The 63,381-nt window shown below is 36.5% G+C and overlaps 2 protein-coding genes across 2 annotated transcripts; one reads left to right on the forward strand and one right to left on the reverse strand.

Moving 5' to 3' along the window:
- The first annotated feature begins 10,829 nt into the window (after positions 1–10,829).
- LOC129272002 (uncharacterized) lies at positions 10,830–37,132 on the forward strand. The gene is made up of 13 exons (XM_064106170.1): positions 10,830–11,024; positions 12,045–12,155; positions 12,608–12,844; positions 15,165–15,404; positions 16,676–16,793; positions 18,426–18,580; positions 21,012–21,163; positions 22,538–22,703; positions 24,597–24,694; positions 26,514–26,682; positions 27,910–28,026; positions 28,286–28,404; positions 30,575–37,132. Exons 1-13 carry the CDS (start codon positions 10,871–10,873, stop codon positions 32,078–32,080), a joined length of 3,342 nt encoding a protein of 1,113 aa, XP_063962240.1. The 5' UTR covers positions 10,830–10,870; the 3' UTR covers positions 32,081–37,132.
- A 16,426-nt stretch (positions 37,133–53,558) lies between these two features.
- On the reverse strand, positions 53,559–54,596 carry LOC129272004 (histamine H2 receptor-like). Its single transcript, XM_054909247.2, has one exon. The coding sequence runs from the start codon at positions 54,594–54,596 to the stop codon at positions 53,559–53,561; it is 1,038 nt and encodes a 345-aa protein (XP_054765222.2).
- Positions 54,597–63,381: the final 8,785 nt, after the last annotated feature.

A 63,381-nucleotide genomic window follows, 5' to 3' on the forward strand; every position in this document is an offset into this window, starting at 1 on the left:
ATAATAATAATAACAACGCGCCTCGGAATAGATATATAGATGGCGCTATATAAATGCCTATTATTATTAATATTAATCTCACCATTTACCTTAAATGTATCAACATGGCGAGATAACGTATCTTGCCATGTTGATATACAACTTTCATATGTTCGACTTGGCAAAATAATGAATCTCGTCATCTTTAAAAGTCGATGGCTCTTTAAAGCTTCTGTAATGTAGAGATATAGAGAGAGGGAGAGATGGTGAAAAGGCGCAGTGTGACAGGAACAGATGAAAACTTCCACACTTAACTTTAGCAGTGAACTTAACTCTTAATGATGTTGGAAGTCAGATCAACCCCATGCCTCCTTGGAATCAGAAAATTCAGAAAAACATGTACCCTTTAACGACCATAGCCAGGCTTCTCTACTTCCAGTAGAGAGCTCCATTGCCCGCTGCCGAAGATGAGGATCTTCAGCAGTGAAGTGAAGAATGCTTGCTTGTAAAGTTAACCCGTTGCCTGCTGGAACCAGATTATGTCTGTTCAAAGCACATGGGCTTACAGAATTCAGCAGACAACAGGTTAAGCGATGAACTTTGGCGGAGAAATGGGGAAGAACTCACTCTGAGAAGGGCATGAGAGCTAGAGATGGGAAGGAAGAGAGAGAGAGAGTTACAGAGACAGCAAAATCACTAATTGAATTCTTCTCGTGTGTATTTCTGGAGTGACAAATGTAATAAATGACTTGAATTGAAGAGGCGGGTACGGGAAGCAATAGCGTCGCCTTCTCAGCTCCTTCATTTCAATTGTCCGATCCAAAGTCCCTGATTATCATCATGCCATTCACTTGATAAATTTCCTGATATAAATGAATTGCATTCTAAAAAAAGGGAGAAAAGAAGAGAAAATTCTGGATGACCACTTCGAAAAGGAGAAGTAAGTGGCTATATATTCATAAAGTCATTTATTTCCTTTGATTTTCTTGCTCTGACAGTTCTTGAAGACTATCTTCATCAGAACGAAGTGAATGCTTCTAGTCAATAAATTTTCTGATCCAATGAATTAGCCTGATCAGAGAATATTTGCTTTAGCCGGATATTTTGCTCGAAAAGTCAGCCCAAAACATCTTAGAGTTGTTTCCTGAAGAGGCATCATAATAAAACAAAAAGTTTTTTACTATTTTGCCAGGCATCTTCTCCAGGCTTTAATAAGTTAAGAGGCCGTGAAATTTGACACCGCAGTGTAGACATTCTACACATACACACAGTGTGTGGGTGTGTGGAGTAGCACGCCCAACATGTGCGAAGATCGCTTCTTTAAGATTCGTTGTGTCCCCACGTACACTGAAACCAGTTTAACGAGGCAAAGCGGAGAAACCAAACGCGCATGAAATTTGTAGAAACCCCATTTAGATTCCTTTAATCTATATATATATTTTTAAAGAAATAATGTTTAAAGGAGAATGAAACCCTTGAAACCAGCTGAATCCATATCAAAGAGAAAAATCAAAGAAACATATTGTTCAAAGTTTGAGGAAGATTGAATGAATAATAAGAAAGTTATGAGCATTTGAATATTGAGATCACTAGTGCCATGTAGATCCTCCTATCGGCAATGCGACCAAGATCTGTGATATAACAAACGTACAACTCCCTCATTACTTTAGTACTTATTTCACTTATATTCTCATTTTTATAGAGTCTATCACAAGGTGAGGTGTTCTCTTTATGAGAGGACAAGTACAGAGGTTTCACAACATTATATCATTGATGAATCGTTTGTCATATGATTAGAATGAGCAAAAAGAGATGTTTTGGGGTATATTTTCAGTGTCCAAATGGGAGAGTTGTACGCGTGTGACATCACAGATCTTGGTCGCATTGCCAATGGGAGGATCTCCATAGCATTAGTGATCTCGACATTCAAATGCTCATAACTCTTTTATTGCTAGTCCTATTTTACTCAAAGTTTTGTTGATCTTATTCTTTGATTTTTCTGCTTTCACAAAAGCTAACTTGCTCTAAGAGTTTCATTCTCCTTTAATCTTTCAGTAAAATTTTTTATTCAAAGATTTTATTTCAGGAATTTAAGTCGTATTTTGAACTCAAGTGAGTTTTCCCTTTGCCCTTGTGCTAATTTGTATGCGACCCTTGTTATTGGTAAATGAAAAGTGATATGGAAATTCAATATATCAAGAAATGATGTCTCTTCATTATCAATATCTTTGTTGGCTGTATGTTTCATAACAGATTTAATTATCTTTTGTCAAATTCAAGTAATCTTTTAGGCCTTCTGGTTAAAATTAGTTTTAAACCTCTGCATTGATCAATTCATGACTGCACCTTCAGAAGTTACCCAAATCATTTGTGTTCTTCCAATTTTTTGTTCTTTCCGTCCAAGTCACACTTGCCTATAGGGTCATTTCAACATGTCTACACATTGGAGCAAATGATTTACATTTTATAGATTGATGAAGTTGGTAAATACTAATAGCCCATGACGCATGCATATACATTTAATCAAACCGTCATTTGTGTTTTATATAATTAATTACCCCTAATCTGCATTTGAAATGAAGGGACCGTAGAGACGGACTTTTAATTAGAGGTTGATGTCGGCTTTGATATCTGCTTATTACCCCTATATCTTTAGATGATTCCTTTTCACGCAAACTATCCCTATCGTCCTATATCTGTATTTGTTGGTGATGAAATTAGAATGGCATTAAAGCTGCAAAAATAGTTTAAAGTGTTGATAACTAATACAAGGAAGAAAAGAGAAAAAATTCAAGAACATTTATTAATACAGATACCTGGGGGAGGTACATTATAACGCCCCTTCTCCTCTCTTCAGAGATTCACTGTTGTTGTTGTTTTGCTTGTGGAAACAAGACAACTTCAGAAGAAAAAAGAAATCAGAACAAGGAGTAACACATGGAAAAGAGAATCAGAAAGACATACATAACAACAAGAACAAAACCAAGACCCTGTTCTCACTATGCTTTCTTAAACTAGTTTACTGGAAACTGGTTCAGGAAACCAGTTTGGAAGATTGCTTTGCTAGCGTTGCCATTTGATCATCCGAAAGTGGTTTTTTGAAATCACGTCATGTAAAGCGATCTTGTTGCTATGGGAATGCTCTCAGTGGATGGGGTAACACGTACGTTTCGCGCAAAATTTGAAACCACAGCGTAGACATTCTACCCACAGTGTGTGGAGAAGCGCGCTCAAAATGTGCGAAGATCACTTCACGAAGAATCTTTGTGTCCTCACTTACGCAAAAACCAGTTTAACGAGGCAAAGCGATCTTGAAAACTACATCGCAAGGTGGTTTCATGAACCGGTTTGGAAGATGACCATTCTCATTACACATTAAACTAATTTCCAGTAAACTAGTTTTATATAGGAAAGTAGTGAGAACGGTGTCAAAGAGTGCATTCCTGGAATAGTACCTGACCATAAATTACATGTAAGTGTGTGGCTGAATCCAAGACCTCATTCGCATTACTGTCCTAAAACCAGTTTATTGGAAACTAGTATTGTAGAAACTAGTTTAATGAGTAATGAGAACGGTCAAAGTGGTCTTGGAAGCGATCTTCCAAACCGGTTTGGAAAACCACCTTGTTATGCAGTTTTCAAGATCGCTTTGCCTCGTTCAACTATATAGTCACATTTTGAGCACACTACTCACTGTGTGTAGAATGTCTATGCTGCGTTTCAAATTTGGTGTGAAACACAGAGCATTCCCGAAGCAACAAGACTGTCTCACGTGAAGTGGTTTTGAATATCTGTTTTTGGTGATGAGCCGTGAACGCTTCCAAACCCATTTCATGGACAGGTTTCCAGTTAACTAGTTTTAGAGAGTGTAGTTAGAACAGGGTCCAATTGAGCTTTTCAGCTCCTGTTCCATATGAAGTGTATAGGCCAAGTAGCTTTTAGACAAGGACATGGATCTGTGGTTTGTAGACCGGGGGGGGGGGGGGGGGGGGTCACTTCCATTGACGAGTGGATACCATGCGCGACCATGGGGTCTTGAAAAGCACCCTAAACACGTATTTTCCATATTTTGAAATTGCACCCCTTAACAAGTATTGGCGTGTGAAACCCTACCCTTAACAAGTATTGGAAACAAAACGATACTCTTGGCAAGTATTCCCTTAATTGAACCCCTAAACAAGTACATGTATAGCAATATTTCAATTGTTACGTCGGTCGTTGGTTTTACCTTTACTACTATAACATCATTGGGTTTAGTACAGCCGCCTGCCACCTCCCCACACCTCGCGCAAATCGTACTCTAAACACGTAGTGTCGACTCTTGGGGCAAAAAGTACATCCTTTACAAAACATTTTCGTCTTAGTTTTTTATACCCTCGCAAATTTGATCCTAAACACGTAGCTTTCCTAGTGAAAATAGATACCTTTTTTCATTATTTTAGTGTTTTTGACACCCTTATTACGATACGTACTACGTAACGTGTCCTATCTTGCAAAAGACATCCTTTTTATGTGTTTTTTGGTCGCGCATGGTATCCACTCGTCAATGTAAGTGGCCCTCCCGGGTTTGTAGAGTACCTAAGTGTGATGTCATAAATTTTCACCTTTTGCATATCAGCGTTTTTTATACCATATTTTGGTAGAGCATGATGAAAAAACCCCACAACCCAATTAATCGGTCCATGGGGCCCCAAAATATGACCTCATGAATACATAATTAGCCCCATTGAAGTCAATGTATTATTGGCCTGGTTCCTAACATTTAGGGTGCGTTTATCCGCCACTTTTTCACCCTAGAATCATGATCTGAATCATGATTCAAATCACGATTCTGCAGAATCACGATTGCGTTTAGTCGAAATTGAATATAATCATGATTAGAATCACAAACATGAACTACGAAAAAAGGGGCGTTTGGAAAGACGTTTCTACAGAATCACGTATGAAAATGTTCGAATAAACGATATCGTGATTTGAATCATGATTATATGACCTCACTGTGTCGGGCTACTTTCGGTTTGACTCTTGCCAAGCTCAAGGCTCTCTATATGCTCATTGTATGTACATGGTTACTCTGCATGCATTTCTTGTCATGTTCAAGTTCTGTGTTGGTCATCGCATCGTCCACTACTTTTCATTTTTTGGTCATGTCTTCAACTTCAAGTTCTAGTGAATGAATTAACTGGACAGACAATGATCTCAGTTGTTGTTGAGTATAGAGTGTTAATATTAAATTGGATCTACGCTGAAATTCACTTCCGAACACCATTTTGGATAAACTAACAAGATGAATAGAAGCATATGGACCCTATAGAAGTAAACAAAATTAGGTATAGACTGAATTCTGGAAGCAAAAGATTTTTCGAGAGCCGAAACACGTGCGAAAAACTTCCTCTGTCAAACTGCGCACTAGTGATGCGCACTGGATTGGCCCGAATCTGAGGAGAAACAGCATTGTAATGAAGGTCGTCTAAACGCTGATTCTGTGACATCGTGATTCATGTTTGTGTTTTGAATCATGATTCAAATCATGATTCAAATCATGATTCTGGCTTGAGGTCGCATAAACGCAGCCTTAGAGCCATATATAGCGATTCTCCTCAGTCAGGCATGGAGTGTAAAAATTCAAGGTCAGGCTTTGTCAAAAAGCTTAGAAACATTCCACAAATTGACAAGGCTGAAAGAGGGGAATTCCCAACTTTTTGTCAAGGATCTAGTTTTTATTGTCAGAGGAAAATGTAGTTAGGGTGTGTTTATGCTTCCATTGCGAGGACAAAATCAGCGTTTTCAAACGTCGATTCAAATCGCCGATCGTAAACGTGGTTCTGGGAGTGCTGTTTATGCTTAACTTTTCAGAGGCGAAGTCACGATCTCCAGCTGGCTTCGCATCGTATTATTTTCGTTGAGCAGGAAAGCGAGGTCAAATTGGGCGCGCCCTTTGTCGAAAGTTTTTTTTTCCGAGTGTTGTTATGGGGAAGGTACGTCGACTATCATATAAACATCGAACAATTTCCGATATTTTAGTCATTGCATGGAGCTTCTTGATATAGCCATATAATTAATATAATTTCCACCATGGTGAGGATAATAGTAAGAAAAAATAAAGAATATTAAGTATACAAAATAATAAAATATCTATTTGTTTATGCTACTGGGGCATCTGGCGGTGTCTCCTCATTATAACTCATGTTCCAGGTTTTTTTTTGGTGTATATCCCTCAACGTTCATCATGATGACAAATTGGAAGAGTAATACTAGTAATAGTACTACACATGCAAAACAAGGGATATGAGAGGTAATTCCGTGGAGGTAACATGCGACCATGGAGCAATGCGACTGTATTTGCCCGCGGATTTTCATCTCACCGGAAGCATGCACCAAATGACGTCATTTAAACACGTTTACGATCGTGGTTCTGTTTATACTTCCCCAGAAAGCCTGATTCTGGTCAAACGACGTTTACAAACGCACCTTTTTGTGAGTTTACGATCGGTGTTTTGAAACAGCGTTTAAATGAAAGTAAGCATGGACGCAACCGTGTTTTGGACTAATCACGTTTGGAAACGCTGATTCTGGCCTGAAATGTGGAAGCATAAACACGGCCTTAGTTGATTACCCCCTCCTTTCATGGATAAGGGTCAAAAGATTTGTGCTTCTTCGATGCATATTAAAACATCGGGGTAAAGTTGCATATAGGTTGCATGGTTAGCCAGTGATTTTTTTCTAAGAAATGAGTAAACTATTGTATTGAGTATTTTATCGTATCTGAGAACACCATGGTAATTGATAACATCAACATTTAAAAAAAAATACATATTCAAGTTTTTACATGGGGGAAAATAGAATATTTGATCTTTGATATATTTTTCTTTTAGTTCTTCTTTCAGTTTCATGTTAGCTAGTGGAAGGAACCTTCATGTCCCTCATGTTTGTGTGGCCTTTGTATGATAACAAATGTCTCATTCCTTGGGCCTCCTCATGTTTGTTGATCAATTATATGATGATTATGATCATTAAAGGGTAAGTCTACCCCATTAAAAGTAGATTTTGGTGAAATGAGAAAAATAATCAAATAAGGCTTATATTATAAGCCTGCATATTTCATCAAAATTGGTTGTGACATTAAAAAATATTAGTTATATTCACGTCCTGGTGGGTGTTTCATAAAGCTGTTCGTAAGTTAAGAGCGACTTTAAAAATGACTGGTGATCCTTTCTTGTGGCAAATGCTATATTCATTGGCGATGGTTAAGCGCGTAAGAAAGGATCACCAGTCATTCTTAAAGTCGCTCTTAACTTACAAACAGCTTTATGAAACTTCTCCCTGGTCTGTATGCAAAAGAGGGAACTGATGACGCTGACCACTACCTACATGTATTTCTTTTGTAGTTATCATTATGAAATATAAGATATTTTGGATTTTTTTCAACATTAAAGTAAAACAATGACTCATTTCTTCATGAATTCATTTGGAATTGCCATAGTTGAACCTATAATTGTGAACAAATGAAGAATTTTTTATTTTGTCAAATCTGCAAAGATAAAATATTGTACATTAATTTTGTATGAAAAGTACAAAAGAGGTACGGATTATGTGACATCATTGACTATCTCATTTCCATATTTATTTGTGAAAACATGCAAAGCTATAAAATGTCTTATTTTACATCAGTTTTTGATAACATTTTCAACATTATGCTTATTCTATTTTCTCTCTTTATTCATTTAAATCAACTTTTTTGATGGGGTCGACTTGCCCTTTAACCTGTTATCATTAGTGCTGCAAGTCAGGCGCCATGTTCGGGTTCGGTTCGGTTCGGCAAGGTTCGGCAGAAATTTGCCGAACATTGGTTCGGTTCGGGGTTCGGTAATGATAGACTGATAAAGCTATAGTTCATTCAGGTACGTAGCGTACCGGTAGCAATTTGTACTTGATTGACTGCATGTGCTCGCGTGTACCTCTGTCACATCAAACCATTTTATCTCTATCTTGTTGACATGAAACTATGAAAGTTATAGCGCTCAACGAATCAACTGTTATCTCGAATTTGATTATCTGATGACAGATTTATTGGGTAACTCACAGTTCTAAAATGGCGACTCTTCCTAGTCGTCCATACCTGGACCACACTTTGGATACTTGCCAAATTAACTACGCTCGCACTCGTACCAGCTATATAGGCCATGCCAGCGCATGCAGTCCCCTTGTAGCGGGACTCTGAGCTCATGAATATTTATATATACAGTACAGTCCGTCCAAACGTGATTGGCAATTGCATCACATACGAGGCGGCCAGCGCCAGTGCACTGAACTGTAGGCATAAGGGGCGTGTCGAAGAAAGCGTGCTTTTGTAATGCGCCTTTCGCTAATTGGCTCGATGGGTGAACTAAACCACCAATCGCATGTCGCTGATTGTCGCATCGGTACATACAGCCACGTGCTTTGTCTGCTCGCGAAACTCAGCTCACTGATTGAAGAGCAATTCCCGAGATTTCTATGATTTCATTGGTCAGATTTCATTCGACCATAAACATACAGACCAAGTGGGATGCAAAGTTTTACGACTGTAATGGGATAGGGGGAGTAGAGTGATCATCGAATTGTTTATGGTTAATTTGAGAAGTTGATAAGAAAGGGAAAAAAAAGTAAAGAATGGGGGTCATTTTCCCCCAAGAGATGAATGTTTCCGCATGGCTTTATCTTCATTTAACTTGTCAACGAGGGGAAGGGGATCTTGCTATATGCTATACCGTAATCATTCATGAGTGTTTGATTTTTATTTTCATCTGATTGTTAATAATAAAAAAGATAACTTCACCTCATCTCATTTCTATATTATTTGTTTTGCGTCTCTCCTTTCCATCTCTAACAGTCACTCACTTTATTTCCCACTTTCACTGGATCTCTCGTTTTCAAAACTCTTTACTTCTCTCTAAAATCATGAAAACTAGACAGTAGCGAGCCGACACCTCAATAATAATGTAAATCACCTCAATTAGATCTTTATTCTCCGCCGCAACAATAAACGAGTTACGATCTTAATCACATCGTATCGTAATTCGTAATATTAATGGTACTTCATCTTTCACTTTCAGTTTATTGAGCTCGTTCATTCAAAATACTTTGAAGATTTTCAAACAAGAATCTTGTTCGCCACCTAAAAACAACAATATTTAGATAATTAGATTTAACCAATGAACACTCAAACAGTTTTGGTTTTCTTTACCATGCTTCGGCGATTCGGCCACAGAGCGAGAGATGATGAAAGCCAGTAAAATGATTATAGCGCAACATCGTTCATCGGATCTCCTTTCTTAATCAGGGCCGTAAAAACCACAATGTCAACATGAAAATGAAAACAAAATCTAGTAACCGCAAAATAAGCGCATACTTCCAACATACAATTGCAAAGAAGATTAAATAGAGAATGCGCAAATATAATGATTAGAAAGGGTGTAAACTTATAAATTTATTAGCTGAACGCCGTTTTTTTTTTTTTTGCCGAACTTCCGAACCAAGTCTTAGTGTTCGGTTCGGTTCTGTTCGGTTCGGAAGTGCCATGTTCGGCGAACTACCGTTCGGTTCGGCGGTTCGGCTACAGCACTAGTTATCACGGTTAAGAAAATATTCATGTGTAACATTTTTTTTTATCATCGTGAAGGAAGTATTGCTAACAATGTTCAGCTTGTGAAAATATGGAAAATTAAACTGAAGATTAACAGAATTGACACCTACTTGCAGCTGTGCAATTAACATTTGATAGGCTCCTGATGTAATCATCTGTTGATATTTTGCACTGTTTTGGTGACATGGTTTTGATGATCATTAATTATCATTTTAATCATGACAAGTAAATAATCACATAGAGAATTGGCTTTGCTTAAAATTGTTGTTCTTAAGACTGTATTGATTTGAATAGATTCATGCTTGAACTTTGAGTTAGATGGCTGAGAAGAATTGTGAAAACACCCACTGTAATTTCTAGATTTTTTCATTCAAGTTCAATTGTTAAGAGAGTAGGCCTATAAAGCCAAGCGGCCGATAGGATTTCATAAATGCGGTGATTCAAGTGGGGATGGGGGAAAAACGGGCAACCAAGGCAATAGAATGGATTGAAATGTTTCACCCTGAAAATCTGACAGGAAAAAATAAGCCCCCCCCCTGGTGCTATAAATATCACGGTTTTGTTGCAAGATTGACATCTTATATCACACTCTGATATAATACATTGAATCCTTAACAAGTTTTAGACAGGCGTTATGTTTACAACTTTGAGGGTTTACATAATTAATACTCCAAGATTCCATCAGAAGTTCCTTGAAAATAATTTAATACAGGTACATCAAGATGTACTCACCAATCTCTGCTGCAGTGTATAATCACCCGTTGTTATTTTATTTATTTTGTTGTACACCACAGCCATTTTAGTGTAATTTAGAGGAACATGCATTCATAGAATCAAGTAATGAAATGAAAGAGTAACATGCACTTTTGGGTGGATGTAAGCTTTAGTGATTACATGGACCAAGCTGTAAATATCATGTTCTGTACAAAAGAGGGCAGCAAAAGGATATAAAACATGCAGAGGTTTATATATTGTTTGACTTTTAGATTGTAAGCCGATGCCTCTTTGGAATCTTTTACTATATGGATATTTTTTTTGTTCTATTGGCTTTTTGATAAGTTTTTATTTTTTATTCTCGAAACTTTGCTATGTGAGTGACTAGATCTGTCTAGGTTTTGTTGTTACTAGGTAAAAGGACACAGAGGTCATTTTTTGAAAATTTTAGAAGTTAAGTGTGTAATATACAATTTTGTTTGTGTGCATTTGAAATTTGAAACTACAGATCATGTGACTTCTGAAGCGACCACGGGTGATGCTAGCAGCACTATGTTAGCAATTATTACAACTGAAGATACAGCTGATATGATTGATGTCACAGCATTAGAAATTGCAACAACTTTTGATGACACAGCCATGGTAAGGACAATCGCATCTGAAAACACCACAGCGGAAATGACCACATCAGTGATCACATCTCAAGGTAGATCTTATTTTATTTGATGTTGTATGTGACTGCATGGGAGGCGAATTGATTTAATTGGGCCCACTTTGGTCTGTCGCATCTGTCCAATTGTCACAGTTTACCTGATGGACTATGACGTATGATCGACTCATCAACTATTGCTACCGTGGCAGCCAAACTTAAGTTCACAGATGCATAAAAGGTAAAGATCATGTGAGGTGCATGGCCTGGGGTTAGAATGGGCGGGTATATCCCTACAGAGTTGTAGAAATGTTCACTCTTTGCTTGCTTATAGTGATTTGCCTGGAGGTGGTGTCTCAAACCCAGGGTTTGTTTGGATATTGAGAATTATAATCAAATGAGGTACAGGTAGTTTGTATACAAAATGAAGGACTAGTATCATAATAATAGTAATTCTAATAATGATGATGATGTTCATCATCAAAATAATGATATCAATGTTTCTCATTATAATCACAAGTGAGTGAGGCACAAGTCCACTCGAGCCTTGTGTGTTTATTTTTTATGTTTGATGGTGTATACTCATGACCTGTTCTCATATTAGTCTGAAAACTAGTCAAGTGGAAACCAGTTTAGTGGAAAGTAGATTAACTTGTAATGGGAACACTCAAAGCGCTCTTGGACGTGATCTTTAGTGGTCTTCCAAACCAGTTTGGAAACCACCTTGCGGTGTCCTTTTCAAGACTGCCTTGCCCTGTTGAACTAGTTTAAGGACACAGCCGTTCTTCAGGAAGAAATCTTCGCACATGTTGGGCGTGCTTCTCCACACACATTGTGTAGAATGCTTATGCTGTGTTTTCAAATTTGGTGTGAAACATGTGACCCCACTGAGAGCGCGCCCTTAGCAACAATTCCGCTTCACATGAAGTGGTTATGAAAACCAGTTCAGAAGATGGTGATGAGAATCTAGCCAAGCAGTCTTCAAAACTGCATGGTTTACTAATTAAGGGAAACTATATAGTCAAGAAAGTATAGGCTACTGAGGATGAAAGGTTCATTTTTTTTCTCCAAATACAGAGGTTACAACTACTGGGGTTGACATGACCACCATACCAGCAACCACTTCTACTCCAGCTACCACAAGAACAGCTGGCACAACTAGGCCTACAACGGTGACAAAAACTCCAGGTATACATTGTAATGATTGCCCTTGAGGAGATGGTATCTTGCATTGCTAGTTAATTACCTGTATTTATGGGCATAAGTTTTCATTATGTAATGATGGAAAATGAATTGTATTAAATGAAAATAGTCGCAGTAAACACTAATTTCGCAAGAAAGTCTGTAAACCAAGAGTAATTGTCACTGTATCATCGTGAATCTCGGTCTGGTACAGTTACTGAACTTTGTGAAATCATGAAGTCCCAGCTGAAAAACGTTCACTGTAGATCGCCAACACAGATAAAGACATGTAGACAGTGTAGTATAGTTGCTTGGAAAAAAAGACAATTTGCTCGAAACGCCATGCTTATTTTGCTTATTTCTCATCAATTATCAATTTCTTCCAGAATCCTTTGCCCCATATTTTCTATTTACGTATTCAGACACTTGGATGGTCTTTTAATTAAATTCAACTTTAGATGCTGATCAGAATGAAATAGTTGTTATACGAAAAGGAGAGGTTCTTGTCCTTGATTGCTATTTGGAGGAAGATAATGGAGTGCGGGAGGAGACCTTCTGGTTTTTTGATGGTACACGTGTGTTTAACGGCTCCAGGTTAAGCATTCCCAACCTGAATCACACTCACCATGGACGTGTCATTGAATGCATATATGAGACAACTGTGGTGCAAAGAAGGACCATTCATTTTCACCATGGTGAGTACAAGTAATCACTTCATCAAATATTCCACAGGGGGCCATTTCATAAAGCCGTTTGTAAGTTAAGAGTGACTTTAAGATCGACTGGTGATCCTTTCTTGTTGTAAATGATATTCACCATTAAATGTTCATCGGTGATTATTTAATGTGTGAGAAAGGTTCACCAGTCATTCTTAAAGCTAACTTAACTTACGAACAGCTTTATGAAACACCCACCTGGATGTTTAAAAGCAAGTGTATGCTGACATATGTATGACGAGCCATTTTATCATTCAAAGTCCTGTTTCTTGATATTAGGATTTGCTAACAACTGGTCGAGGGGAAGTTTACCCTGACAAAAAGTTTATTGTAAAAATAGCAGAAAATACTAAAAAGTATTGCCAAAGGTTTCAGAAAAATCCATCGAATAAAAAATTTATTTGAATTTTAATTATTTGATTTGTGACGTCATATGTGAGCAGCTTCCCTACATATCGTATGGTAAAAATCAATTAAATGTCATTTTTACAGAAAATTGAAAATGGTTTTTACTGTACCTTCAGTATATCAAACAAATCATTTTACACCCTTTTCTAAAAAGAAAACAAAACTAAATCATCACAAACCATTAAGAAAATTAAAATTTATGCAGATTATATTACATACCACATGGGGCAGCTGCTCGTTGATGATGTCACAATTCCAAAACTTAAGATTCTAATAACTTTCTTAATCATTTAAAGTAGAATGATGAGTAACATAGAAAAGTGGACATTTTTCTTGTGATTACTGGTTTTAATCATCATGTATAAACTACAGTGCATATAAAAAAAGTTTACACTTTGAAAAATCCTGTAAAGTTATACATTTGTAATATCCAGAAGATTTTTCCACATTTTAGAAAATTGGTACAGATCCATGTAAGCAAATGACGATATAACTGTTGAAAAATATTTCCGCTTGAGTGAACACCACTTACTTTTGAAAAGTTAGTGAAAAATGATTTGCGCAGAACTTTGAAATAGTAATGTGAATAAAAGTAGACCTTAATCATGAAGAACACGTGGAATTTAGCTAGTAAAATTTATTTGAAGATATTTTTTTACCTTTTTAAACTTGTTTCCTTGCCCAAAACACTTCGAAGAGTGCATTGCGCCCCACCCCACTCCCCCAGACACCGAGGCCATCGTGATGATATTTGCTTTACACTGAGCCGTGATTTACATGAAATGGCTTAGGCTTGATTTTTATTTTGTTAATCATTGTCAAGCTTGAGAAAAGTGTGGAGAAACAAGTATTGAATGAAAAATGAAATGTAAACCCACTTTAAATGATAAAAACTTAATGAAGAAATGCTGGAGATGTCTGATATAAACTTTTGTTCAGATTCAGTTATGTCCTCAGATCCAGCTGGCACAAAAAGGGTAAAGGTTGTGCTTACAATTTCAGTTTTGGAGGCAAAATTGTTACAAAATGCTTGAATGTATCCGTTTTATTTCAAGTGACTAAAAGTGCAAGGGAAATGTATGAGAAATGTTTTGCGGGGTAAGTTTGATTTCGCCCTTTCCCCTCGACACAGCGTGAAAACGAGCATTTCTGCATAAACAGATTTCTTTACTAAAATGGACAGTGCTCACTCAAGTGTAACATTCTGTCAAAACTTTTACTTTCATTGGATAGATAAGACCCAAAGCCGAGCATATATGTGAAAAAAATACCCACATGTTGTATATTTTTTAATTCCCAGGGCTTTTTCAAATTGTTAACTTTTTTTGATACGCACTGTATAATGCAAACAATTTTTTTTTTTAATCCAGAGTTTTTTAACAAATGGAGTGGTCTTAACTTCTTTGAAATATAATAAACCCTGGGAGCTTCAGGGGAGCTTCACCCCTAGGCCCCACTATGGGCCCTACTACACAGTGTTTGACCAATTCGAAAAAAAAACCCACTGGGAATCGCGTAATCAGAGTAGAGGATTTTCAATTTCTAAATGTTGGCAGGTGCCTGACTGTGCAAATAGCTATGATCACCACTGGCAATTTCTAAATGCCATGTAGGATAGGTCTTTATACTAATGCAGAATACAGTTTTTGCATGGTTTGTAGTCCCACTTGTTCCAGAGGATACAAGGCACAACTATTATTACCCTGACTTCAGAATTGATCCCACCAGGTACTTATTCACCTCAATTAGGTCGAGTGCAACATCTGATTGTTTTTGTGGAAATCAAACATTACAATTTTTGCATTTAAATCGAAATTTACAATGCTGCACAGACTAGAACCCTTTCCTCAAAAGGCCTGTTCTGTATTTTTCCCCCATTTTTGTTCATTAGTAAATATCTTGGCGGTTAATGAAACTCTGAGGCTGAACTGTACATTCGATCCCACCGCTGCCACCAATGTCCGATGGGAACACAGTGTCAACGGCCCTAAATCAGACTGGATTATCACTAACCTTGATAATGTCACATCACAGTTAATGATACATGAAGTGACACTGGACGATAGTGGAGTATACAAATGCATGTCCTCACAAGGAGACGTCCTTATGGTTTTTAACATCTCGATAGGATGTAAGTACACAGTATAACGTATCAAGAAGCTCTTTGTTTTCTGTTATCTATTGTTCCCTTTTTATTCTTCGAATATTGAAAATTTTGTTTTGATTCCATATGAAATAAATCAATATTCACAAATCATAATTCATTTTTATTTGTCGATGATTTTCTTTATCATCAAATCTACAAAAAATTGAAACATTTTACATTTATGTAATAGATGCACTATCAGCATCTCAATTTTCATACTGCATAATATATGAATGTATGTTTTATGAAAATAAACAAAACTTTAACATGCCAGAACTTGGTAGGTGTTCAGATCATGTCTTTTTAATTTTAGGTTACATGGCTCTTTTCATGCATGAACATATATCACTCTTGTGATAACAAAATAAACATTTGAAGGATCAGCTTCTAACCAGTATGTATTACATTTATTTTAGAAGTTAGTTTTACAAAAGGTAAAGGAGAAAAAGAAAGCAATTAAATAAAGAAAACTTTCAAAAAATGAAAAATAAGAAAAATTAAAAAAAAAAAAAAGAAAAGAAAGACAAATGAGGACATAATGAACAAAATCAGGGAAACTAAATCTTTTAAATCAATTTTTTTTTGTTTATTATACTTGAATTACTGTCTTCAACTGTTTAGAGATCAACAGAACAGCCCCCCTTCACAGCTATGCCCTATCATGTAATCTACTATCATCAGTTTAAATGGCAAGTTTCATGGCTGAAAGTAGGAAATTATTTTAACAGTTTCTGTTTTTCAGGGATGATATTCTACAATTTTTCACTGCTATTACCTATTTTGTATTGTGTTATAATTTCAAAATTTCAAGTTTTACTGCCGAAAGTAGCAAATTTTCTTGCTCGGTCACAATGCTCTCTTGCATGAAAGTGAGTGACACCTATGAAAGAGGATGATGTCACAAGCTCCAATCCCATCCCCTACCACACTTGAAATATGTGCTGCAAAGAGGAGGTGGTCAGGTCTAACTTTATACTGATGTCATCGTTACCGCCTCCCCTTCCATTGAGGAATGCTAGGTTCAACTCAACATTCAAGAATCCACCTTGTTAAAGTAGCTTTCCAATTGTGTAGGGGGAAACCCCGGTGTAGTGGTCCACCTGCACTCCTCCCAATCAGTTATATCGGGAGGAGAGACCTGCGGTCACAGTCTGTGATTCAGTTCGCTTTTCGCCTCCCAGGCACAGGTGACGCCAAACAAATAATAATTATAATAATAAATTCACTCATATATTTTTCTCATGTTTTCTCTGCAGTTAAACCACGAGTGCCCAATTTTGTATGTTCTGGATGCAACACGTTAGCATACAGATGCGAATGGCCAGAGCTTTTTGACACTCATTTGCCAACTGAGGTCACCTTTGAATATAAAGTGTAAGGATCAGCAAAATGTTAAAGTTAAATGCTAGTTTTCCTAAAATCGCAAAACCAGGAATGAGCAGGTGCATGTTTTTAGCTGGTGAATATCATAGAAAATGTAAAAAACTAAAATACTCTTATATTTTACCTGGATTAAAATTTTTTTTAAAGCACAAACAGATAGAACTTATATCAGATAAAACTTATATTGCCCAGTATAAGTTCAAGCAAAGTCATATATGAAGAATATCCTTCTCTAAATCCGAACTGTTTTAATTAAAGAATATTTTGTTTGAGTAAAAAAGTAACCAAACGAGTATACATCTTAAAGTTTTTCAAATATAAAAAAAAAATACTGATAATACTGAAATTGGACGGTAATTGGTCAATAAATCCTTATTTCCTTTTTTAAATACTGGGACAACTCTAGCAGTTTTCATGCTAGAGGAGAATACACCTGATTGAATGTAGAGGTTAAATATTTCACTTAATGGTTGGGCTAACAAGACAATTGCTACTTTTATAACACGAATGTTAATATTATCATGACCAGGGTCCCGTAACACAAAGGATAGCGATTGATCGTACGCTTGATTTCTACGATTGATTGTACATTGCAGTCTATGGAAACAATCGTAGAAAAATTTTCTAAGATCATTGCTAAGTTTTGTGTTACAGGCCCCAGAACTCATATTATTATCAAGATTGAAATGAATTATGGAAATGAAACTACCACAATTATATGAATTACACATAACATTATCATCAAAGTCATGTAGAAGGATGTCATGAGTGTCATGTACAAAATTATGCTGTATTGCCCTCATAGATTCATAAACTGGATCTTTACCATTACACCCTGTATCATTCCTGGGACCCATCTTACAAAGAATTGCAATTGATCCAATCAATCACAACTATGGAAAGCCAGCAAAGTCAACTTATAAAATGCATGTTTATTTTAAAAAAAATCTAGATATGAATGTATATCTATAAATTCATTGTTACAAAGGACATTTTGCAAATTTCCTGTAGAAAAAATTGACACTGGTGGATTTCCATAGAGTTACGATTGATTGGATCAATCGTAACTCTTTGTAAGACGGGGCCCTGGTTCTAGAAATATGCTTTTTGCATACATAACAAAACGTGAGTACCTGACATTACAAAAATAACAAGTAAAACATACAAAGTCCAAATATTATTTGAGAAAAAATAGGTTACAAAGAATATTCATTCTCGCTCCTGGGGAAAGTGTTTGTGGCACATGGACACTTTTTGCATATGTTGGTGGTTTGCGCAAAGTTTTTTTGTATATATATATTTGATTAGCTTAATGAAATCAAGCAACAACCGGTAGATACATCTTCCAACTTCCTTTTTCAGGTCTTTTATACAGACAAGATGCAGATATTTTATTTTGATCAGGCGTGCAGTTTCTTTTTTTTTTAAGGTCATCTGATAAAACAAATTTTTATTTTTCTCATCATAACCCTTTTAGGGCACCCACAGCATTCATCTCATATTGAAATAGTTTAATGCATTTTGGGGTATTTACTAATAACTAAAGATGGGCTTTAACTGTCCATAACACAATTATCTTATTGTCTTCTGATTCAGTTATTTGATTATTTCGATCTTCTTTAGTAACAGTCCGGACCCTGCCTATAAATGGCATGAATGTGAAATTGATGGAAATGGATGTGATGTAGAAGGGGCTGGTCACCATACTCTCAGATTGAATATCGCTAATGATTTAGCAACAGTCACGAGCTCCGGCGAGTATGACGTATTCCTACATGGTAAGGGAGAAAACCTTTTTGTTGAAATTGTTAAGGATCATAATGGTTATGACAAGCTTGGTTATGATGATACTGGCAATGGGTATGGTGATGGTGATAATGATGATGATGATGATGATCATCGTAATGGTGATCATAGTGATGGGCATGATGATGATGATGATAATGATGTTGATGTTGAAATGATGTTGATGATGATGATAATGATGGTGATGGGCATGTTCATGATTTGATTTAATTTAGTTTTTTTTCTTCTGCAACATTTTTCCTTACATAATAAACATGATATATTGGTTACTGTTTTGTTTTGGCATCAATCATAGAGAAAAAAATTTGAAATAGAAAGCTTGTCAATTTGTTATAATCAGATTGCTTGGAAACCCAGGGGGGGCACTTCCATTGACGAGTAGATACCACGCGCATCCATGGGGTTTCGAAAAACACCCAAAACAATATATTTTTCATTGTCTGAAAGTGCACCCCTTAACACGAGCATCGGCATGTGAAAACCTACCCTTAACAAGTATTGGAAACAAAACGGTACCCTTGACAAGCATCCTTTGATTGGACCCCTAAACAAGTACAGCGATAGTTTAACAGCCCAGCAATCCTTTTTTCTAGTATGTGTATGCACATTTCGGTCACAATTACATCAGAGAAGCATAGACAACTGATGGAGTGATGAGTAAGTTTGCAATAATCTTTGTATTTGATTTGATTCCGTGCAGATGAGATGAAATATCAAGCTAATCACTTCCAGAGATTATTTGCTGGTAAAAAATCAATTGGCGTTCATTATGTCGCAAGCCGTCGCGGCTGGATATACGTTGCCTTTACCTTTTTACATTGGGTTTTAGTACCGCCCCACCTACCACACCTCGCTCAAATCGGACCCTAAACACATAGTTTTAGAGCAAAGAGTACATCTTTTATATACCATTTTAGTGTTTTTGTACCCTCGCAAATTGACCGTAAACACGTAGCTTTCCTAGCGAAATATTAACCGTTTATCAGTATTTTAGTGTATTTGGCAGCGTTATTATTTTGAAAAAGAGAGTCTTATTACATGTTTCTTCGGACGTGCATGGTATCCATTCGTCAATGGAAGTGCCCCCCCCCCCCCGGCTTGGGAAAAAAATGAAAACCCTGTATCAAAACTCAGAAAAAAGACTGAAATAAAAGTAAATGATCATATACCCTCATTAGCGATACACCCACACACACACCCTCACACACTCATACATAGCCTATATAATATATGTATATATATATATGTATGTTGGTTTTAAAAAAAAAAAAAAAAAAAATATATATATATATATATATATATACATACATATTCTAAGTTGGATTTTTTTGTAAAGATAAACATGATGCATATCTAACTTAACAATGAATTTGAGCGCGAAGCACGAGCTAAAATTTATTGATATTCAGGCACTTTTTGTAATCATCAACATGATGTATATCTAAACAAGTATTGCGAGCGCGAAGCGCGGGCTGAAAATTATTGATATTTAGACTTGAAATCTGGATATTTTAGGAAGAAGTTATCCCATGATGTTTATCTAACTAAGCAATTAATGCAAGCTCTTGCGGTGAGCTGAAATTTTTGATAAACTTACCAAGGGGGAAATTTTCAGGACTACTTTGTAGGAGTTCTTGAAAAAGATGTGGAGCTCATCCAATGATCGGCATAATAGGAACGTGAAGCGTGAGCTAATATTTTTCACATATCCTTACCCTTAAGGATTGTTTGTAAACAAATAATGAAGAGGATTTGTATCTTTTCAAATCAGCATGTGATGAAAAGCTTTGACAATTAAGCCAGAAAAATAGGCCTATGTATTTCAGAACTGTTTGTCAGAATTAATGAAGATTTTGATGTATCAGAATGCAAACCCGCAGCTAGAGATGAAAAGTTATTTGCATTTGAAAGGGAATATTTGAAGGACTGTTTGTTGGAATTCTTGAAGAGAATAGGTATATCACTAATCAAAAGTTGGCACGAATATTCATCCCTGGGTAAAGACGTGCAAGATTCATTTTTAAAATGTGTTGAAAACTGCATTACCATAAGACGGGGGTATTAATCACCTTCAGTGGTATTCCTTTTCTGCGCCTTTATTCCTTTGCCTTTTCTCTTCATTTTTGTTTTCCTTTTCTTGTTTTGTGCCCCCTGAATGTGGCATCCGTGGCATATGCCCCCCTTGCTTCCCATGGATACACCACTGAATGATGGGCAAGGTGTTGATTATGAGTCAGCTGCATGTCTTTTCAGTTGTCACTATTTCATTTAGATTTCTCTGAGTGTTTTCCAAAGTTTAAAAGAAAACACTGCCTATTAATTGTCATGTGCATGTATATGAAAACTATTTAAGAAATACAGTGTTATAATATTCTTACAGTCTTTTTGTCTCTTCTCATTTAGCCAGGTTTCCTGCACCCCGTATTATCAGTATCGCCTCATTCGCCAATAAAATGGATGTTTATTGGACGCTATCTGACTGTGGTATTGATAGAAGAAATGTTTATGGATTTATATTCAGTTATGAAAATCCCTCCACAGGGCAGATAAAGAATGTAAGCATATCAACTCAACATTCTTAAAAAAAGAAAATCTTTTTACAGAGAATGGTTGAAAAATTTACTATTTTAATCAGTGATCCGCATAATCCATCCCACCTATTCATTTATGTCTCACCTGCGAAGCAGAGTGAGACTATATGCGCCGCTTTTCCGACGGCGGCGGCGTCAACACCAAATCTTAACCGAAGGTTAATTTTTTGAAATGACATCATAACTTAGAAAGTATATGGACCTAGTTCATGAAACTTGGCCATAAGGTTAATCAAGTATTTATACTGAACATCCTGCCTGAATTTCAGGTCACATGACCAAGGTCAAAGGTCATTTAGGGTCAATGAACTTAGACCATGTTGGGGGAATCAATATCAAAATCTTAACCTAAGGTTAAGTTTTTGAAATGTCATAACTTAAAAGATATATCGACCTAGTTCATGAAACTTGGACATAAGGTTAATCAAGTATTACTGAACATCCTGCATGAGTTTCAGGTCACATGATCAAGGTCAAAGGTCATTTAAGGTCAACGAACTTTGGCCAAGTTGGGGGTATCTGTTGAATTGCCATCATAACTTTGAAAGTTTATGGATCTGATTCGTGAAAGTTGGACATATGAGTAATCAAGTATCACTGAACATCCTGTGTGAATTTCAGGTCACATGACCAAGGTCAAAGAACTTTGGCCATGTTGGGGATATTTGTTGAATAACCATCAAAACTCTGAAAGTGTATGGATCTAGTTCATAAAACTTGGACATAAGAGTAAGCAAGTATCACTGAACATCTTATGCGAGTTTCAGGTCACATGACCAAAGTCAAAGGTAATTTAAGGTCATTGAACCTTGGCCATTTTGGAGGTTATTATTAGATTGCTGTCATAACTTTCAAAGTTTATAGATGTAGTTTATAAAATGTGGATATAGGGGTAATCAAGTATCACTGGCAAGTCTTAGGTCGCATGATCAAGGTTAAATGTCATTTATTGTCAATGAATGTAGTATTGTATCATTATACGAATGGTGTTTTTTGTGAATAATTATTTTATAGTAGTTTTCAAAGTCATCACTGCTGCTATATTGAATCGCACGATGCAGGTGAGTCTGCCAGAGGCGCTCCACTTGTTTGATGAATTAGTTCTGGATTTTCATGTTTCTCCAAAGGACAGAAGAAAGTATATCATGTGGCAGTTTTTTGCAATTTTACATGAACATTTTTCTTGGAATCGACCCAAACCAGAATAAAAATAATTGCCAATTTTTTCTAAGGTATAAATCATCTTTCAGTTTAAGTGTCAAAATCGTGGGAATCGTCAGGATACAAACTTTAATTGAAGATATCGCTCATTTACTCATTGTATTATAACTTTTTCAGATAACATTGACATCGCCTGATAATAGACCCAGTCCGCAAGTATTAGGGAGTATGGCAAGCAATACAAAATACTGTATCAGGATGGTTGCTTTTGTAAAAAGATATGGAAAACCAAGGAACCTAGGAGACTGGTCTGATAAAGTGTGTAACAGAACTTTGCCAACAGGTATGTGCTTTTCTTTTTTCCTTTTTTGCACAATGAGTTATTTAAAACTTTGATTATCATTGATTCTTCAAATTGGCGACAGTATTACCCTATCTCTGCGGTGCCTTTTTTTGTGCATTATTAAAATGTTTTATTTCAAGATTATGTATCAGAACTGATTATTGATTGGTAACAAAGAATGAAGTCAGAAATTTTGATAATTTGCGCATGACAGATTTGGTGATTTTATTTATATTTTCCTTTAATCCTGTTGTAAATTTGCCGACTTCTAAAATTGAATTCAACAATTGTAATGGATTTCTCCTTCATCTCTGATTGAAACTTAATGATAGCAATAATTCCTCAGTAACTATCATTATCCATTGTTGTGCAGGAAAGCAAAATTCAAAGAAAATATCAAGAGAACAATAGATATTATCCCTTCAGGTTTAAGTCAAAGTGGAAAGAGCTGAACATGTTTTTACCAGATTTGAACAAAAATTGCATGCGCAATTACGATTGATCGATGACCTGAATATAAATTACCACGCAAATGCGAAGCGCGAGCTCAATTTGTTTTGATATTGTATATATTTAGCCCTGAAAATTGAACATAGCAGTTTTGTAATCTTCATGGGGGGCACTTAACTAAACGACCTGTGCGAGCTCAAATCATGAGCTGAAAATATTAATTTACTGGCCAGCAAAAAGACCTGTTAATGACTGTTTGCAGTGATCCATGAAAGAATTTCTCTCCAATCTCAAAATGCAAGTGCGAAGTGCTAGCTAAATAATTTTATATTTTTCGACCTGGAAACTCGATTGTAACCATGAAGAGGGTGGATATATATCAACCAAACAAATGATGCGAGCACGAAGCGCGAGCTGAAATTTTGAATTCCGACCAGAAAACTGGACATTGTAAGCACTTGTTGCATAAATAATATGCATATAATCATTCATATGAGCGCAAGCTGATACATTTAATTAACCTTTCTGAAAGAGGACATGTTTATCAACTATTTGCAGTGACTCATGATTATAATAAATTTTTCACTAATCAAATAGACCGTGCACAAAGCGCGAGCCGATACTTTTTGAGATATTGGATTTGAAATCTGGACTTGTTAAACATAATTTAAAGAACACAGTAAACAAGCGAAGAGCGAACTGAAGTTTTCTTCAGATTTAGAACTAAAAACAGAACATTCAAAGCAATGGAACTATGAAGAATGTCGGCATAGAACTAAGCAACTAAGCCTGGAGTACCCCTTTGAATAGTGAAAAGTGGAATTGCATTAATTGTAATAATGTTTACACCAAATTCATGGAACTGAATTTTATTTTCACAATCCAATCCATGAAGGGCAAGTGAACTAATAATTATAAAGATATAGCCGGATTTTTGGAATATCATACTCGTGAAAACATGCATTCCCTGATGTGTTGAAGCGCTGTGTGTAGACTCTCGAACACTCATGCGACTAATTAGGACTTATTCCTGATTTTTCTTGGATTAAAAATAAATTTGACTTGATGAAAATGACTAATTCTGTAACTTCATATCCCCAAGAATGAAATCTTGATATGCTAGATCCAAATTCGGCAATCTCTGATTAAAAAGTTGATTGTCATTTGTTTTGACTTGTATCCACATTTCATTTTATTATCCGTATTCAATCCAAATGAAAATGAAGAATTGTTGCCAATTTGAAGACAAAGGCAGATTCATCTTGAAAGTTGTGTACCTAAGTTGCCAATTTGAGGAGCAATATCAGATTTAACTTTAAAGCTGAGAAGTCTACATGTACTACCTTTTTGAGTGAAAGAAACAGTAATGCGGAAGATCTTTCTACTCGTAAATATATGTTTCATAGATGTAATTTTTTTTTTCTCCACTTATTTGATTTCTAGCACCAGATGTGATACTGAATATTGCAAAAAAATACACCAGTGTTCAAAATGAAGAAAGACCGGATGAGAGAGATGTCACTTTCACATGGAGTGTTAATGTAAGATATAGAAGATATTCTACGAGGAGAGGAGATTTCCTTGGTTGGGGGGAGTACAATCACTTTTATCAATGTACACAATGTACACACGCACACATTTAACCCCAGGTTTTGTTTAATTAGACACCTGTACTATATGTTCATGCCCCATTTGTCAAAAGAATACCCTATTTATGCATTTCTGCATGCTTTCTGTGTGAATATAATATACACCTTGTCAAATGACTATTATAATGATGAGAATAAATCAGCATGTGATGTTATTTGCATAGGGAAAATCAAATTTTTTAAGGGGAAAAACATTATTTTTTTTGCTACTTGGTAACATAATTAATGCGGTGAGTAGTTAGTGTTTATCATTCAAGAAGGCCTGTATCATAAGACTACACTGATTAGAATGTTGCATTATGGGAAAGGACCGTTGCCAGATTGGAGTAGTTGAAGCAGACGAGATGCATGCACAAGTGCTGTTAGGCTGCATGTTTCTTATTGACTTTTAAGCATATAACCCTAGTCCAAATAAGTCTTAAATTGCATAAACATACAGACCAACGTAGAGGAAAAGAAACCCCTAAACATTAATGAGTAAACTCCTGAAATTTACCCTTCCTTGAATTTTGCCTCTTTTTTTACAATTTGACTCTAATATTCCAATCGACTTACTCTTGGGGAAGACTCGACCTTTAACCCTAATAAGATGAAGGGGGGGGGGGGGAGTGGGCTGGGGCTGATTCAGTCACCTCCCTTGACATATTTCATGATAAGTTTTTCTTTCAGTATTTTGCAACTTAACTCCTGGAATTTACCCCTTCTTGGATTTTGCCTCTTTTTGAAAAAAATTTGACACTAATATTCCATTGACTTTCTCTTGGGGTAGACCCGACATTTTACACTAATAAGATGAAGAAGGGGGATGGGGGCTGATTCAGCCACCTCCCTCAACATTTTTCACGGTAAATTTGTTTTAAGTATTTGTAACTTTCAAGACCATATAAGCGACCAACGGGTACTTGGTTCCAAAATTGCATGACATTATGTAAGTGCATGTCAGACCCAAAATTGCTCAAAAACAAATCCGATGCAAATTGTATATTTACTCTAAACTTATCATTATTTCTACTTTAACTGTGTAAACTCAATTAAATTAATTGTGTTTATCACCAATAATTTCTTTTTAAAAGCATTGAAAAATAAAAGTAAGAAAATAAAGAATAAAAAATACAAACAATAATATAAAGAAGAAAAAATTTGTAATAGTGGATTTTTTTATAAGTGCATTTGATCAATATCATACAAAGAGTAAGTTAATAAAAAAGTAGAGGTTTGGGCACTTTATTTAGTTAATTAGAGCAACTTTTTAAATTTATGGATAAATCAGAATAATTGAAATAAATGAGATTTTTTGAAAAATTTGAGCTTATTGTTTATAGATTATGCCAAGGGTTTCATCGTGCAGTCAATGACCATGATCATGAGGGGGGGGGGGGGGGGTTGATTTACTTTCCACGGTCCGTGTTAATATCTCATAATATAATAAAAATATTCTGCTTTTGTATATCACTTGATACTTTGAATCATATCCTCTAGATATATTATTACCCTGGTCATTAGATCCCGGTTGGCAAGCTTGTAATGTATACACTTTCTCTGATCTCTGATAATCATTCTATAAATTATGAAAACTTTAATTTATTGTTTCTCCTAATCAGAAGATTTATATTCACAACTTACCTTGTAATACAGCCTGTCATGCTTATGGTTTTATGGTCTAATTTCGCTTCAATTTCTCCAATGTTCATTGCTTTTCTTTTCCTTATAGCAAAATAAAAACAGCGAGCAGCCTTTCCAGGGAATAACTTCTTTTAAAATTGAAGTGAGCCTGGATGATGAGACCCAAAATGGAACCAATGCTTCTGTGTTTACCTATAATCTTGATGATCGATATCTTTACCTTCTGCCTGAAGACAATTTTAACTACACAATTAAAGGTACAACCATTCTCTTTTTGAGCTTGTATTGAGGTTGGGGCTTAACAAACACCAGCCATATGACACCGTGAACTTCATAGACGGCTGGTTGGAGTTATGAGAAAAATACGCCAGTCATGACACCTGAACTGGATACAAAGCTGGTATTGGGATTGGGGCAAAACTGACATGAGCCGTACTGAGCATCTTAAGTGAACATGAGGCTAGCGTTAGGGGTTGGGGCAAAATTTACACAAGCCATGGCACCTCCAGTAAACTGACGGAAAGCTGTTCAGTTTAGGGTTTTTGACAAAACCAGTCATGACACCCAAACTGAACACAAAGGCTGACATTTGAGTTGGTGCTAAACATGCAAGCAACCGCCATGTCCTAAACTAAACACAAGGCTGGTATTGAGGGTGGTGCTAAATAGACACCCATCATGGCACCTATGCGGTTTTGAGGGAAACAATCAACAGTAATGTCTCCAAACATGCCTTGAGGATATATACATTTCTAACTTATCCTCAAAAGTTTCCTCTAGGTCATATTATTGTAAGGTGGGACTTTAAGGTTAAAGGAGAATGAAACTCTTGGAGCAAGTTAGCTTTTGTGAAAGCAGAAAAATCAAAGAATAAAATCAACAAAAGTTTGAGTAAAATAGGACTAGCAATAGAAGAGTTATGAGCATTTGAATGTTGAGATCACTAATGCTATGGAGATCCTCCCATTGGCAATGCGACCAAGATCCATGATGTCACAGATGAACAACTCTCCCCTTTTGGTCACTGAAAATGTACCCCAAAACATCTCTTTTTGCTCATTCTAATCATATGACAAACGATTCTTCAATGATATAATGTTGTGAAACCTCTGTACTTGTCCTCTCATAAAGAGAACACCTCACCTTGTGATAGACTCTATAAAAGTGAGAATATAAGTAAAATAAGAACTAAAGTAATGAGGGAGTTGTACGTGTGTGACATCACAGATCTTGGTCGCATTGCCAATAGGAGGATCTACATGGCATTAGTGATCTCAATATTCAAATGCTCATAACTTTCTTATTATTCATTCAATCTTCCTCAAACTTTCAACATTATGTTTCTTTGATTTTTCTCTTTGATATGGATTCAGCTGGTTTCAAGGGTTTCATTCTCCTTTAAGTTTAAAAATAATAGCAAGCAGATATCATTGTCATGAAAGTAATCATCTTGTTTGAACATTTGTCACTTTTTGTCTTAATAGGCCTTTCCAAGCATGAGAACTACACAATCTCTGTTACGGCAGTCAATTCCAAGGGATATTCAAACCCGCAGGAAATTAAGGTGTCTGCTGTGCAGGAGAAATTGATGAAAATCTCAGGTAATGAATCATGTTAACTCTGTCATTCCTTCCTTTAGGTGTTTTGTAGGACTGGGTATCAAGGAATTCCTTGAATGCACAAGTTCCCAATCAGGTTAGCCATGCTAAAGCCAGGGTAACATTATTTTTTTATTAATATTATTATTATCATTATTATTTTTTAAAATTATTATCATTATTATTAGTTTTATTAATATTATTATTATTATTACTGTTATTATCATTATCATTATTATTATATCTTTATTTTGCCTTGTAGGAGGTCTTGTTGCTGGGTTATGCATTCTTGTCACCTTTCTCATAATGGCCCTTCTTGCATTTGGATTCCAGAGACTGAAGAATAATTCAAAACCTATGCCAACGCCTGTATATCATGGAGTAAGTTCATTAGATTTTGTCTTCCATTTGTCACAATGAAGTAGGAACAATGAGTAGCAGTAATACCTGCGGTGTAGTTTGAATTTTAATTTGGTGCTTGGTTTATACCCGCTTTGTCTACTTTCCACTAGGTCTCATCCTACATGTTCTAATCCGAGTTGAATTGAATTTTATTTGTTCCACTTTTAACACAAATAACAATGAATAGATAACAGATATATTCTTTAACATAGTGTATCAAGATTAATTTAACTGTTTAACATAAGCATCTGACAAGAGGTACACTACAGAATATTTAAAAGTGAGGAGCCTAAATAAAAAGCAGAGCTTGTATAAAATTAGGTGCCCATTGGGAGAAAATATAAGTTGTTACATTGAGCGACATTATGTGAAATGGAATGAATATTCATTGCATAATTATCATACAAAAAATAAATAAAAAGGCACCACGTTACCATAAAAAGATGAAAAGTGTGAGATAAAGAGGATTAGACATAAAATTAGCAAGATTTATTGAAAATGAAAAATAACCACCAAACGGCCAAGGGGGGGGGGGGTCGAGGGAGAAATACTAGAGAGTATAAGAAGAAATGGACAACATAATCATTTGCAACCATCAGTACGTTCCAGCATTGTACCTCTCTAAGAGGTATAACTGCTTATGTTTGGACATTTTGAGAGAGGGGCTATCAACCAGTTTGTTATTGAGGCTATTCCAGAATTTGGATCCTGTAGAGATCTACTAGTTAAACCGGTCGGTCTAATTTCCATGTAGCCCATTTTCCATTCTGTATAGTGAGGTTATACACATTTGTCAAATATCCTCTTGGTCTGACACATATAACTGGTTAAATGTACTGTTTATGATTTTATGAACAGTACATCAAATGTAATACCTGGATCTAATTCATTAGCTATAATTCACTGTTATTAAAATTTCAAGTTTAACCTTGCTTTTGTTAAAATTAAGCATATTATACCTGATGTCATGTAAGTGATTTATTACAAGTGATCTCATTTACAAACGTTTTATATTGTTATGCACCAGCGAACATCAAATTTTTCTGGACAGGGTTAACAAAAAGTTTTCAATTTCAATTTTAACCTTTCATTTGAACAAGTAAAGAATGATAAGTAGATAAATTGGAATTGACATTTGATTAGATATATAATTAAATCCTTAATTTGAACCTCGTTTGGACTGATATTTCTTAATGAGATACCTTTCCTGTGACCACACATTCTGTCCTTTGACTGTTATTGCATTCCTTAGATGAAGCTATGGCTTTCATAAAATTACAAGTCACTGTACAAAATATAATCAAGCTTGGCAAGGTAGTATGGCAAGTTCCCCCAAGTCTGCGCAGTCCCCCTTGTCTGCACACACACGTATCTGCGCGATTCTAGTAAAAGAAGATACGCAACGAGCACGAACTTTACACATGCAATACATAGACGGGTATTCATAAAAAAATCCAACTCAAAATGATGGAAAAATAATGAATTTAGGGCATTTTGTGTGACGGCCTCAAAATGCAGCCTTACTCATCAAAATCCCTGAATCGTGTGCAAAGTGAATGGGTGCGCAGACATGGGGTACCATTCTTTTGTCAATCTGAAAATGACAGCCCAATGTTTTTTCAAGAAAATCGTATATTTCCTTTCATTTTTTTAATGAGAAATTTGGTACACTTACTCAAAATAATATAAGGAACATTATTATCTGAAAGATTTTGTGAAATAAGAAGAAATTCATGTTCAATCTTAACTCAAATTGTTAGGTGGGCAGACTTGGGGCCCACCATCATACATTGTCACTGTTGTCAATAAGATGGTCAGTAGGAACCTAATCAGAATCTTCATTTCACTCAAAATTTAAGACAGCGGAACTCAATGGAGTATTACCCGGTACACATGTCAGCCTCGATATAACCCACTGACAAAGAAGATGATTGAAGAATCATATTTTATATGTTAAAGCCCTGAGAAAGGACAAAGGGGTTTGTTCCCCTGCACTTCAGGGGGTCAGGTGATAATGTTTCCACCACGAAATCGTCCCTGAGTACAACCTTTACATCGTAGTTGAAACATCTTCAGGGAGGCATCTTTTAATTTTGCTTGGAAGAAAATACTTTGATCAACACACATCTTCTCTTCTTATTTCTTGTAGAATCTGGGCAACATACAGCCGACTACTATCGAGAATGAGGTATTTGATGAACTCCCATCAGTGTTAAAGGAGTCCCAGAGACAGCTTCTGATGAGCATGTCTATAGAGTCCGAAGACTCCCAATTGGAAGACAAAGGCTACAGAACATCCAGCACAGGCAGCAGTTCCTCAAGGGGAGGTTCCAACCCTTCTTGCACACATGGTGGGAAGGGTGAAAGAGTTCCACTTCTTGAGATGCCAAGCAGCAGTAGAAATACCGACAAGAGTCCCCCATATTCTGTGTTGTCTCAACTGATGCCGTCCCCACCCCCTATTCAGATGGCACCCGATGCTTTGGAAACAGACTTGGATTCTTTGTCGCCAGTAGGTGGGCATTACTCTTTCTCAGAAGAGGGTCTGTCATTGGGAGGATCCAGCGACTACAACCAGCTAGAGAACACCAGGGATACGTCCTATCCAAATCCTTACTACGCAATGGTTGGTCTGGTTCCTGTGAGAATTGCAGATTCACCCAGAGATTCGGGATATGCATCCGTTGGAATTCGTAAATGCTCCTCAGGTGGATGCGATGACTGCACTGATGATGAAATTTGTCAACCTCCAACCCCAGCCCTACATAATTGTTCTTATTTTTACTCTCTTTCTGATCGTTCCAAATCAGCAGGCCAACAGCCTTCCTTGGCACATTGTGATCCATGCACAGGTTTGCCAATGTCTGAGAACCTAACAACGATTGTAGAAGGTCCAGAACAGTATGTTCTCCCGTCTGGATCTGAATCCACATCCCCTCAGGCTTGTAACTCTGGTTATGTGGCTCACGGTGATGTATTTTTGGGAAAGCCAGCTGTCACACAACATGAATCAAGTAATAACTATGACCCTTCTTCTTCTTCACAGTCATCCCCAGAACATGCTGTCATCATCCACCCCAAGCCCCTTGAGAATATTAAATCTCCACATGAATGCATAGATGGCGAATTCGTTTCAGATTTAACCAATGCCCCACTGAACATCGGAAGTGGTCCATCTTCAGCGGCAATTCATCCTGTCTCAAGTGTAGCCAGGAGTAACTCGAGGACACCTTCGGATAATGGGTTTGTTGACTGTCCACCTTCCTCTGCCTCATCCAGAATCAGACCAAATGGCAACACTGGGTATGTCACTGCTGAGGAGCAAACACCACTCCGGATGTCTTCTGCCGTTGAAGACACCCATCAGTCTCAACAACCCATGCAGAATCCTACAGCTGAGACAGTTCGCCCTGTTCCCTCACTGAATGGAAACATTGGGCATGTCCAGGCTGAGCAACTCTTGCCACTCAAATTGTCTTCCGCTGCTGAAGACACCCATCGGTCTAACCAGCCCTTGCAGAATCCTGTAGTGAGGACAGTTCTTCCTACACCCTTTCAAAATGCAAGTGGGTATGTAGGCCTACCAATCACCAGGACAAATCCATCAGGGTACATATCAGTGGATGACTTACCCAGTACTAACCTACGACTTTAGCAATCTCCATTGGCCTTGATTCTGTACTGGGATTTGATTTAAGCTCTGGTCTAAAGTTGTGGTTCTAATTATGAAAAGCCAATTGTGACACTTATCTCTTAACAGGTATTATCACCTTTAAAAAAAAAACTAATTTGAGACTCATCCATAACTGACTGGCAATAATATCTGAAATAGTTCTCCTCATCATTAAACCATGAGCCAAGAGCCAAATAAAGATAAGAAACACATGATGTAAAATGCAATTTTGAATCTTTTGGGCTTCCCATAATTCAAAACTGTTAGATCATTTCCTTGCCTTAACTGTACTTCAGAATACGGGCCATTGACCCTACATGTATATTAAACAAAGAGATGCCATCTTTCAGGGTTTTGCTTATTTTCATGCTCTTACACTTTCACAATTCAGGCTTTTTAAGGCCTTATATTGTACAGCACACATGTGGCTTTCACATTTTTGGGTTCATTTCGGACCTATGAATAAAATGGCTTGCATCCCCATCAACAATTGACCATGCATGCACTTGCCAAAAGTATGTAGAGCCGAGAATATTCAGTTGACGCCGGCCTTCGCAAATCTCTTCGAAATGGTTTCGACTTCTGAGGAAGTAAATCTCGAAGAACTAAATTGTTTTGCATTATCTGGTTAGAGAATTGTTTACACTAGAATGATTATTTACAGATAGACGCGTATGCAGACTTGACTTATCTGCAAACTCGCTAAGTAATTTGCATGCAGGCTAATATAAACGTATAAAAAGCGCAATGAGGCATTTTCTATTCAACTATTGATATTGAATATTATTGTTCTTTCATCGTTGTGCCATGTGTTCAAGAATCTACGTATTGCTTCTAATCACTTTACTACAAAATTATTTGAATTGATAAGATATGAATTCCACTTGTTTATGCCTTCTTGCTCTCTTGTTCAGTACTGACAGCACACTTGCCTTCAGCCATTTCTAAATTTTGTCAGAGAGGAACGTCTTTAAAAATGTGTTTGAGAAATGGTGTATTGTCTTATTTTTATGTACCATGCTGTTTGTCCATAAATGTATCTGTATAAATGTTTATGAATATATGTACATATTATTGAAATATATTTTGTTAATTTAGAGAGAACTCAAGCCACAAAGTGAAAGTAAGTGTAGGTTACTTGAGTGAAAGTTACACATATTTGAAATGCCTTGCTAGTTTTTATGTGGAGAATTTGCTGGCTTATAGAAATTTGCATTCAGAAAAGCTATTGATACAGCAGATCAAGGAAAAGTATGCGGAGATATGGAGGTACAGACCATTGGTCATAGAATAATAGAAGGAGGTTTGAAATTAAGAATTGTTTATTTCTGTGAATCGGAGTCAAATATATCACAGGTATTCTGCACCCAAGAAAGGAAATACAAGAACCAAGCAATTGAAACAAAAGTGGCTTTGGATAATCAAGATGATCAAATAGAATGGAGGGGCTTGCCAAGAACTGCATGCTTTCATAAATGAGAGGCATGCAAGCTCCTGTGACTTGATGGGCAATTTCGTGAAGTATGTACAGTATGTCCAACCCTGTATATACAAGTATGTGGTTCCTGCATGAAATGATATGTGGCATTATCATGGTTTGAGCAGTCCTTAAACTCAAGAAAGAATGGAGATAAATGGGTCGGATGTGAAAAATTTTGATCGATATGGAATTGCCCTGATTTTAATGAACTGTTTTTGATTGGGTAGAGGTTTGAATATTTATGTTGCCAGTGCCATATTACACATTACAAATACACTGTATATGCTATTCCTAGAGGTTTACAAGTTTCCTCTAGTCTAGTTTAATCTGGGTCCCGTTTACAAATGCACAATTTCTCCAACAAATTTATGATCAGCCAATCAGATTGAAGGATTTCAGTAGCTTTTAACTGTTATTGTAAATTTGTTATGATAACAAGTTTTATGAAACAGACCCCCGTTTTTGCTTTTCAACTCGGCAACAGTATTTTGTATATTAACTCTTTGTGCGCTGGACCATGAACCCATCTGTACTGAATTATTTTCAGGGAGGGAAACAATGCATTGTTTGTTGAGTGTGAAATGCAAAGTTCGCACGGCACCGAGTGTGCATTGGTGCGAAGTATGAGTGGAAAGGGTTAATAGCACATTCAATTGTTTTGGTGAAATTCTTTTGTAGCTACTATTGTATTGTGAGACAGTGAAAGAAGATGATACTTTACCAATGAAACATAACATAATTAACTCTATATTTGAATAATTAATACCTTAACTAATTAGATGTTTTTGAAGTATTTTGTGTGGTCATTACATTTCCATTTTTAAAGGTTTTTATTTAAAAAAAAACATATATTGAAATATATTTTTAACCATGTTGAAAATAGAGAAATTACCAAGGAAGTCAGCTTTCATTGCAAATACCTGTATTTAAAATTATATTAACATTCCATTAAGTAGAATATCACAATATGTAGAATTCACATATTCAAGTCTATTTTCTTGAAGTTTTTGTTTGTGTTGTTTATTGAAATAAATCAATAAATTATGTACAAGATTGGAATGATATTATTCTGTGTTATTAAAGAAAATTGTAAATAACTTTCAATTAGGCATATTGAGGTAAGAAGATTTTCAAATTTCATGTAAAATTTCTTGAAATTTATTTCATCTTTGTGACTGTGTAGTGTCTTTATGTGATGAGAGATTTGTCTTTTTATGTGTAGTACTGTAGTGGGTTGTTTTACATATTGCATTTTGCATTATGAAATTGTCTTCAATGTGAGTGTTTGTAAATATTTTGTACTGCTGTATGCATCAAATTGTTTATTTTGTATGATATATAATGCGATGTGCAACAAAATTGTTTATTTTTCTACCTCTTTGTTCTAACTTGATGACATACCTTGTTTCATATATTCATCAAATTGTTTGTATTGCAATGTAAATGGAATACACTATGTGTTCAACTTTAAGCAATTTTTTTTTCTTCTATTTTTTGGTTTAACTTAATAATAGCCCTTATCCTTGTATATTATTGTATGTATAAAAGAAAAAAAACCCAAATAAATGAGGCTGATAATCTATTCTTATAATGTATGTATAATGAAATATACTTTGCCAAAAACAGAGACCATCAATCATTTACATATACAGTGCGTCCCAGAAAAAAAAGAAACCACAATTCAGTGTAATATTTGACATCATAATCATAAATTTGCTTCATTAGATTCACATCAATGACAAGATATGCTTCCCCTCTTTCATTTGAAGCCCTTTTTCTCGACCATCTTTCATTCATATTTTACGCATAAGGTCTCATATGGAAGTTGAAAAGATGGATATTCAAGTTATAAAATTTGTTTGCCGAATAGATAGCAGTTAGAAGCCAGAAAAACTCACTCAAAATCGTAATTTGCTCGTGCAAAAGAAAATTAGATAGCACCACTTTCCATTGTTCTAACTCAGTCATACTTGCAGTATGAACGTTGAGATGGGTCTCAAATTAAAGAAGAGAAGCATTTTATAAAGAAAATTTATGATCATGATTGGTAAAAATCACACTGAATCATGGTTTCCTTTTTTTCTGGGACACACTATATATATAATCTTTAGGATTAGCTTGTTTTCCAGAAACCATCAAATCTGACATCATTATACAATTTTCAAATTAAATAATCTCTAGGCCTACCATGTAAGTGTCGTCCTGGAACAATTATCTTGATTTCTTGAAGTTAGATTATTTGTAAATTCAGATTTTTTATAATTTTTTTTTTAAATTGAGATCGATGCTAATCCAACAATGAGCTGTAGTGTTATATCTATATAAGCACTCTTCAAGTTTTGTAATTGGATCTGATCAGTCTTGAACACACACAATGTACATGACTATGTGCACATTCTCCACTCCCTTGGGAGTAACCCAGCCAATCATTGTGTGAGCCGCTCATGTTGCTATGCAATCTGCAATGACTTTGAGTTTCACCTGGTTGGAGATTGCCAAAACACATTAATATCTTGCCATGGGATAATAGGAAGTAGAGTTAAATCCAACCTCATGGCAAGGGTGAAGCACAGAGCTTCAAAATATATAACGGTTTAAGCCATTTACTTTATTTTTTAAAAAGAATTCTATGTACAGCTCAACTTGTAATCAGTGTTGCCAATTAATCCTCAAATGTAATTGAATAGCTCTATAATTTTTTGAAAAGTATTTGAATTGAATTTGGGCACGTTTCGTAAAGAATGAAGTAGAAGTATTTTTAGGAGGTCATCATCTTACTTAGATAACCAAACGATTGGAGGGGCGAGGTTGTGTGTGTAAACAATGCCCCACCCCTTAATTGCTTTGTCCGTAGCTTTCATGCAGGGGTTGTGATTGGGTGGGGGGAGGGGGGAACATACTTTATAATACACCGGCGAATGATCTTTGACGGCGTTACGTATAGGAATCAATGCACAGTTGGTTAGTTGGTCCACCTGTAGTTGCAAATCTTGCTGAGAGGTATTGCCATTATAACGCATTTCTTTAGTGAATACCGTAATATTCGTATCTCGTAACAGGCCGTCATAATAGGGCTGGTATTGATCACCTGAACAGTGTTATTGTGTTGGAGGGGGGGGGGGGGGTATGTCACTGGCCCCTCCCCTATCATGGTCTCTAACCTTGCCCCACCAGCCCCCTGGTACAATGCCCTGCTAAGCAGGAATAAGTTTCTTTTGACGACTTCTTTCTTACCACAAATACTTACACAGCTGCAATAAGCAATATTATAATTTCATATTAATACATTATTGTAATGTTAACGTTTCTTTCCAATTTTATCAATCGTGTTATAATGTAAAGATATCAATATTGATGCATTGTGTATTGAGATTATACTTTTTATAACAAAGGGAAATATTGTATTTTAAACAAATGATTTATTAATTGTACATATCTGTTCAAGTAGAATATGTTGTGGATTCATCTACATGTATGTTCACGTGCAGCAGAAAACGGTGTCACAAAATGTTTTTTTTTTGTCAAAGGCAATTTATTAAACTAAATTTACTTTATATGACTTGTTGGTGTTTTTTTATTTCAAGAAATTAAGCCTAGTTTTATCAGTTTCGTGGGTTGATGGGAACATACAAGGGAAGAGAAGGGGAATGGGAGTGATTTTTTTATTTTTTTTATTTAGCGTGTCTGCGATGACCTTTTCGTGCTTATACCTTGAAAGAAGTGAAACATTGTTGGATAAATCGATAACATTGCGGCTGAACAGGGGCGAGCGAATTTCACGATGAAATCAAAACAAGGGGAGAAGAAGGAGAGTGATAAGAAGGTGAAGAAGAAGGAGGAGGAGAAGGAGTAAGAGGAGGAGAAGAAGAAGAAGAAATAATAAGAATAAGGTGTAGAAGAAGAAAGAAGATGTAGAAAAAGAAAGCAGGTTTAGGAGAAGAAGAATTGAAGGAGAGTGAGTTTGAGGGGGAAAAGAGCAGGGAAGAAGGGAAAGGGGAAAAAGAGGAAAGTTTAAAAAACACTAGAGATAATAAACCAATCAATAGCCCCATTAACAAATCTAATAAATAGCTAAGAATGTTAACAACAAAAAATTGGGGGTGGTCATTTTATGGAACTTAGGCCTACTGCCCTTTACACGTTCAGTGGCGGAATTAGCCAAAAATATTGAGGGGGTCAGATATGACATATCGGTCACAATCTATTAAAAGTTGCAAGCGAGCAAAACTTTCGACATTTTTATTGCAAATATCCAATTTTGTAATAGATTTTGACATAATATTCAGAAAATGATATAATAATTTTCCATTTTATCTTTCCTTTTCTTTCTTTTTTTAGTCGTTTTTTTTTTGGGGGGGGGGGGGTTGGGGTGACAAGCACCCCCATCTGTACGCCACTGATACAATCACGCTCAAAAAATTTTAATTTGATTTTATTTCTTTTGATTGATCTTCCCATGTAAGGATCTAACGTCTCACATTAAAACCTTATGAGATCGATCAAGCGAGATGATAGGTTTTAGCACGCATGACGATAAACAGGTTTGTTGTATATGACAGGGGAAATGTCTGCGAGAAAACCCGATAAGTTTTATATAGCACCATCAAAAGGGCGATCAATTTATACAAGGTCTATGTTTATTAGGGCCAATGCAAATCACGATTTTTTTTCTTTTTTGACGTCCGCAAAGCTTGATTAACAAAGATATTGTGTTCAATATTGTGTGGATATGGGTGGTGAGCACTAGCGTATACCTACGGGGGGGGGGGGGCAGAGGGGGCAGACTGCCCCCCTGACGAGTCACAACCTATGTAAGGGACATATCCCTGCCCCCTCTGACGAGTCTTGAAGACCTTTTTTTTTTTTTTTTTTTTTGCTTCATTTGTGGTTGAAGACCTTTTTTTTTTTTTGCTTGTCAACTTTTTTTTTTGGTACGAGAGTCTTCGATTGTGGTTGAAGACCTTTTTTTTTGTCGAATTTTTTGGCGGACGAGATCCTTCATTTGTGGTTGAAGACCCTTTTTTTTTTTTTGCTTGTCAAATTTTTGGCGGACGAATTTGCCCCCCTGTGGAAAATCCTAGGTACGCCACTGGTGGTGAGAGAGAAAGAGGGAGAGGGAGTGAATAGGGGAAGAGAAGGAAAGATGGGGAAAAGATGGGATGGGAGAGGTTTAGAGAGAGTGAGTGATGGGAAATATTGATCATGCAATCTCGCTACCAAACAAATTTTTGAGTGACTAAATTAAAAACCCTAGCAGGAACGTATCCTGTATGGAAAAAAAGTATTACGTCATCTCTTTACGAAAGCCATAAATCAGCAAAATAACAGAAATCAAAGCAATATCGTTACAGAAGACAATTAATTGTTTTACAAACAATATATTGCTTAATCGAGTAATAGCGTATAGCACGGCTCTTCGTGTATTCGGCCCCCCTGTATCAAAAAGTTACTCCGTATGAAAGGTTTGTTATTCTCTTCACAGAAGGTTTGGCCGACGATTTATTTTAACAAAGTGCCAGGTATATCTATATACATGGGCAGCGTTACATGGGGGGGGGGGGGGAGTAGGGGGCGATCACCCCTTTCAAGTATGAAAAATGTAGAACAGAAGGCTAATTGGAACACGTGAAAGGAAAAAGAAGAGAAAAGCAGGACTGAAGAAAAGAGAGGTACAGGCCATGTTACTTTTACTCCTACAATTTAGAAAAAAAATGGCATCTTGCCCCCTCCCCCGGCTCGCTCCCCCACGCCTATCACAGAATCCTTGCATCAGGGTGCCTATGTATGAATATCCCGCGATGACCCTATCCCTAAAAAAAAAAAAAATCCGGGAGGGGGGGGGGGTGGGCAAGAGTGTCACCCGTGCCCCTCGATCATGCCCTTTGCTGCATGCCCGAATGGGATCTGTGTTTTATACGCGTTGGCTTTCCATTACGACCTTAATATGTGCATGCGTCACACATCAAAATTTGATCTATCACCATTCACGCAAAAACCATCATGACATTGGTTGGAAAAAGAGTTGACAACAGTTTTATTTTTTATTTTTATTGCAACAAATTCAAGATTCAAATCTGAAATTTTGACTGAGCGTCTCCACAAAGGATAGGCCCAGACCGAATTGCTACTCGGTGCGCGACCACTATCTCTCTCTCCTACCCATTATCCTTTTCAGAAAGGTTGTTCAAAATGACACGCTCTTTCCTCCCCGGTTTTCCTCTAATCCTGTAAGCAATCATCCTCTGTTACCATGGTTACAACAACAGAAACCACCAGAAGGCCTCCTTCATCTTCCGTTATGTCTTTTGAGTAATTTTGATGTGTTTTTGTGTGTAAATTTTGATAGGTGATATAGCCTCTTTCTTTTTTCTGCTACTACACCAATGCGACCGACTCTAAACCGACCGATGAAATGCAATTCGAAATACAATAATAGTTATGATTGGTCTGGAGTCGAATTTGTTGGTGTAAAAATAAAGTGCTAAATAGTGACTGCACTTTGGGTGCTCACTGATTTCCAGCACTTTGGGTACTCAGTGTAATATGTCACAAACTGTTTTAAGCTTTCCAAGTGCTGCAAATTAGCACCTGGAGTATACACGCGCGCTCATAAAAGTGCTGATTTATCACCTTCTCTTTTTTAGAGTGTAGGGAAAAGCGGGGTAAATTGGCTCCAAGTTTTTTTAAGGGCAACGCAGGATAGGATTTGGTAAAACCTACAAAGGCCCTTAATCATTTTATTTTGAACCCAATAGTTTTCTTGAAAATGGAGCTCAAATAATTATTGAGTAAAGGTCCGTTCTACCCCAGCATGGGCTGGTTAAAAAGGACCCAGGTATATGGATAAAACAAACCACTTTGCATCCATATCACCTGGATTCCGGGGGGGGGGGGGCACTTCCATTGACGAGTGGATACCATGCGCGACCATGGGGTCTCGAAAAGCACCGTAAACACGTATTTTCCATATTCTGAAAATGCACCCCTTAACAAGTACTGGCGTCTGAAACCCTACCCTTAACAAGACAGTATTGGAAACAAAACGATACTCTTGGCAAGTATTCCCTGAAATGAACCCCTAAACAAGTACAGCGATATTTTATTGTTAGTCACGGGTCCGTCGTAGTCTGCTGGGCAAACCCTTCACTCGAGATAAGGGTCTGAATGTGCAGCCTACTCATGCCTTGTGTACTGAAGGCTCTCTCGCTCAGTATTAGAACAGCAAGTTTTGAATGTGCTAGTCTTTGCGTGGAGGCACACTTGTTGATCAAGGTTCCAATCAGGGTCTGTGCCTGCAGACTAGGTCCGTCGGTCGTCGGTTTTCCTTTACACACCATTTGGTTTAGTACGGCCCCACCTTCCACACCTCGCGCAAATCGGACTCTAAACACGTAGTGTTGGGGCAAAAAGGACATCCTTTATACAAAATTTTTATTTTGTTTTATCCTCCCCGAAAATTTGACCCTAAACACGTAACTTTCCTTGCGAAATAGATTCCCTTTTTTTCATTATTTTTGTATTGACACCCTTATCACGTTACGTACGTAATATGCCCTATCTTGAAAAAGACATACTTTTTACGTGTTTTTTGGGTCGTGCATGGTATCCACTCGTCAATGTAAGTGGCCCCCCCGGGCCTGGATTCCATGAGTTCCTCGTTGATCTCCGTTTATAATCTCGAGTTATTGTGTTACCTGCACATGAAGGTCATCAGCTTAGGAGCTCTAAATGTGCTATGCAATTCTTTGTTCATGAACTTCAATCAATACCATTATGTTCCCACAAAAGTAATTTTTGAATCAACAATTTTCTCAGTAAAATTGGAGGACTAGTCATCGTCAGGTTTCACTGTCAGATTTCATAACAAGTTCTTGCCCAACTGCAATATAAATTTAATTGCTTTGGCACATTCCGTGCTGAAATCTGCAAACATGAGTGAGCCTTTGTCAGAAGTATTTCTAATTCCACTGGGGCAAAACGGATCCATGGTACGTTTTGCCCCAATGGAATTAAAAATACAGACCCATGGTACGTTTTGCCTCCGAGACCAAAGTCCTTTTTACTCTCCACAATGACCTTCTGGATACAACTAGCGCCAGTGACCCCTACCGAAATATAATTATGCCAAATCATACATCACTCGCTACATTCATTGTTATAATAAAATCACATAAAATCACAAAAGTGGGAATGGCAAATTCTTCACAAACATAACCCTTAAAGTCTATAGACCCTCAAACAACATCAGGGGCCGTTTCATTAAGCTGTTCGTAAGTTAAGAGCGACTTTAAGAACGACTGGTGAACCTTTCTTACGCGCTAAACCATCGCCAATGTATACACCATTTACCACAAGAAAGGATCACCAGTCGTTCTTAAAGTCGCTCTTAACTTACGAACAGCTATATATGAAACACCCACCAGGTACCCCTCATTTTGTGTTCATCACTGTACATAGGACATATTTTCTCTCCTGAAAATGAAACTTTTGTCAGATATTTAAGACGAATTATATTATTTCATTTACGCACAGTGCAGACGATTCACGGATTTAATAGGGTGGGTTCGTCTTACCATAGGATCCGTTTTACCCCACTCTCTCCAACAATGTAAACATGAAAAGAAATGGTGAAATGTGACATATATAACAAATGCATCCAGTTAACCTGTAGTAATTTTTTATTGATTGGTTTTAATGCTATCAAGTGATATGATTTGGTTTGCTCCTTTTAAACTTTTTCTTTTCTCTTTAAAGAATTGAAATGCTCAATTTTTGATACACCATGTAGATCTAAAAAGTGGAGGTGCCGTTGCCGAGTGGTCTAAGACGCCTGACGAGACACATGAAAGTCGGAGGTTCGATCCCCTGCTGCATGCATGCAGCACTAATGCCGATGAGCAGGGCATTTTGATAAACAATGCTCTTTTATACTACATTCAAGTAAATCGAAATACTATGAATAAATACACTTCTTTTTATATTATAACTTTCATTCAGTTTCATTAATCATTAAGCAATGGGATATGACTTTTTTACGTGTTTACGTAACTACTGAATCATGACTTCGCCATTTTTTTAAAATTTGGTTATGATTAGCTGATTGTTTAATTAATTTTTATGAACAAATTAATTGATTGTAATATGAATATGTCAAATACTAAGATTTCTGTACAATATTTTCTGTTTTATGAATAATCATTTGCCTTTAGAAACAGTGTTTTGTTTGATGTATATTATAACATTTGCAATGTACTATTATTTGTATGATTTGAACTGAAAAGATTTGATAAATACCATTACAAAACATAAATAAGCATTCCTTGTAACTGTTAGCGCTGTTTTTTTTTAATTTATTTATTTTTTTTTTTTTTTAATTTTTTTTTTTTACTTTCCCCGATTGTACCAGTATTCTTTTATTATACCGCTGCTCATAGATTCACTAAAAATTACTCATTTGCCTTCGTATTATAGTAAATTCATCATGAGTTTCTTTGTCGATTTTTTTTCTTCAATCTCTCTCTCTATATATAAGTGCCGTACATCCGGAGACGTAGGCGATCATGGATTGCCACAAATTGTGATTTTTATCCATGATTGTTCTTGGAAGTAGTGAGGTGGTTTCCGTTGCCTTCTTCTCCCCATGCAGTCTTAAGGCCATCAATGGGATCGCCATCACGCCCATACACAGTAAAGTCGAGATCTGCCAATACATATTCTTTTCAATTTCTTCGATATATATCTTGAATAAAGTTTTTCCCCTCTGTGCTTTCAATACGAGCAGAAAAAAGGGAAAAAAATCTTGAATTTAATCGCAGAATCGCAATAAACGCCCTTTTGTGAAAGATATAGGCAATGCAGGCAGAGTGATCTCTCGCTGGTATTTTTTTTTTTTGGGGGGGGGGCAATAAAACTCAACCATTGCTTCATTTCGTATTCGTTTATAATAATTACATTTTAAAAAATTGCTTCATTCATTTCATTTTTGCAAAACTGCTCCAGATTCTTTCTTTTTTAAAGAACTGGGCTCTTGGCTAAAAAATAAAAGGGCAATCAATCACATTTTCTCTTCTAGAAAATTCGGTTTTGTATAGTACTTGATACAGTAATTGTAAACACGCTATATTTATTTCAACAAACAATAAATCTTTATCCAAAACAAAATAAAGATAAAAAACAAAGACTTCTTGGTAACTTTAAGTTATTCATAAAACAAGAATCCTTGTATTTTCCGTTTTCATTTGTCTTTCACATCTATTTCGTTTTCTTCTTTCTTCTTTCTGTCATACATCATCTTCAGAAAGGATGGAAATAATTGGAAACGTTTTCAATTCGAATGAATTTAGAAAAAAAATAATAATTTTGGGTGAATTTGAATGATAATACACTTCTCAATACATCTATAAAAAAATAAAGAATTTAGAATAAACATGATAAATGTGTAATGAAATTACTAAAATAATATCATATTATAAATTCACTCGAGATCCAAGCTTGATTTAATATCAACTCCTCAAGCTTATCAAAGAATGAACACTTCCATTCCTTCTTTACTTTGGCATGTTTGAGTAGGCATATTATCATTTCAGTAATCATTGAAACTTTTTCTCGATTTTAATCATATTTAATCTCCTCTATGCATGATATTTCTAAAACACTATATCTCTTCGTGTCCCCTTTTGTTCCTTTTTTCAGATCAGTTTAATGGTTTGTGGCAATCATTTTCCCCACAATTATGTTCATTATATACTCTGCATAAAGTTGCTTAAAGTAAATAAATAATTTATTGAATTTTGTATAGGCAGTTGTATGCTCAGTCCTTTAAAGATTAACACACTGTTAAAATAATAACGCTTTTTACTATGTGAATCGCACAGTAGTTGTTTAAACAGTTTAAACAAGTGTTTAAAATCTTAAAGAACCATGCTTACATTATTGGTAATTGAATATTTGAATTTAAACTTTCTTGTTTAAGATTTAAACACTTGTTTCAAATGTTTAAACAGCTACTGTGCGATTCACATAGTAAACAGCGTTTTTACATTGATTGATTGATTTCATTCGTCAAGAATATCACAGGTGATTACAATGAAATTGAAGAAAACCTTGACAGGATATAGCCCATGAAAGCCGAAAGGCCTATTTCCAATGGGGTCCTATTGCTAGTACAAAACATTAATATATTGTAACAACAAAAAGTATAAACTTCGACAAGTACTGGAATATGATTAAAAAATACATATCCATCAATCAAATAATTTGCAATCACCTGAACCAAACAAGGCTACCTAATATAAGAACAAAATTATATTTGAACATACCCTACATTATCTACAATACTAACCAACTGTATACAAAATGTGTGATTTTTTCTGGTAATACTGTTCTCGAGTAGATTCCAGTTTTAGGTGCTTCTTTAATGCACTCTTAAAGTGAGGAAAATTTTTAACAGCTTTAACTTGATTAGGAAGAGCATTCCAAAATTGGATGCCATTAAAATAAAAAGTGTTCCCTATATGTCCTTCACGGTTTGGTAATACAAAATTAAAATTAATATTTCGAGTATCGTACCTATGGATATTTGATACACGTGTGAAATTATTTGCTATATTATGATCTTATGTATCCAAATCTTATGCATCTACATGAAGTAATCCTGCCTTTTCAAGTTCATTACATCCGATATGTGTTCTTGGTCCTAAAACATTTATGTATCTTACAATCTTATTTTGAATTATTCTTAGCTTTTTCTTATCCGTCACACCCAGACTACCGTACCACAGGGACCTGAGAAGCGGGGGTGCTGGGGGTGCTGAAGCACCCCCATAAATTTTCCTGGGGGTGCTGCGTGTATAATTTTCCATAGGCAGCACCCTCACGAAATCAGGTTCCCTTTGTATTTTTTTTTTATATATGTTATGATGTACATAATAATCACATCCGACAATCGCAAATCATTTACATACTCTTTCACATATTCCAATAACAGACGTGGTCGCGCGCGATACGTGATAACCATAGTTTACTACTCGATAGTTTACTACTCGATAGCAGGGAGGGACACGGTGTGGTTGGACTTGAAACTTCTAGGTTTTATGTCGAATCAAGTGTGTGCGCGCCCGACCGCCCGTGTTTTGTATAAACAATTACAAGTCAGACAATAGAAATCAAATTTCAGTCTTTTTCGCCCTGCCCCATGGCCCTTGGGAAGCGGGGTGCTTGGGGTGAAGCACCTCAAAAATTTTGGGGTGCTGCATGTGTTATTTTCCATAGGCAGCACCTCCTGGAAATCTAGTGGTAAGTTGATAAATGACAGAAATGTAATAAAAATTAACGACGTTTTGTAGAACCCCCCCCCCCCCCCCCCACTTCAGAATTATCCGACACAGTACTTAAAATAGTGTTTAAATTCACCCTTTTTTAAGACCGGAATATCAAATATTTTCTGCTCGCGCTTCGTGCTCGCATTATTGTTTTTTATAATAAAAAATGTATTTACAATGCCAAGATACTATGGCCCGTATTCTGAAGTCAGGTTTAACTTAGACCATGGTCTAACTCTGTACTAAAATTATGGGAAGCCAAAAGTGTCAAAATTTGTATTAAGTTGTATGTTTCTTATATTTACTGTGCTCTTTCCTGATTCATCCATGGTGAAGACAATCATCCATTTATACTTCCTAGACAATTACGTATAATTTGAGAGCCAAATGAGCTGGAATGTGATATCTTGACTCCTAGTGATTTATGTAACAATTGGCTATCCATACTTAAACCACAACTTTAAACCTGAGTTTAAGTTAAACTCGACTTCAGAATACGGGCCTATAGGTCTAACTCTAAACACGCGCACGCATGTTTATTCAAATACGCAGCTTGTTTTGGGGCTACTCCGGGCTGAAAATATTTATATCAAATCCAATTTTATGAAAATCTGATAACAAATAGTTCAATTATTTAATTCTAAAGTTTAGCAATATTTTATGAAAATGGTGATATGCATGTCGTCATGAATATTTAACAGGTGGGTTGACATGTGCGGAAATCTGTCCCCAAAGGTAGGGGACCAGGGCCTGGAAAATTTGACAAGCAAAAAAAAAAGAAAAAATAAGTTTTTCACCCAAAATGTAAGATCATTTAGTCCAAAAGGTATTATTTCGATTGTGAAGTGATGTATTTTTCTCCATGAAAGACCAAAAATAGTAGGGGGACATTTGATATGAATGATATGTCTCCCTTATAATGAAATAAGTTGCAGCAAAAGAATATCTAATATACTAAATCAGTTGTCAATTCAACTGTTTTTGGTACTTGAAGGGAAAATATTAAATAAACCTAATTTTATATAATAAAATACAAAAGAACAAGTGGGGATATAACATCATCAGTTTGCTCATTGAATATTAATGAAGACATGCTTAAAACTGATTCACCGGAATAATGCTAGTCTTTAAAATGCAATAACTTTGATATTCTTTGTCGGATTTTGATCAAACCTTTATTCTTATGTTCGTCTAATTTTTCTTTATCTTTTCAAACCATATTACATTCAGTGTGGAGTTTCAGATCAGAATATCAAAAAATTTCTGCTCGCGCTTCGCGCTCACATTATTATGTAAGAATATATCCAATTACCCATCATATTCTTGATTTACAAAACATGAATAGAATGTTCCAATTATAGGTCTGAAATCTCAATTATTTTCCGCTCGCGCTTTGCGCTCGCATCAATTGTATAGTTATATACCTATCCTGTTCATGATTAGAAAAGTGCTTAAGATGTCCCGTTTTTAGGTCTGAAATCTCATTTTTATTTCCGCTCGCATCAATTGTATATTTATATACTTATCCTCCTCATTATTAGAAAAGCGCTTAGAATGTCTCGTTTTTTGTCTGAAATCTCAATTTTGTTTCCGATCGCGCTTCGCGCTCGCATCAATTCTATAGTTATATACCTATCCTGTTCATGATTGCAAAAAGTGCTTAGAATGTCCAGTATTTAGGTCGGAATGTCAAATTGTTCAGCTCGCGCTTCGCACTCGCATTATTTGATTGTTGATATATGTATCGTCTTAATGGATAACTGCAAACAGTCCTTATAACACTTCCCTTTCGATCAGACCAGAGCGTACTGTATATAAAATATATCTGCTCGCACCGATCACGTTCGCAGTTATTATTTGTTACATACGCATCTTGTTCAGGACCACAAACATTGCTTAAAATGTTCAAATTTTCATGACAAAATACATGAAATTTCCCCCCCCCCAAAAAAAAGCTCGCGCTTCGCGCTCTTATTATATATGTATGTTATTTTATAAAAAGAAAGCTAAGAAGTGACTGTCATATATATGTATATAGATATATATATGTGTGTGTGTATATATACATGTATGTGTGTGTGTGGGGGGGGGGGGTTGGTGGGTGTGTGTGTGGTGCCCTTAAAGGTGTGTGTGTGTGTAATTATGGAAAACTCAATTGTGTCCCTCCTCCCCCCTCCACCTTTGAGGAGAGATTTCAGCACCCCCACTGAAAAAATCGTTCCCAGGTCCCTGCCGTACCAAGCCGCATTAGCATAGTCGAATAGACATTGTATTAAAGCAAAGCATGAAATACGTCTAGAATTCATATTCAAACAGGTTTGATATCTATACAAAAATTTTAAAAGTGAATTTGCCTTTTTGGCGATTGAGTCTACCAAACCCGTCCGTGATAGGTCACTTGTTAAATCAATTCCCAAATATTTTACTGAATCTTTTCTGTCAATTACCTGATTATTACATGAAACCTTGAAATCGTGTGTATTTCTTAACTTTCGTTTCGAACAAAATAAAATGCTTTCCGTTTTACCGACATGTAAAGTAAGCTTGTTGTCAGACATCCATTACATGCAATTTGCCAAATCTGCACTAAGTATTTTATCAATTATCTTGGGATTTGTATCTGAATATAGTAAGACACTATCATCAGCATATAAACTTAATTTAGATTCGTTAATACAAGTACTTCAAAAATTGTGACACCATTTTTGGTGCCTATATAGCCAATCGGAAGTCATGCCATAAATCAAACTATAAACCGAACAATACTGATTATATTCCAACATGCACCAATTCCTAAATGGAATCGTGCAGCGGTTCTGACTCTCGCCTTGTAATCAGATGGTTGTGTGTTCGAATCCCACCATGGCCTAGCGTCCTTTGGCAAGGCGTCAATCCACAATTTGCCGCTCTCCACCCAGGTGTTAAATGGGTACCCGGTAGGATGCGAAAGCCTATGTAGTATGCCTAGCAATTGAGTCTTGGAACTCGTGTTGGAATGCCCCAAGGGAGTGGAGCAGGTGTATACATTGTATGCGGGCATGCAAGGATCCGATGACCGGGGTAATAATATATATGTAAAGCTCTTAGAGACGTCGTTCCGATGTGTTAAGCGCTATATAAATGTGGAATATTATCATTATTATTATTAAATGTATATTAGGTGATATTCATTCAGTGACAATTTAGTAGCCCCAAGCGCCTTTCTTTTATTGTTCGAAGAATTAGTAACTGATACTTCAATAGCTGCATGCATAATATGTATGTGAGAATGGGTCTTTATAACTGAACAGAATGCGAAGTGTCAAATACACATGGCATGGGCGGAAATCCCAGGGGGGACAGGGGGGACGTGTCCCCCCTACTCAAAATAGTAGGGGGGACACAATATCAAATGTCCCCCCCTACTATTTTTGGTCTTTTATGATGGTAAGAAATACATCATTCTAAATCGAAATAAAACATGTATTTTGGGAGGAGATATGACCTTACTTTGGCGATGATAACTTTTTTTGCTTGTCAAATTGTCCCGCCCCTTGTCCCCATAGGCGGATCCAGGGGCCGAGGGGCCCGCCCCCCCCCCCCCCCCCTCTTGGCGGAGCAAAAAAATAAAAAAAGGAAAGAAAGAAGGAAAAAAGGAGGGAAAAGAGAAGAGAAAAAGAAGAGGACGACGAGTGCATAAAATAAGATGAGGGGAAGACTTGGAAAATAAACGAATTTTTCGTGCCACTATATAAAATTTTTCGCTCGCGCTTCGCGCTCGCATTGCCTGTTAGGTGATTTACATATCTTGTTCAATATGGAGTTCGAATATCAAGTTTGGAAGTCAATATACAAAACATGTTTCACCTCGGAAATCGAACTTTCATTATTTTGTGTGATTTACAAATTGGTTTTTAAAAAGTGCTCTGTAAAAATGTCAGTTTTATGGTCTGAATGTTAACATTTGCTGCTTGCGCTGCGCGCTCGCAAATTTTGATTTATCAGGTACCTATTATTGTCGTGTATTCCATAAAGTTTTCAAAATATCCCTTTTCAGGTCTGATTGTCAAGACCAAGACGTATCAGCTAGCGCGCTGCACGCTCGCATTTTTATTGGCGAGTTATATAAATGTTTCAATATTGATTATACAACAAACTGCTTAAAATCCCCTTTTCATGACAGTTTATCAAAAATTTTAGCTCGCGATTTGCGCTCGCATTAATGGTTAAAAATATATTAACTGATGCATCCCATTCATAATCACAAAAGTGAAATGTCCAATTTTTATGCCAATATATAATCAGATTTCGCGCCCTCATAAGGCATTAATAAATATGATATTAATTTAATAATTAAATTGTCCCTTTTGTTTCATCTCGCGCTTAGCAAGAGGATTAGGAAGATAGTCATCATTGTCATATGATGACATGTCGTAAGAATGTCCCGGTCCTATGTCAAAACTCAAAGTAATAATAATATCAGCTCTTTTTTATAAAGTGCGATCCATATCCACCTTACAATTTTTCTACAAAGGGCTTGAAATATAAAGCTGAAATTGACACTTTTTTCAGATCGGAATATCAAAGTTTCATGATTTTCATGATTAAACTTGTATTTAGAATGCCTAGATACTAGGTCTAAATATGAAACACGCTCGCGCATGTTTATTCAGATACTCAACTTGTTCTCTAATTTAAATCATTATCCAGTTTCAGATCACAATATCAAAAATTTTCTGCTCGCGCTTTGTGCTCGCATCATTATTGTAGGAAGACCCCATATTACTCATCCTTTTGATGATTTACAAAACATGAACAGATTGGCCCATTTTAGGTCTAAATCTCGAATTTTTTTTCTGCTCGCGCTTCGCGCACGCATCAATCGTTAAATTATATAGCTATCCTGTTCACGATTACAAAAACTGATTAAAATTTTCAATTCTTTCTTTAGAAAGTTCAAAATTTTTCAGCTCGCGCTTCGCGCTCGCATTTTTTAATAGTTGAAATATGTAACGCCTTCATGGCTAAATGCAATCAGTCCTTAACAGGTACCTTTTCAACAGGTACCAGTTCAAAACGTATATAAAAATTTTCTGCTCGCGCTTTGCGCTCGCATTATTAATACTCATCCTTTTCAGGATTTACAAAACATGTATAGAGTGTCTCGTTCAGTAAATATTATAGGACTAAAATCTCGAAATTTTCCGATCGCGCTTTGCGCTCGCATTAATTGTTTACTTATATACCTATTCTGCTTGAGTTACAAAAAGTGCTTAGAATTTCCATTCTTTAGGTGAAATGTCAAAAAAAAAATTCAGCTCGCGCTTCGCGCTCGCATTATTTGATTGTTAAATGCTACTTTAACAGGTATATTTTCCATCATTTCATTTCTGCTCGCGCTTTGCGTTCGTAGTAATTATTAAGTTGCATACACATCTTTTTCAGGATAGCAAACATTGCCCAGAATCAGTTCAAAGATTAGGAAAAAATACATAAAATTTCCAAAAAAATTAGCTCGCGCTTCGCGCTCGCATCATATAAATAAGGATTATGATATTATATATTAATTTATAAGAAAGAATAAAGCTAAGAAGTGATTAATGAGGACTACCCCTTCAAAGAAACAACAAAAATCATCTTCGAGCTGCCGATCGGAGAAAATATGGCTGAAACAAATTTCCGCCCCCCCCCCTATTGGCGAAGGCTGGATCCGCCCCTGTGTCCCCCCTACCTTTTGGGAGAGATTTCCGCCCCTGCAAATACAGCTATATCATTGTATATTGGTCTACTTCCATTTCATATAGTATTCTTTCGTATCTTCTGTTTAATCTCATCAAAAAACGTGTAATCAGGGCAGGCGACAAGTTATTTTGATGAGGGGCAACAGTACCCCCATTTTCAATTTAAAAAACAGGAGTAAGAATACCTGATTTTTTCCACTATTCGTCCTTTTATCCGCTGGTTTTCCCCACAACTTGAAAATTCATATGGGTGACCACCCCTGCCAACTGTAGCGCTGCCCCCGTATCTAGTTGTATAGTCTACAACCATTTGGTCTAATTGCCACTTAGCACATTTACCATTTTTTCCAATATTTCAAGTTAGACTATGCCAATTTCGTGTAATATCTTGGCCTAACACCACGAGGTCTGTGTAGTTAGATGAACTGTTATGAAGTAAATTTTCACTTGAAAAAGTAAAACAAACAACAGAATAAGAAGACGTATATGTTATTATGCCAAATGTGCATTAGACTAAACGAGATGTAGGTATAGGAAACTAGACAAAACATGAATTCGATCAAATTGATATAGTTGGCCAATTGGGTTTAGACTAGTCTGAAAAGCATAGACTAACTGCTTGTTGACCATGCGGTAGAGTGAGCGATTGTAAAACAAAATATAAGCCATATTTAAACCTGATGTTTAAAAAAGTACAGGGCTATTTCAAATAATCCATAGGGTTTAAAAATTATTACAACGGATAATACTTTTGCCGTAAAAAGTGGTTGCTTAAATAATGAGTTCTTCAATTAAAACTCTGTGCCGGATTGTATCATGTTTCCACACTTATAATATTGTACAGATGTGGGGATTTGGGGGCCGTTGGCACCTATAGTTTTCACGCACGGCTAAGAAAAAAAAAAGATAGAAAAAGGTTGAATAGTAAAGGACAAGAAAAGGTGAAATACTTTTCTGAATATTATGCCAAAATCTTAAAAAAGAGAAGATTTTTGTATAAAAAACGTGGGATTTTTGCTTGCTCGCTCCACTTTCTTGCAGCTCATTAGAAAATGATCTTCATACGCCACCATGTCTGCCCCCTTAGAATTCTTTGCTTATTACGCTGCTGACCTATGCTCCGGACCTATATAATTATATATGCCACTTTAAAAATGTCCAAATGCTCCATTGCTTCCAAAATAACTTTTTCATGAAAGAGACATTTTTTTCCATAGGCCATGCCTGTAAGATAATTTAGAATCGCCAGGAATATCATTTTTCAATCCAATTCAATTTGTTTTATTTCATTTTCAACAGGACGAAGTAAAATGGTCGAAAATAATTACAATGACATTTGAAAATGAACTTACAAACAATATAAATCATATATCATATTTTCCATAAGTAAAACACAACAAAGTATTATATAATATATATATATAAGCAAATTATCATAAACATCATAAAGATCTGATAATCTGGAAGAATCCATTAAAAAGCAATGCTTGTAGACCCCTCTAAATAATTATTGTAGAGTTGCCTATGAAGGCCGACACAGAGGTGACAGAACAGAGAACAGCAGAAGAACAACAAAAAAAAAACAAGAAAAAAGGAAACATGTACACGAAGGATATGAAAATAAAAGGGAAAATGTATAAAGAAAGATAATAGAGCAGGACTTCAACGCGCGAAAAAAATAAGTTAAGCAGGCATGAAATAGTGAAATTAAGGATATGATTATTCAAAATTGAGGACATGATGACGTGTACAATTTAATAAAATTATTTTTAAGTTTCTTTTTAAAAGAAATAAGGGATGGGCTATTAACGATATCTTCACTGAGGGAGTTCCAGAATCTCGGGCCATCATACATATATTTTTTGCTAACAATGTTCTAGAAAGAAGTAGATAGAACTCGTTAGAAGCATGTAGGTCCACGATAGAGGGGATGTTTAGACTCATGCCTCTGAGGTGTGTTCATTAACAGTTGATTCCCCGTCCAACTGTGCACGATAAACCACCCTTTTGACTGCTTTTCGAAAACGTTTATTGAAGGCACCAAAGATAACTGCATTCATCCAGCTGTTCGACATCAGCAAAAGACTGGATATAAACCTTACCATAGGTGTTGCTATGGATGCCTTCTGACTGAACTGCGACGCGGAGACAATGCTCCAGGGAAAGATAGCCAGAAAGAATGTGATTGTGGTTACTATAAGAACGCGGAGACCTTTGAGGCCCCCTCTACGTGGTTGGGCAGAGTCTCTCTGGACAGTATCGCTCTCGTTGGTGATATCGCTAGGAGCTACGTTTGCAGAACGTTTTGACTGACCGGAAGCGACCAACATAACCTTGATGTTTGAGATAGACGTCAAGAGCAGAATGATGGAGAAGATCAAAAGACTTGTCACGAGGCTTGGCCGGAAGGCGAGTCGCTCGGACGAGAAATCGGAAAGGCACAGGTTACTCTTGGCAACAGTTCTGCCTCGAAGTAAACTCAAGGCCCCATTAGAGGCGGCCATTGTGCAGACGACCAGGAGAGCGATTCTGGCGCGTTTCATCGTGACGAAACTGAAGTAACGGAGAGGAAAGATGACGGCGACAAAACGATCAAAGCAAGCACAGGAAATTAGTAAAGCCGAGAGGTTAGTTAACCCAGTACAAGCTGCTCCTCGAATCGCGCACATGGCTGATGAGAACGGTTGACCTGGGCCAATGATGATTGACAGCATCGACAGACCGCAACATAAAATACCCGTGAGGAAGTCAGTGACTGCAAGAGCCTGGAATACAAACTGTTGCATTTCTTCAAAACAGTTCTTGACTTTGTGTAGAATTATGAGGATGAAGGTGTTACTAATCACTGTCATCAATAAACAAATCGCAAGGAGGGTAGCTTGTGTAATGCTGAGAGCTGAAACATTTATCCCACCTCCTCCTCCTCCACCTCCACCGTCCGATGTAGTCACGTTAATGTAGCTCTCAGTAGTAGCCATAAGGACACACGCTAACAAAGTTCCTGAAGAGATAACTACTTGGTCCTCATGTATTTAGTCGATAGGTCTGTGAATGTTGTTCCAGAAGATTTACCTTCTTCAGTTCTTGGTTTTCAGGTATTTCAGTCGACAGGTTGGTGAGTGTTGTTCTAAGAGAGTTTCATTCCTGGTTTCCAAGTGCAAGTACTGAGTCTACAGGTTAGTGATCGCTATTCTATAGAATTTCCTTTATCTCGATTTCTCAGGTACTTAGCAGACATGTTGATGAATGTTGTTCCAGGAGCTTTGCCTTCCCGGTCCTCAGATATATGTTTTTGTCGACAAGTCGATGAGTGTTGTTCCAGAAGAATTTCTCTCCCGGTTTGCTGGTATTTCTTTGTTGGTAGGCTGTTCAGTTGTTTCGGAAGGGTTGCCTTTCTGGTCTTTAAGTATATAGTTGTTGGTAGTTTGGAGAGTATTGTTTTATCAAGAAAAATTTATCTAGCTCTAATCGCTAAATTTTGTCTTTGTTGTGATACAAATCTGTTAATCTGTCATTCACCCTGTGGTTCGCGAAATAAAATCTCGGACACTCAAGAATGCTAGATGATCATTATTCTGATGTCCAAAAGACTCAAACGAACAATGACCAAAGAGCTTCCAAAGTGCACTCAAGGTATTATGACGAGCATTGATGGTGACTGAAATTGAAAACAATGGCTCCCGCTAAAAAGAGTGGGGCAATTTCAGTCCGTATCTATATTTCTGAGCTTAACCTTAAAGACAAAGTTTGTAACTACTTTCTATTTCAAGAAAATAATTATTCGAAGAAGAGAGATGATACACGAATCACTTTTCCGAACTTTTTTCATTTATGAGCAACTGTTGGATCAAACTCCGTCCTCCACTTGAAAATGCTGAGAAAGATTTCGTGACTCCATCGCCTTATGTAATCAGATGAAGATATGAACTCATTAATAGCCGTGGTGGTAAAAATCACACGAGCGAGTGCGATGAATCCACATCTACGGTACTATTCTTTAAGTCACGCGCGTAATAATGCAGTGCTTCTATTTCATCGGCTGGCACTATACAGTCTGGTTTTCTATCCCCTTTCCTTTCGAGGCCTCCATCGCTTTCAAGCTCCAAGCTTAAGATGGAGGTCTCCCACATTTCTATATATATGTTCAGTAATTAAAGAAAATGTATATAGATATATAATTTCACAGTACAGTTGATATTTTATAATGATTTATGTGCATTATTCATTATGTTTAAAAAAATATTTGCTTATTATGTAATATTGAAAAAAAAATGTTATACTTGTATATTCTTTGTTTTTTGTTTAGAAATGTGGAAATAAAATAAATCAAATCAAAATCAAATCAAATCGGCTGGCACAAAATTGATCGCTCTCCGTACGTTAACTGGTGGTATATTTACGGCACTGGCGTAAATCCGTGTTGTTGGGTGGGGGGGGGGGATGACTGAAATATTTTGGCTTTTTTTTTTGCAATCATGTTTTTAGATATGCAAGGAATTGTCATTGATATGTCCACAGTGGCGTACCGTGGGTCACGGCATTGGGGAGGGGGGCACCAGCAAAATGTTTGAATCACTGAGTGAGCGCGCTCAGTTGCCAGTTATACTGACCTAATAGAGATATTTTCTGGACAATGTCATTAAACGGATATGCATCTCACTGATCAAATAATGCGAGCGCGAAGCGCGAGCTGATTTTTTTTTATATTCACACCTAAAAAGAGACATTATAATCAAATTTGTGTAATCATGATAGGTACCTGTCTCGCTAAACAATACGAGCGCGAAGCGCGAGCTAAAGTTTTCGTATATTTTGACCCCAAAAAGCGAGATTTTGAGGAATATATTTTAGGAATCCATTAAGAGTATGCATATCTCACCATAGTCATCTAATGCGAGTGCCAAGCGCTTGCTGGTTTATAAGAATTACATCTGAACACATGAAACACTTTTTGTAGTCATTGCAATCATGATTATCATACGCATCTCACTAATCAAATAATGCGAGCGCAAAGCGCGAGCTGAAAATTTAGAAAATTTAGACATGAAGTGGGGCATTCTAAGGTTTCTTTGTAGGAATTAACTAGGACCATACGTATTTCAATATCCAAATGATGCGAGCGCGAAGCGCGAGCTGAAAATTTTTGATATTCAGATAAAAAGGGACATTTTAAGGACTGATTTTAGGAATTCATGAAGAGCAGACATATCTCACCAATCCACTAATGCGAACCACGTAATCACGGACAAGAAATGTTTCATATATACGAAGACCTTAACATGGGGCAATCACTTTTTGAGTCATGAAAAAGAAGCATATGTCACTACATAAAAAAATGATAACTCAAGTGCTAGGAAATATATTTGGTTTATATTGACTTGAAAACGGGATGTTTCAGTACAACAGGATTATATATCTCATTAACAGACAATGCAAGCACCAGGAACAATGAAGACGTAGGCCCTGGGCAAATTATGTTTCATGAAGTTATAATAAAAATGTTTCTTATGTAATGTAACATAACATAATTATAATATAACATTATAATGAATAATATTTTCTTCTTTCCCACTATACGCTTCTCTTCCTTTCTCCCTCTTTTCTCCTTTTAACCTTTTCCCCGTTTTTTTTTTTGTCAGCCGATGGCCCCCCCCCCCCCGTAGTTACGCCACTGTATGTCCATATGGCAAATTCCTCTACAATATTATTATCTTTTTTACCCCATGATGGTTTAATCATAGAGCTATTACCATGGTTTAATGGTTTTATTAGAGATTACATTAAAAAAGAATTGACATTCCATCTTAATCCCTTCCCAAAGACCCCAACATTGATGAATTGGAAGAAACGGGAGTTTCTCTTCAATGTTATAATAAGGACATAAGTATTTCGTTTGGAAATGGTGAACTGGCTCTTTATTTGCATTTTATGATTCAATAATATTGTTTTATTTGTTAAGCGGTATTTCAGGAAGAATTTTCACCAATAAAACAATTATCTCTTGTGATTTTTTTTTCATTTCTTTCGTAAAAAGTGGGGGGATGTTTGTACAGGCCATCCCCCCCTCCTCGAAAAGTGAGGGGGATATATTCCCCCCATCCCCCCGGGATTTACGCCAGTGATTTACGGATTTTCATTTGTTGTTATTGTTTTTCACGTCTTCTCGCGCTCTAAAAACAGCAAGTCCCTGGGAAAACGCTTCAAAAGATTTCTTTGATAGATTTTCTGCAAAATATCTATAATCTAAATGCCATGATTCCAGTAACTTTTATAACGTTTATCACAATGATACGATCATAACAAATTTCATAACAGAAGTGCTATCCCCGACCCCCCCCCCCCACAAAAAAGAGGAAATAAAATGATTTAATATTAATGTTGATGATGATAATGATGATGGAGACAGGGGCCGAGGAACGGTTTTGAAAGAAGGAGGGGTTGACCATGCAAAAATTATAATAATCAGATGGTAATTTTTACGTTTTTGTACACGGTTTTGGAAAAAAAGGTGCGGGGGCTGAAGCCCCCGCAGCCCCCTGAGAGATGATGATCTTGGGGGTGTTTTAGCCCCCCCAGCACCTCCGCTTCCCAGGGCCATGGCTCCCCGAATAAGAGATGAATAGGTTCCGAATCCACCGAATCCCTCAGCATCAGACCATATTCGCACAGAATCAGTCGGATTTTTTCGGGAGAATTCGGTTACAGTGTAGTTTCAAAGGGGAGACACTTCCTGCATATTGTTTGTTAATGAAACGGGAACCATTAGTGCACAGCATGGGAGTTATTGGCTCTTGTTCATGATAAAGGAAACAACCGGAAGTTTGTTACTTTTTATTCGGTCCGGTTCCTTTATTCCTAAAAAAAAAACTGTATTTAATTACTGTCTCTTTTTGCAGTATACTGGTAATGGATGTCCTGAGTGTTCTAAATAGAGGAAGGATAAAACATAATGCAGCGAAAAATATTGTCTATATCAAGATTCACATAAAAAAATTAACAATACAGTTGATATTTCAACGTCTCTTTCATCCGTTTGCCTTTTTTGGTTTCATTACTGACACTGAAGCTCCCTTGGGAGTCATATAATGGAGAAAACTAAATTATGAAAGAAAGTGGAGCGGGAGTGATTTGGGTATATTCCCCCACAATCATTTTTTTAACCAAATAACTCGGTTATTACTCTTTTCCCCATTATCAACAATTTCTTGTTGTTGAAAAGTGACCCTACCCTTGCTGGCTAATCCCGGATTAGCCCCTGAGTTAAAGGACGACGTATTTACACACACACACACACACACACACACACACACACATATATATATATATATATATATATATATATATATATATATATATATATATATATATATATATAATATATCCATTTCATTTCTACCTCTGAATTCTATAAATCTAGCAAACACCTTACGCAAAGAGCAACTTATCTCTTAAAAAAAACTACATTTCTATCCAATCAGCATACCTCCATCCAGGAGTTCTTAATCATTGTAATCGGTGTAATTCGTGGTTTAATTCATTTTCAATAGAAATTGAATTAATAATAATAATATGCAACATTTATATAGCGCTTAATACAAATGTTTCTAAGCGCTGCATACTATTACTCCGGCTTATAGCACGATCGGGCGCATCGAGCTTTCAAGGAATTCCTTCATACAGGGTACCCATTTACTAAACCTGGGTCGAGAGTGGCAAATGTATATAAACGCCTTGGCAAAGGGCACTAGTGCTGCGGTGGGATTTGAACCCCGGACATTGTTGTTCAAAGTCCGAAGACTTATCCACTGAGCCACGACACCTCTACACCATTGCTATGTTGTGTAATTCCTTTCCTATTCTTTATTTGTTTAAAAAATAAATTTGATGTTAGGGTTTGTAAATCGCACGGCATCAGTCCATTCGATCTAATGCATGGTTCATCTGAGAAAGATGGGATTATAAGCTCGATTCTCTTCAACGATCCAGTGTATTCGTTTTAAGAACTTGCTCTTTCGAATTCCCAAGGTCACTTTGTCTCGTCACTATGCTTCGGGTGATCATTTCTTTTCAACATAACACGACGATCACGACCAATGGGGGGGGGGGGGGAAGAGCGACTACCCACTGTAATTCTTCAAGTTAAAAAAAGGGATAAAAGGAGACATGAGGAAGGAAGGGGGGGAAGAAGAAAGGAGAACAAAAAAAGAGAGTACATGTCTTTCCAATCTATATCGTTTACCTCTATTACAAAATAATGTTCTTGACAGTGAGGGGTTCTAAATCTGCTTATTGTTTAATTTCAGATGCAAAGTGGGCTAGAATGTACGTGTATACCGTCCTTGGTAGTAGGAATGACGATCTTGACCCCATTTTTGTCAAAAGAATGACGAAAGTCAATCGATATACCAGTAGTAGGGGAGAGAGATAGGGTTCCCATGCACTCTGTTGATATGGTTTTTTAACCTACATTTTTGTAATCCTTAATATGTCTAGTGAATTAATTTTGATGTTCCCAAAACAAAATATTGTCCCATGGGGTTCAAATCCAAGATGGCGTCCAAAATGGCCGCCATGTTAATGGAATTCGGATTTTCATACATAGATTCTGACACAAACATTCATTTGCCACAAAATTAGTGTCATATGAAAGATAAATAAATTTTCTACAAGCTGATACTATTCATCGGTGATGAAAAGATAATTCGGCTGAGATTTTAATAAGAAAAGTGCAAGTTTGAGATTTTTTTCCAAAAATTTGTAAATTTGCGAAATACATGATTGACCATAAATCTTATGAAAATCAAGGAATTGCCTTGAAAATTTCTAGAAAACTCTCCCAATATACAAATATAAAGTGAACAAAATTCCAAATTGATATCATTTTTCTTTAAAAACTTATAATGTCTCAAACTTGAAAATTCAATTTTCAGATATTTGACTTTTTTACTGCATATCGCAGTCTTGGATATACTAACGTATACTGTCACATTTTTAACCCAGAAAATGAAAATAGGCCTTAAATAATGCAAAATCATCTATTATTTTGTTAGTAGAATTTACTACAATCCCTTTATTCTTCAATTTAAAGTCGGTTGATATAGTCTTTGAAAGAAGTAAGACTGTTTTTGGTAAAAAAATTGCACATGCACTGATATTGATCAGATTTATTATGAATAGCAGTAATAAATGCACGATCTCAACATTCGATATAAAGGAGGATGTATCAACGAGAATATTGGCAGGCTTCATGCCACCATAAGTATCATTTGCTTAGAAAGAAGGAAAATATGCTGAATGTATTAACCGATTTTGCGCTAAAGTGAGGCCAAAAAGCAACCTCAGTGTGGCAGTCACACCCATGAAAACGATTGCAAAGTGATTAATGGTATGTCATTAAAATAATACAATAGCTTTGATCAGCCTCTCGCATCGATTGTGTGGGTGTGACTAACACACCGTAATGTACAGTATGTATATATATGATTCAGTAGGATGTAAAGACAAAAAAGGCGTTTCTGTTACATCATTAAGAAATTTATTTAATGAAGTCTCTTGGAAACAGTTATAAGATACACTAGCACTGCAGGTAATAGAGATGAAGTTCTGACACATCAATACACAACTCAAAGGAACATGTCGAAGCTACCCCCACTTTATCTGTATTTTGAAACTGTGGCCTGTATTCCGAAATCAGTTTAACACAAAATTAGTGTCATATGAAAGATAAATAAATTTTCTACAAGTTGATATTATTCATAGGTGATGAAAAGGTATTCGGCTGAGATTTTAATAAGAAAAATACATTTTTGAAATTATTTCCCCCCAAAATTTGCAAAATACTTGAGTTACCATATATCTAAGGAAAATAAAGGAATTGCCTTGAAACTTTCGAGAAAACTTTCCTAATATACCATTATTAAGAAATTTTGTTTTTTTACTGCATTTTACAGACTTAAGTGTACTATATTGTCATTATCTTTACCACCCTTTTCACCCTATTGATAAGTTTTTCTAACCTACACCTTTTTAATCCTGGAGTTGTATACTGAATGAAGTTATTTTGATGTTCTGAAAACTTAAATAGTGTCCCTTGGCCGCCACCTTGACGGCCATCTTGGATTCTGACGAAAAACTCTTAACAGAACTTTTTAATTCGACATCATAGGAAATCAAATTAAAAATGTTTTGAGGGTATTCTGAGTATGAGAAATTAATTGAGTGGGTTAGCTTTATTCTTTACGATTTGAATTAAACAAGTCAGATACATTAAAGTGCCAAAAATGATAAAGGGAATGTCTTTTTGGTACATTCAGATGTGTATGGTTGTGTTATTAATATATTTACTATTTTCACTTTTAGGTGCAAGATTGTAGATTTAGACTTGTATTGGTGAACTAACAATTGTAGCATATTAACCATGCCAAAACTAAAAAGTAGAAAATGTAGTGACGAATCAGTACCAGGGAAAAGGCCTCCTGTAAATTGCATTTTACAACTTGCAACAATCCACTTATATCATGTCAAAATGTAAGCTTTATGTTTCTTAGGGAGGACTTAGCCAAACTTTGACAGACAGGCAGTCAATTTTAGAACTCATTGGCAGGCTCATGTGCTAGATTCGGGCGATCTTTTTTAGCTAAAACTTTGTGCCAATGTGATCTTGAAAGATATATATTCCTCATCCAGAAGTTGTAAACTTTGGACTGGAAAAGCATTTTTGCTTGCCGCAAAATTCAGGAAGATTTTACTCTCTTTGAGAAAAAAAATATCCAGAATTTTCTTGGTTGCCATCCGGGCAACCATGATGGCAGTTTTGGTTGCCAATGTCACCCGGGCAACTGCTAATTTCGAGCCCTGCTTTGGAGTGGGGATGGTGGATGGAATTTCCCTCACGTGTGATCTGTTCCTTCTCAAGATTCCTTCGTTTGGCTTTGATACCTCGTAAGACCTGGGTTTCTCACAGACTTTGGATACTTTAGCTGGTATCCAAGTGTGGTCTCTTGGATGTAGAACTCTCACTGGCTGTCCTACATGCGGAGGTGGTATATCAGAACTTGCATGTCGATAATGCACTTCCTTCATCTTGTATTGCCTATTCAAGAGAAAATCAGTGGTAGTAGAATCTCTCGAGAAATAGTGACTTGTGTGGTTCTGATGGGTCTACCAAATAACATTTCTGCTGGTGATCTCAAGTTACTTTCGACTGGTGTTGCTCTCAGGTTCATCATTGCTAGTTGACTGTCTTGGTCAGTCTGAGAACATTTTGTCAACAGATTCTTGACTGTACGACCCATCCTCTGAGCTAATCCGTTTGATCTTGGAAAGTGTGGAGAAGAAGTATTGTGCTTGATATTCCACTCCTTTTCTTCTGCTGCCTTACTTGATGTTTCTGGCATGTTTCACACTGCTTTATCAACTGGTCGATGTCCTTGTTGATGTTTGGCAAGAACACTGTCTCACGAGCAAGTCGTCTGGTACTTTCGATTCCCATGTGTCCTAGGTGTAGCTGTCTAAGGATATCATTCCTCAGTGACTTCGGTACGATGACTTGACTCCCCTTGAAGAGTACTCCATGTGATAATCCGATGTTATCTCTGTACGACCAATACTGCCTGAGTGATTTCGGTAACTCTTGGATTGTTTCAGGCCAACCCTGAGTAACTATCTGCCATAATGTTATGAGAATTGGATCATTAGCCATTTCTCTCTGAAGTTCTGTCATCTTGTGTTGTCCGAAGAGTAATAAGTCGATCGCATAGTATG

The sequence above is a fragment of the Lytechinus pictus genome, chromosome 11 (assembly GCF_037042905.1).
Source record: "Lytechinus pictus isolate F3 Inbred chromosome 11, Lp3.0, whole genome shotgun sequence".
NCBI lineage: Eukaryota > Metazoa > Echinodermata > Echinoidea > Temnopleuroida > Toxopneustidae > Lytechinus > Lytechinus pictus.

Coding starts and splice junctions, on each gene's coding strand:
- LOC129272002 (XM_064106170.1), top strand. CDS start 10,871: ATGTTAGCAATTATTACAACTGAAGATACAGCTGATATGATTGATGTC. Junction 12,845..15,164: donor GACCATTCATTTTCACCATG/GTGAGTACAAGT, acceptor TTTGTTCATTAG/TAAATATCTTGGCGGTTAAT. Junction 22,704..24,596: donor TAACAGAACTTTGCCAACAG/GTATGTGCTTTT, acceptor TTTGATTTCTAG/CACCAGATGTGATACTGAAT.
- LOC129272004 (XM_054909247.2), bottom strand. CDS start 54,596: ATGGCTACTACTGAGAGCTACATTAACGTGACTACATCGGACGGTGGA.